General features: G+C 40.3%; 1 protein-coding gene across 1 annotated transcript; it reads right to left on the bottom strand.

Annotated features, from left to right (window-relative positions):
- Positions 1-14,637: 14,637 nt before the first annotated feature.
- On the bottom strand, positions 14,638-44,810 carry Map9 (microtubule associated protein 9). Its single transcript, XM_045131066.1, has 14 exons — positions 44,743-44,810; positions 43,907-44,139; positions 42,716-42,800; positions 40,840-41,160; positions 36,834-37,057; positions 32,876-32,969; positions 31,607-31,848; positions 30,106-30,173; positions 28,453-28,621; positions 27,256-27,345; positions 25,378-25,539; positions 25,119-25,264; positions 24,800-24,932; positions 14,638-18,507 (listed from the first exon to the last, which is right to left on the bottom strand). Exons 2-14 carry the CDS (start codon positions 43,979-43,981, stop codon positions 18,382-18,384), a joined length of 1,935 nt encoding a protein of 644 aa, XP_044987001.1. The 5' UTR covers positions 43,982-44,139; positions 44,743-44,810; the 3' UTR covers positions 14,638-18,381.
- Between the last annotated feature and the right edge of the window lie 27,279 nt (positions 44,811-72,089).

A 72,089-nucleotide genomic window follows, 5' to 3' on the forward strand; every position in this document is an offset into this window, starting at 1 on the left:
TAAAGCTACCTTGAGATTCCATCTCTCTACCATCAGAATGGCTACCATCAGGAAAACAAATGACAATAAATGTTGGCAAGGATGTGGTAAAAGGTCTGGTAAAATTCACCAGTGAATCCATCTGGACTTGGGCTTTTTTTAGTTGGGAGACTTTTTGTAACTGCTTGGATCTCTGTACTTGTTATAGCTCTATTTAAATCCTTTATTAATTTAATTTTGGTAGGTCATATGAATCAAGGAAATCATCCATTTCTTTCAGATTTTCAAACTTAGAGGCACATATATTCTTAAAGCATGTCCTTATAATTGTCTGAATTTGTTTGATATCTGTTGTAATGGTGTCTTTTTCATCTCCAGTTTTATTAATTTTTGTCTATTCTCTCTTTCTTCTGATTAAATTTGCTAAGGGTTTATCAACCTTGTTTATCCTTTCAAAGAACCAACTCTTCGTTTCATTGATTCTTTGGATTTTTTGTTGTTGTTGTTTGGTTTCTATTTTATTAATTTCTGCCCTAATCTTTATGATTTCTTCTCATCTAGTGATTTTTGGTTTGCCTTGTTCTTCTTTTTCCGAGGCCTTAAGGTGGAGCATTAAAATGTTTATTTTTAAACTCTATAATTTCTTAATGTAGGCACTTATAGCTATAAATTTCCCTCTTAGAACTGTCTACATTGTGTTCCAAAGCTTTGGTATGTTGTATTATCATCATTTGATTCTATGAATTTATTGATTTCCTTTTTGATTTCTTCAATAACCCATTGATCATTCAGTAGTGCACTGTTTAGTCTCCATGAATTTCTGTATGCTCTGTAGCTTTTCTTGTTGTTGATTTGCAGTTCAATCCCATTGTGGTTACATAGAGTACAAGGGATTATTTCAATTTTCCTGTATTTGTGGAGATTTGCTTTGTGTCCTAATATATGGTCTATTTTAGAGAATGTTCCTTATGCTGCTGAGAAAAATGTATATTCTGCAGCATTTGGATGGAATGTTCTGTAGATATTTGTTAGGTCCATTTGTTCCATGACATCATCTAATTCAGATGTCTCTCTGTTTATATTTTGCTGGGATGTCCTGCCAATGATGAGAGTGGGGTATTGAAGTCTTCCGCCACAATTGCATTTGATGTTATCTGTGACCTTAAGTCTAATAGTGTTTGGTGAAACTGGGAGCCCCCATGTTAGGTGCATATATGTTTAGGTTTGTAATGTCTTCCTGCTGGAGTGTTCCTTTAATCAGTATAAAATGACCTTATTTATCTTTCCTCACTAATGTTGATTTGAAGTCTATCCTGCCAGATATTAGGATAGCAACCCCTGCTTGTTTCCTAGGCCCGTTTGCTTGACATACCATTTTCCATCCTTTCACCCTAAGGCAGTGTCTATCTTTTATTGAGAGATGAGTTTCCTGGAGGTAACAAATGGCAGGATTCTGCCTTTTAATCCAGTCTGCAAGCCTGTGTCTTTTTGATTGTTCATTGAGACCATTGATATTTAGAGTTATTATTGAAAGGTATGCATTTATTCTTGTCATTCTTATTTTATAGTCTTTCCTGTTTTCCCCTTACTTGTTTGTTTTCACTGTTATTTGAGTGTGGTTTATTGTTTTCTATTTCCTCCTGTGTCTGTTTTGCTTTCTCTTTGGCATTAAGAATTCCTTCAAGTATTTTCTGCAGAGCTCATTTAGTTGTCATAAATTCCTTTAGCCTGTTTTTGTTGTGCAATGTCCTTATTTCTTCATCAATTTGGCTAGATAGCTTTGTAGGATTAAGTAATCTTGGTTGACAGTTGTTATCTTTCAGAACTTGGAATACCTCATTCCAAACCCTTCTGGATTTTAAAGTTTGTGTTGAGTAATCTGCAGTAATGCTTATGAACTTGCCTTTTGTAGGTGACTTGCTTCTTCTTTCTAACTGTTTTCAATTTTTTTCCCTTTGGTTTGTGTGTTTAGTAGTTCAATTATAACATGTCAAGGAGAGGTTCTTTCCATATTTTGTCTGTTTCATGTTCTAGAAGATTCTTGTACATGCATTGACATTTCTTTCCCAATTTGGGGAAATTTTTCTTCTATGATTTTTGTTGAAAACACCTACCAAGCTTCTGGATTGAAATTCTTCTCCTTCTGTTATACCCTGAATTCTTATGTTTGATATTTTCATAGTGTCCTAGATGTCTTGAAATTCCCATTCATAACTTGCTAATAGCTGGTCTTTCTCTTTGTTAAACTGTATTACATTTGCCATCTGGTCTTCTAGTTTAGATATTCTGTTCTCTCCTTCTATTCTACTGGGGAGACTTTCGACAGAGTTTTTTATTTCATTAACTGTATTCTTTAGAGCCAGTATTTCAGCCTGGTTTTTCTTCAGTATTTCTATTTCCTTACTCATGTCTTGTAATGACCTCTTTATTTCATTAAGCTGGTTTCCTGTGTTCTCTTTCAGAAGTTTGCTTTCTTCTTTAATTCCCTTCATTTCTTCTTTGATTTCTTTGAGCATAGATACCATCATTTTCTTAAAATCTTTGTCAGGCATTTCATCTAAAATAGTCTCTTTGGCAGTCATTTCTGATGGATTTATAGTTTTTGGTGGGACTATATTGTCTTGATTTTTTGAGTTTCTTGGTATTATATTGTAGCGACTTTTGCATCCTGAATTGATTTGATGCTTGGGTTTTCTACTTACCTGCAGTGTTTCCAGACATGGCAATCTACCTCTTTATACCCTCAGGATATGAGTCCAAGGAGCCAGGGGTAGCTCTTGTTCCCCAACCAAGCCACAGAAGTAATCCTAGGTGTTGAGTTTGCTTGCTAAGCAAGTATTTTAGTGGACTGGGTAGCATAATTTCCTGGCAAGTTCTAAACTTCAATTTAGTAACATACACAATCAAAAACAAACAAACAAACAAAAAAAAAAACCAAGAAAACAACCCAGCACAAAGTATGCAATTATGGGGATTAAAACAAATAGTCATATAAAGCCCAAATCCCTAAGGGGTGTGTTGTTCTATACCCTTAATATGTCAGCTGGGAGGTAGAGATTTCTGTTCTGAATTGGGTTCCTGATCAACTTGGATTTGGATCAGACCCAGGCCCCAATAATGACAGAAGCAAAGAACAAAGGCCCTATATGTATGAAAGCACCAAAGGCAACAATATTCAATCCCCAAACACAGGTTATTTGAAAATGGTAAAGCCAACCCCGAATATATACCCCATAACTTGCCCTGACAAGGAAAGAGAGATTAGCTCTTGCAGGTCTGTGTACCTGTTTCTTGGTTTTTGTTTGTTTTTTTGTTTGTTTGTTTGTTTGTTGGTTTTTTTTTGTTGTTTCTTTTTCTTGTCAGCCTCATTATCTTTTGGGCTGGCTTCCAATCCCACCAATGCTGAGTGCCCGCCTCCATCCCCCTGTGTTGTGCTATGTATGCAGCTGTATCTCCAATCCGCTCTACTGGCTCTGCTGCTACTGGGAGCCGAAAGCTGGAGGCTCGTGGTTCTGCTGGTGAGGGATGGAAGAGTTCAGACTTCTGGAGTTGCTGGCACTTTCAGTCGCTCTTTAGTTGATCTCAGCTCTCTTTCCTTCAGATTTCTTCACTTTCCAAGAAGGCTGATGGAGTGGAAAAATCTGTTGCTTGGCCTCTGCTACTGATGCTGCCACCTGATGCAATTGAGGACACTGCGCTGGGCAGGTGCAGGGATTGTAGGCCACAATGGCCACAACAAGACTTTGGCCATTTTCCTCCTGTCTGGTGCGTCTTGGTCTCTCTGGCTTTTCTACTGTGTCTAAGAATAACCTATACTCCTTCACTTTTCAGAAGAAGAGTGTATTTTGCTCAAATCCCTCCCTAGGCTCATTTGGTGTGGCTCCTAAGCCACCATCTTACCAGGAAGTCCCAGCTTTGCTTTTTCTCATACCTTTTAATTCTATATTATTGCCATATATGAACAAAGATTGGTATAGGTCACTCAACATGAAAAAGAAGGATAAAGAAAAATCATTACTGGTAGAATAAAAAGAAGCAAAGAAAATGAGAACACATGACTGACACAACTATTTTTTTTAAATATTTTTTGATTTTATTTTTAATTATTTATTTGACAGTGACAGACAGAGAAAGAGGCAGATAGAGAGAAATAGAAAGAATGGACATGCCAGGGCCTCCAGCCACTGCAAACGAACTCCAATCACATGCAGCCCCTGACACAAATATTTTTAATGGGGTTCACCTCCTATTAAATTCTGACCCATGAAGTCCTAATGAAATTGACAATAACAAAAAATTCCACATAGCAAAGGGCTAAGGGTGCTATGGACACTGTACATGGAATTAGTAGAGTTCAGGATAACAATGGGGCAAAACCACCATAGAGGTGCTATGGTCATGATCAGACTGGCATAAATGTTACCCAAAGAGTGAATAACCAAGGACAGGACAGAGAAAAGAAAGGGTGAGATACAATAAGAAATTGTGAAAAACATGAAAGAGAAGGTGTTACATACAGATTACAGAAGAAAAATATACACACCTGGGTTCCTAAATGAGAAATCCAGTGAATAGAAGACAAAATGTTCCAACATTTAATTTAATGAAATTTCCTGGAACAATGTGAATTAGCACATACACATCTCAATGGTGTTTTCTGCCCTTGGACAAGACCCACACACATTACTGGGCACATACCCTGGGTAAAAGATCTTGTCATCATTTACATAAGTGCTTTGAAAAATCATTGCCTTGATCCACCAGATCGACAAAAACAAATACAACTTAAATTTGTCACAGTTCTGGAGGGTGAAGGTAAAAATCAGAGTGGGCAGGTTTGGGCAAGCATCTTCTTCCAGCCTTTAGACAAGCCACCATTGTACTATATCCTCGCCCAACACATCACGCCAGCTCTGGTCTCATAAATGGATATGTACCAGTTTCATTTGTTTGTTTGTTTATTTAAAAGACTGAGAGAGAGAGAAAGAGGCACACACACACACACACACACACACACACATACACACACACACACGTGTACAGAGAGAGCCGCCAGGGCCTCCAGCCACTGCAAACAAACTGCAGACACATGTGCCCATTTGTACATCTGGCTTATGTGGGTCCTGGGGAATTGAGCCAAGGTCCTTTGGCTTTGCAGGCAAACACCCTAACTGCTAAGCCGTCTCTCCAGCTCCCATACCAGTTTTTGATGAACCACTCAGTGATATTCTTATGCTTTGATGGAACTGGCAAAATAATTACTTAATTAATTGTATCAAATTCTAATATAATATAGCAATTTATTGGTATATTAAGGTTTGTTGATATAAAAGGTAGTCCTGAAATGATATGGCATTTATATTTTTGGTAACCAACATTGATATGCAAATGCTCACAAAATTCACTGTAACATTTCTGTTGTGAGAGCAAATATCCTCCTCTTCAGCCATTTTATTCATGTTACTGAGTAAATTATTAAATGATCCTATGCATTAGAAGAGCATCTTTCCTAGCAGTGTCAAAAACTCAGTTTGAAAGTACTGGCCACTAGGAAAAGAGACCAAAATCACAACATACAACAATGCTCTCTTGTCATCTGGGTTAATCTTTATTGCTACATGACTTGGGTGTAGATGATATTGTTAAATGTTGGTAGTGTTCTATTCATGACAGCTGCAGGTCATGGTTGCTATGCATGACAGATAAATTCTTGGTGAGGTAGATAATTGGTTTAATCATAATTATTTATGACAGAATACAAACTCCATCCTCAGTTACTTTAGGGCAAACTGTGTGAGTGCTAAAAACAATTTCTGATAAATGGTTTTCTTTCTTTAAATAAACACTGCCAATAAGATTGTTATATGACGAGGTTTAGAGGCTGATACACATGGAAAGGGTGCAAAAGAGATGGAACCACTTTAGAAAACTAGATGTCAGTTTCTTTGAATTCTTAGACATTCATTTGCCCTTTGACCAAGCAATTCTTTCCGCAGATGTTTGTGGAATAGAAACACATAATATATCCAATAAAAATATTGAATAAGACTGCTTCGGGCAGCTTACTTCATAATCCCAAACACTGAAAATAGACAGATATGATATATTTATACCATGCAATTTTCAGTAGTGTTCTGTGAGTAAATATATACACCAAACTAATGATACATGTAACAACAAAGTTCAATCTCAAAAATGTTATGTTTTAAGAAATAAGCAAAAAATGGCAAACACGATTTGTATATATTTTACATAAGTGCAACTCTGACCTGGGAAATTATATCAGAGGTGAGAAATAAGATCAGACTGTGGAAGGCCTGGACTGGGAAGGCACACTAAGCGTCCTCTGGGATGGGAGGATGTCCTGTGTGTGTTGGGGGCGGGTTTCTCTAGATGAGGATGTGTGTTTCTCAAACTGACTATATAATATCCATCACATCCATTTAACTATGTGTCAATCATCCTTCAAATGCAACATGGTATGGGTTTCAAGTAATAAAAAACGTGTTGCCAGAAACCTTCAGAGCTAGATATTTATTTTTCTTATGAGACACTAGATCCAGAGAGAAGAATTATTCCCCTATTTTAGTAACCAGTATATGTAAAGAGAATGCCTTTGCTACTCTTTCATTGTTGCAGTGTGGCTGCTCTATCTCTTTTTAAAATTTTATTTTCTGTTGACAACTTCCATAATTATAGACTATAAATCACGGTATTTCCCTCCCTCCCACATTCCTCTTTGCAACTTCTCTCTCCATCATATCCCCTCCCCATCACAATCAGTCTTTTTCATTTTTGATGTCATCATCTTTTCCTCCTATTATGATGGTCTTATATAGGTAGTGTCAGACACTGTGAGGTCATTGGATATTCAGGCCATTTTGTGTCTGGAAGAGTGCATTTCTATGTTCAGGACAGGAATTTTTTTTTCTTTTTGGTTTTTTGAGGTAGGGTCTCCCTCTGGCCCATGCTGATCTGGAATTCACTATGTAGTCTCAGAGTAGCCTTAAACTTGTGGCAATCCTCCTACCTCTGCCTCCTGAGTGCTGTGATCAAAGGATGAGCCACCACACTTGGAAAAGGCTTTTATTGTTTTATTTTAAAGCTCATTTCATCTGTCTTCTTTTATTAGGAAATTCAATGCTCATCTAACCTTCTTAGGGTGCAACTCTAGTTACATGGGCATAAATGTGTCATCTGTCACCATGGACATTAGCATGGGAAAAATTCAAAGTCAGTATTTAACTGGGAACCTTGTGACCTACCCTTGTCACCAGCTCTGTTATCAAGCAAGGATTGAAGCATGAATATTGGCCACAGGATTGACAACATCTGCAACATATAGGAATAATATTTAGCCTTCTCCATCTGAGGTTTGGCTCTGGGTATTTGTGTAGGAGAATAAACTCCTAGAAAAAGCAAAGGGTCATTTCTTTTCCAGAATTCCAAAGTTAATAAAAATGATAAAAAGTTTGAAAGGGCAAGGTATTATAACATGGTTGTACCATTTACTTTCAGGTGGGTGAAAATGTGACTCTGGGAATGCAATTCCATTTAGCTACTTTTTAAACCCAGGATCTAACCATGAGAAATGGGTATAAAAATGTCTACATGGGGGCTGGAGAGATGGCTTAGCGGTTAAGCGCTTGCCTGTGAAGCCTAAGGACCCCGGTTCGAGGCTCGGTTCCCCAGGTCCCACGTTAGCCAGATGCACAAGGGGGTGCACGCGTCTGGAGTTCGTTTGCAGAGGCTGGAAGCCCTGGCGCGCCCATTCTCTCTCTCTCTCTCCCTCTATCTGTCTTTCTCTCTGTGTCTGTCACTCTCAAATAAATAAATAAAAAATAAAAAGAAAATATCTACATGGATGCTCTAAACTGATTTTGTAGAGAAATGGAAAGTCTATCTATAAGTTTCTGGGATAAAAAATAACTGCCTCCCATGTATTGGTATAGTCAATCAAATTTTAAATTTCAATTAAATTTAGTTTTCACATTTCGTTAATTGGATGGTAATCTTCACCTTGGGTTTGACTTTGTAATCACAATGAAGAACACATGATGGTTACTGGTATGTTTCATTGGAAGTTTCTACTTAAGCAAGTGTGCCATATGACTCATAAATAAAACATATACTTTTGCTCAGTCAGAAACATCTGGAAGCGGATTTCATGTGTTATGTTTATGAGAATTTTTTTTCTATGACTCAAAGATGATAATTGTCATTTATTTGAAAGATGACATTGTCTTTAGTATATTGATGTGAGGGTCGTTTAAGCTGTGGCAATCAGTGGCTGCTGACAGTTTTGATAACCTATATATGTCCCTGTAGCACTTACAGCTTTATTTATAATCTTTGTGCTTCCCTAAGCATAAAAATAACCATGTATGTTCATATACATGTAATATGTTTTCTGTGGTTGCCAAGTAATATGGGTAATTGTAATTATTTTAATGAATTTCCACATACAACCATCTATTCCTCCCAGAACTTTAAGCTTTCCAGAAGTCTGGCATGCTCTGTATGTAAATGTTCCCCTGACATAGTCATTATTGTCAAGTTGCATGGCCGGTCAGTGTGACTCTGAGTGATGGAAATATATGGAAAATTGACTTGGAGGAAGTTAACTGGTCAGCCATCTCCCCAGTCCTAGTCTCCTTAATATAGAACCCTCCCTTGTTGTCCCTAAATCTGTTCTTTTCAAGACTATCTGATTAAAGCGTACCACTGACCATGCATCAGTTCATGCTGTGAAAATGTATAGTTACTATTATTTTTTCCCTCTTCATTTTTCATTCCTAGCCAACTCATTAGGGAAATCCATTTCCTCTACTTCCAAAATCTGTTTCCAGCCCAGCCATGTGTATGGCTGCAATCCTCATCCAAAGCATCTTAGCTGGACTCTTCAGGAAGCCTCTCCTTGGCCTGCAGTCTCCCTGAAGAGTGTTAAAGCACATGTCGGAGCATCCCAACACCAAGCCAAAGTCCTTACTGCATTTGGAAGAAAATAGCATGGCCTCCAAGCCTTATCCAGTCCAAAGGACTTGCTTCTTTGGCCCATTCTTCTGTCTCTGCTCCCTGTGCACCACGGGTCTTGCTGAGCTTGGCCCTCCTCAGTGCGTTGCTACTCAAATGGGCCTCCTTGGGCTGCTTTTCCAAGTGGCCCCATTGTGTCTCTTCTCAGGTCACAACTCAAGCATTCTGTCCTCAGAGGGGCCACCCCCCACCCAGTCTTACAGGCAGAAAAGCAATCTTCCGCATCCTACCCATGCGATTGCTTGTTAAACTATGGATGGCCTTCATCAGGTTTACCAGAAACAGAAGTTATTTTATGTTATTGTGTTCCTGCAGCGTTTGCCTCTTCTATACTCAAATACAAATTCCTGGATGCAGAATGAAATATGACTGCACCAACACCAGTTTGGTGAACCAATGAGTTTATTTCAGAGACTCCAAGGAAGTTGTTTCCATGACTGGTCTTCCCTCCATCTTGGGGGGGCGGGGTACGGGCTCACTTAAAGAGCATGAGACCCCAAAGCAGCACTTCAGTGGGACTCACTATAGCAGGATTACCCCTCTAGATGCTCCTCCCTCAGTATTGGGGTAAGGGCTTACTTATAGGGCATGGAGGCCCAAAGCCGTCCTTCAGTGGGGTCACTACATTGGGATTACCCCCGCAGATGCTCCTCTCTCGGCCTTGGGTGAGGGCTTTCTTATGGACATGGAGACTACGAAGACACTGCTTAGGTGGAGCCCACTGTTCCTTTACCTTTTCCCCTCTCCCATCTCCCTCTAAGGCTAGTGGACTGCAAGTGGTAAAGTGCACTGTTGGCACAGGGGGCGCCTGACACATGAGGTGGGGTCTGACGGCCTACGCTTTCTCTCATGAGTTGTCCTGGATGCTTCTGACAAAAGTTGGCAGCGGCTTTCAACGCAGTGCAATTCTGTCAGACAACGATGAGGCCAGCATGGCCTGTGGTGGGCTGAAGATCTACCTCTTCGTTGTGAGCATGTGGAAGCTGAAGGTTGGGGTGACCACATACGCCAGTGTTATTCAAGGTGTGACCTGGGCTTGCTCGAGGCTTGCACGCCACTCATCAAGGCTGAGCTCCTGTAGAGACTAGCTTCAGCATCCATCTGGGGAATATCTGACTTCTAGTCAAAACGATACTTCTGTCTAGGACTCATCCTTAGACTGCATGAGCCAGGCAGCCCTGAAATTGAGTGCTCTTCTCTTTTTTCCTGACCTCTCTCATTTTCTCTCCTACCTGTCCTTCTCCTCTGTTCTTTTCATTTGTTGCTAATACAGTCAGAGGAGAAAAGACATTGTGAAAGAAAGGCACTAAACCTAGAAATAGTAAATGTTAGAATGTATGGATCCTCATTTTTTTTCTAATAATGCACTCACACATAAACACACAGGCACACTCTATTTATTTTGAACTATAAAAATATGTATTTATTTAATTTATACATTCATTTACATTTGCGATAGGGTGACCTGTACCCCAAGCTCTCCTCAAACTTACTATATAGATAAGGGTAGCCATACACTCCTGATCTTTCCTTTCTAAATTCTGTAAGTATGACATGCATGTGATACCATGTTTTTAACTGAAACAAGTTAGTTTTAAACTAGCATGTGTTTAAACTGGAAAGATTGATCTAATATCTAAAATAAAGTTTCAGATAACTTGTCATAGATATTTGTAATGGCATCTTAATATTAATAATTTTTGTCATTTTATTTTATTTGTATACATAATACATATTCATTATAAATAGGTGTACTTCATATCTTGTTTGATTTGCTATTCTATCAGCCAAGAAATATGTATGGAGGCCATTGATAAAGTAGAAATGTCAAGATGTACCAAACAGAGTTGCTATTCTCACAAAGCAACCGCTGAAAATCAGAAATGGATTCATGCTTTTATAAAGGCCAGAGCCCCAGGGGCAGTTCTTCAGGATGAGAAAACACTGTAGACAGGAGAGGGAGGTTACTCTAGACCACAAAAGACACCACAAAGAAGACAAATGATTACCAAGGGACTGTGCAAACTATCTTTGAAAGTCTCACAACTATGCATACAAAAATTTAACAGTACCAATGATCTCTGGTTAGGAACTGCTTTTATTACATCTATCTCAAACTACTTGATTATAGCTATTTCTCAAGGATCATACTGCGATTTTATTTTATTTTAAAATATTTTTTGTTTATTCTCATTTATTTGAGAGTGGCAGACAGAGAGAGAAAGAGAAAAAATGGGCACGCCAGGGCTTCTAGCCACTGCAAACAAACTGCAGATGCATGTGCCACCTTGTGCATCTGGCTAATGTGGGGCCTGGGGAGTCAAGCCTTTAACCAGAGTCCTTTGGCTTCACAGGCAAACAATTAACTGCTAAGCCATTTCTCCATCCCTGTGTTTTTATTTTTAAAGCTCTGAAAGAATAATAATGGTAATTATATAGGCAATTGAATAAGAATATCTAACGCATAATTGTAATCCTCCAGTATTCAGAAGGATGAGGAGGAGAACTGCACAGTTCAGGCCAACCTGGATTACAAAGGAAGATGCTGTCTGAGAACAACAACAACAAAAGAAAAACACTAAAGAAAAAAGAACTGTATAAAATCAATGTCTTAAAGGCAGAGTCATTAGGTTATGTTGAATCGTTGTTTTCTTACTCAGCATTCAATCTCACTTTAACCCGTCAGCATATAACCTAACAGCCTCCTAGCAACTGTAACTGGATCAGTGATGTCCTGTGGGATGAGCCATTGGAGGGGTCAAAGAGCAAACTATTTTATAACTAAAGAGACCTTTTCCACAACTATCTCCGATATCTCAAAAAAAAAAAAAAACAAAAACTACTGAGATTTTTATTTGCTCTGTACCTCTGAAAATGTCAGCAAAATATATCTATCACAAGATTCCTTAACCATCCAGATATTTGTATCACAAGATTCCTTAACCATCCAGATATATGTATCACAAGATTCCTTAACCATCCATATATGTGTATCACAAGATTCCTTAACCATCCATATATGTGTATCACAAGATTCCTTAACCATCCATATATGTGTATCACAAGATTCCTTAACCATCCATATATGTGTATCACAAGATTCCGTAATCATCCAGATATGTGTATCACAAGATTCCTTAACCAACCAGATATATGTATCATAAGATTCCTTAACCATCCTCATGCAGATAGTCCTACTATCTACTAGCTACTTAAACCATTCCATTTCACAACGGTGAGCGAACAATTTCCAGAACTTCCTTTGCCAAAGGTGAAATTCCATGTGCATGTAACTCCAGCTGTATGTGCTGCAGTTCTCACTGTAGTAGGCTTCTAGTCTTATTTACAACTGACTTTTCCTACGGCACTGATAACCTTACCAAATCTTGCAATCTCACCCAGGTGCTACAGCACAGACAGTCCTACTGATAAAACCTCTATCTCTATAGGTTTGCTACGTAACTTGCAGGGTTTTCTGACACTCTAAACAAGAGATGGACAGCTACTAAAATACTATGGCTTTACTGAATAATAGTCCGATTGAGGTTAACCAACTATTTTATAGATACTGGCTACAAATATAATGAATGCATTGCTATGTTAGTATTTACTATTGTAAATCTTGTAAGGAAACAAATTACCCAGTAAAATGTTAAATAAGTTGTTGGTGCCACATGAAAAATTTATTATAAAGTTCTATTAGTGTGAAAATATGTTCTTGATATATTATTGCTAAATGGGAATATCTAATTACCACATATGGGTTTTAATATCTTTATTTCAAAGCACCAAATATGTATGATTTAACATGTGCATGCATGCATTCATACATTAGTGTCTATGTTTTATATAGGTTACACACAGCACAGAGAGAAAGGGTGGAGAGGCAGGCAGGGAGAAATGCAGAAGCAGCAGGAAAGAACTTCCCTTGTTCTCTGTTAAAGCCAGCTATAGGAAAAATTGCACTGGAAAATCAAAACTGGAATTCTGAAAAATAATAGGATAATTACAATTATCTTTGGGAGATTGGAACATGGGTAATGTTTTGGTTACCATCTCACTGGTCAAAGGGAAGTATTTATTCTGGTTTAGTCTCAAGAAAAAGCTCCATGATGGCAGGGAAAAACATGGCATGAGCAGAGGCTGGACATCAGCTCCTTTCCAACAGAAAATGAATAAGAGCAGTGCACCAAATAACACTCGAAAAAAAGCTAGAGGCTTTTAAAAAGGACAGTGCACCAAATAACACTGGACAAAAAGCTAGAGGCTGGCAAACCCAAGGTCTACCCTTAGCAGCACACCTCCAGCAAGGGCCCACCTACTAAATTGCCACCAGCTAGGGATCAAACATTCAGAACTTGAGTTTATTGGGGATACCTGGCTCAAACTTATTTGCACTTTAAAACAAATGTCGTATATACATACATACATACATACATACATACATACATACATACGACGTTTATTTATTTGAGAGACAGAGAGAGAATGGACACATCAGGGCCTCCAGCTACTGCAAATGAACTCCAGATGTGTGCGCCCCTTGTGCATCTGGCTTACGTGGGTTCTGGAGAGCCAAACCAGGATCCTTTGGCTTTGTAGGCAAATAGCTTAACCCTTTAACTGCTAAGTCATCTCTCCAGTCCTTACTTGCACTTTTAATCATTTAATGATTATGTTACATTTGGAAGTTGTATAGTAGAATCAGTTTCATATTCAAATCTTTAAAAAATATTTTAGTTATTTGAAAGCAGAGAGAGAGAGAGAAAGAGAGAGAGAGAGAGAGAGAGAGAGGGAGAGAATGGGCACAACAAGGCCTCTTACCACTGCAAATGAATTCCAGATGAATGTGCCACCTTGTGCATCTAGCTTACCTGGATAGTGGGGAAGTAAACCAGGGACCTTAGGCCTCATAGGCAAGTGCCTTAACTGTTAAGCCGTCTCTCTGGCCCTTATATTCACATATTGAGCTTAAAATCAGTTTTATGGTGCTGCAAGAATGGCTTAATGGTTGAGGTACTTGCCTGCAATGCCAAAGGAACCAAGTAAAAAAGCACAGGACCCATGTAAACCAGATGCACAAGGTGGATCATGTATCTGGAATTTGTTTGCAGTGGCTGGAGGCTCCGGTGTGCCCATTCTTTCTCTCTCTCTCAAATAAGTAAATAATTTTCAATTTTTTTTTCATTTACTTATTTGTGAGCAACAGACACAGAGAGAAAGAGGCACAGAGAGATTATGGGCATGCCAGGTCCTCCAGCCACTGCAAACGAACTCCAGACGCGTATGACCCTTGAGCATCTGGCTAACGTGAGTCCTGGGGAATTGAGCCTTGAACTGGGGCCCTTAGGCTTCACAGGCAAGCGCTTAACTGCTAAGCCATCTCTCTAGCCCAGTAAAAATATTTTTAAAATTGAATTTTATGTCCAAAATTTCAGTCATTTCTGATAAAAGGCATATCAAAATGCTGTACTTTTGGGCTTTAGTCCATAAAAAAACTTCATACTGCATTTCTTCACACTATGAAATAAAATGTTGGTTCACAGTTGATAAATAATAATATATAAATATATAAATATATAAATAAATAAAATATATAAATAAAATAATATCACTCAATAAGTCTTAAATGATTGATTCACTTTAATAAATTAGCTATTACATGGAAATGTACTACCAATAAGTAGACGTTAATACATCTCCTCCAATAATTCCTATAACACCTTAAATTCAACACCAAAAACTTATCTAAAGTTAACATTATACAGTTACAAGTACATTTAGCAAACACATTCAAAATTACATGATCATTTGACATTTTAAAATTTTTAAAAGGAGAAAAGCCTTTAGTTTCTTTCCTATGTAGAAAGCATCTTATTATTCATCAGCCACTGTAGCTGAGAAAGAGGGGAATTGATACTGTATTTGTTTTGTATAAAATGGATGAATATGGATTTAAATACCTTTTAGTATAGTACTCTCCAAATCAGATCCAAGATTGAAGTATGAAGTCTTGGTTCCTAAATGTAGGTAGACTAGTTTCCAGAACTAGTTTACATTTGAGAATGGTTTTGACTACCATGCATTTGCCCTTGTTATATGAAATCATCTTTCTCTACTGGAGCTTAGCTTGTGGCTTGGGATTTGAGCAATTTCACTCTTTTCTCACACTTTCAATAGCAGTGTGATCACCCAAACAGCTGTGGCTTGGTGGCTAATTACGGCAAGGTGAGAGAAGAAAAGGAAAGCAGCTCGGAGAGCAACCACCAGCTATGGTAGAAATAACCCAAGTACCTGAGCCCATTGTGAACACATGACCAGACTACCATATGTGGGGGAAGATGAGCGCAGGGTTATATAAAAACCCAGTAACAGTGGATGTCTGAAGTCAGAGAAGCTAAAATTGTTGAAAATTACCTTCTTCAACTTGGAAATAAAGAATCTGGGCCAAGTTTACCAACTTATTCAGTAGCTGTTCTGATGCACAGCTATATCACACTATAGAACACACACCCGCAGCGAGCAAAGCCTATGAGACACTGTTCTGGAGACAGTGAGGACATTGCTTCATCATCACAGTCTAAAACAGCGAGCGAGCCAACACCTTCGAGTGTGCCTCACACGCATGCCAGGGGAACACTCCTACTGCATGCTCAGTTTAGTCTCTTTAGTCTATTTCCTTAAGCAAACAAACCTCTCTGAAGTCTAAAGTACTATGGTTTTATTTGTACAGTATTCTTTTCTTAGTTATGAAACTCAAACTCAATGTAAATGTTTGATGTTGTGATTAATAAAAATTAATGAAAACTCGGCAAGTAGGTGTCTGTATGGACATTTGATACTTTAAGGAAATACAGAAAAATCAAATTCCTTAGATATATAAATATATGCAAGAGAATATGTCCAGGCTTCTTTTTCTTTTTCATTCTAATCTGAGCAACTATGCACACTACAGCTCTGAATGTTCACACAACTCCTGAAACTCAGCATTGCTTCTGATATAGGGGAAAGGACAATTACATTTAAATAGATAATCTCAGTACAGTTGAATACAGGTTGCTTTAAATTGGTAATCATATATTATTTATCTAAGTAAGACAACTATCTCAAATCACATTTCAGGAAAAGGACATCATGGGTCTTTGGAAACACCTTGTCAGCCCTGGGGACACTGTATTTAGTGTTCTGAAGAGGGCTCTGCTTCACCCCGGGACTTTGTTCCAGGCAGCACAGCTCAGACCAGCTGGGAAGACAGAGTTCTTCTTGTAGAGGCTAAATGTGTGCAGAGCCAAATAGCGATTGTCAGCTGTGTTAACTTCATATTCCTGATGTGGACAATGTGGGGAATAAATAGACAGTGCATCTCTACTAAATCCTCACCGTGTGCTAGGTAGTGTACACGAATTAACTCTCACATCTTAGGAGGTATAACAGTAAGCTACACAATACAATAATGTAGAAGAAAATCCAGCGCTGAAGAGTCATTGTGAAATTCCTGATGTGTACGTTTACGTACCTTTGTCTGAGTCTTTTTCAGATTTTCCTTTTAATTCCTGGAATTTTCGCCATAGTTTGAGCACCAAATACCTAATTCAGAACAAGAACACTTACTTACCAATCTGTTCTGAAAAATCCCATGTTGGTACTGTGGAGGAATAGATGGAAAAGGTCCTGATTCCTGGGATGATAACACACTGCTAGTAACCATTTTGACATTTGAAGCAGCCTTCTGCTTCTGGAAGCATCAAAGGGCGTCCAGCTTCCTTGGTGGATGTCTCCATCTATGTGGCATGGATGCACAAAGCAGTCTGTGGCACCCCATCTTACAGCAGGGGCATTTCTCAGTGTGTGAAACCTCTGGAAATTCCTCTTGAACTCAAAGTCTAGTCTACCTAATATAACTGCTGACTTCACTGACATTCTACTATTAAATGGAAGAACTTAATCCACATTATAAATTCACAGAGCCTCAGCATCTCAAGTAACTAGACAAGTTAATCCTTGGCTAACAATCCAAGATTTAAGGTGCTGAGAGTTAAGATATATTAGCAGGTTTGGTTAATACAGATTGTCACAGGTCAGAACCTTAAATCTCTGAAGTCACATGGCTATGGGAACAAGAACAGGAGGCTCTGGAGACACACTCAGAGACACCATCGGCTCTGGGCCAGACCAATCATACCAGTTACATGGCAAGATACTGGGTTTGTATGAGTTTCAGTGTGGTTATCTGCTTAATAAGCTAATTACTCCCTAAACTGTTCCATAAAGATGCCAAGCAGTGTTTATGAAGGTCTAGCAGAGATGATGTAAGTACTTACTGAAGGGAACTGTGTTTTTATCCATCGTCTCTGCACTGTACTATTGACTAAAGGAGCATTTCAACTGTCTTAAATTAGATCAACTATGAGACAAGTTGACACAAAGATATTCCGAGATCAATAAATGAATAAACAAATGTAACTGGGTATTATTACCAATCCACTCTCCTATCCTGTTGTTTTCTACATCTAAGTTGTTAACCTTGAGTCTAGTTAAGAGGACAACAGTTGTCTTATTACCTTCAAGGCTTTAGTGTAGAAAAATAATTGTGACAGTGGCCTTGAAGTCCTGTGGATTTCCATAACTAATGTGCAATTTACCACCTCCATGAAACTGATGCCTTTTGGTATAAACATTTAGTAAACTGAGAGAGATGGAATTTAGAAGGAAAAAATTAGGAGGTGAGTTTATGGCAAGGTGCCAGTGATTGTCACATGAGCCCAGGACAGGCAATTGCACTCTGATTAAAACACAAGGCAAACTTCTTAAGTAAAGTGACTTCATGAATAGAGTTCTGCTGAGCCTCACAATTCTCCACAGGTCAACATCTCTTCTCTTCTGCATAATGCAGATGAAACTGCTTTGGGCTAGAGATCTGGAGATTAGAGGCAGTAGCACACTCTTCCCAGGGACCACTGATGCAAAACCTCGAAGCCAATAGTATTTATACATTCAGTACTTCTCTGATGGTGATAACTATCTGGTTTCCTTTTTTTAGTGGGATTAAATATCCTTTAACACCATGCCAGGCTTAGGGAAAGTGACTGTGGATACCCCACTTCAAGAATTATTAGGGCATGATCAAGCTTAGTGAATTACACTTGTCCCAGCAATCTGATTATCTGACTTTTAGATTTGCATCTCAGGCAGTTTATCTAAAGTGCAAAAAAATGCTTTCACAATTAAACTCTAGATTATCCTTTTCATTGTCACCAGATGTATCTGAAATTAAGGAAAAGTCAGTCTTCTAACTGTTAAGAACTCAAAGAATGTTTTCAAACCCATGGTTAAAGTTGGTGAATTCACAGATCAATGTAAGAGTCAGAATTATCGAAATACTTTTGAGGACGCAGTTCTATTTGGGGGGCTCCAGGGAGGAAGGGCCTCGTTATCAAGAAAGCAATGTCGTTTCTTTTGTCTTCGTTCGATTCTCTCCTGCCTTTCTTTCTTTTCCTAGAGAAGAAAACAAACAATAAATTTACATGCATAATGTGAAAATTTTTATCAAATCAGGGTGTTTGCCACAGAACAAAATAATCCACATTAAGATATTAAGATGCCTGCATATAATTTTAATTTAATTAGTTATAAAGAAATAACACCTTGGAAATATTGCATACACACACACACATATGTATATATACACACACATACATATATACACATACTATTAATAAGTATGAATGTAGCTGGGTGTGCTGGCACACTCCTTCAATCCCAGCACTTGGAAGGCAGAGATAGGAGGATCATTGTGAGTTCAAGGCCACCCTGAGACTACAGTTAATTTCAGGTCAGTATGGACCAGAGTGAGACTCTACCTCAAAAACTACTACTACTACTAATAATAATAATTATGAATGTAAGTGTTTTGTAGATGAGACAAGGTCTCATGTATCAAACTTACTATGTGCCTGAGGATGACCTTGAACTCCTGATTCTTTTGCTTCTACCTCCAAGTACTGGAATATAGGTGTGTGAAACTAGTTTTGGTTCATTTTTTTAACATGTTAAGCACTCATAATTAAGGGGCTGAGGAGATCGCTCAGTGGCTAACGGTGCTGTCATACAAGCATGAGGACCTGACATCCTGAGCTTGTCATGGCCACATATGCCTGGGACTCTCGTCCTGTGGGAAACAGAGATGGGAGAATATCTGGAGCTCATGAAATCTCTGTCTCCAGGGTCTGAGACACTCCATCTCAAGGAAATACATGAATGAGAAAAAGAGGAGGGCACCCAAAATTTCCCTCAGGCCTCCACAGGTGTGCATGTGGTGCATGCATCATCACACAAGACACCACATACACACCACTCCCATGACACACCTCCTGGTGCATGTCTATGATCCTAGCATGCAAGCAGCTGAGGTAAGATGATTGGCATGTATTTTAAACAAGCCTGAGATACATAGGCCAGCCTGGGATGGAAAATAAGAACCTGCCCCACCCCCAAAAGAATAAAAGTAACAGGAATAAAAATTTTAAAAGCATGTAATTCTGGGCAGAGTAGTGTATAGCCGTAATCACAGCCCTTAGGAGGCTTCAAGCATAAGTTTGACGCCAGCCTACATGATACAGTGAGACCTGTCTCAAAATACAAAGCTAAACAAGCCACTTACAAACCTACAATTTTTATCCAAAATAATGACTGGAAGGTCATGATGGACTGAGGATGTATCCAGAGCTAAGTCTGCCATGTGGGGCACTTGACTTTGCCACAGCAACACCAGATATTATAACACTCACACACACTTGAAAACATGGATGTGCATGTTTGCACAGACTCACTCACACATGAATACACACATGGGCACATTTTCAGACTCAAACACTTGAAAATATGTTTCCAACTCTCACACACTTGAAAACATGCATGTCGATTGTTCACCTTCTGCACACTGAAAACATGCTTGGGCACATTCTTACTGAATCACACTTATTTGAAAACACACATCTGCATTTTCTGTTCATTATTGTTTGAGCACATGTGAAAACATTTTGTTGACCTTTGTGAGTTTTCTTAATGGGCCCACTTGACTATATGGATAGCAGTGCTTTCACTTTTAAGCAATTTGTGCATTTTCAAATGACACTATCTTTGCATAAATTTGTTTGCATCACTTTTAAGTGTTAACTTTTACAAAAGCATATTAGGAAATACTTCAACCATGGAAAACTATATAAAGTACTATCATTCAAACATGAGAGCCAACTCTGTGACACAGACAAGAAACATGACACAAACTCCTGGAACCCTGGGCCAGGCACCTCACCACATCCTCCCCCCCACATCTTCTACATGGTATACATGTGCATGTGTTGTAATCTCCTGAAGAGCATAAAATGATTGTCTGAGGCAGCTATCGAAATTAAACCTCTAGTTAGTACCTACACTGACATCATACTGGTTTTTTATTTTTATTTTTTGGTTTATTGAGGTAGGGTCTCACTCTAGTCCAGGCAGACTTGGAATTCACTATGTAGTCTCAGGGTGGCCTTGAACTCACAGCAATCCTCCTACCTCTGCCTCCCAAGTGCTGGGATTAAAGGCGTGCGCCACTACACTCAGGTGGTTTTTAATTTTTGAGACTGGGTCTCCAAAATCCTAGGCTGGGCTTAAGTGGCTAATAGCTGAGGATGGCTTTGAATTTCTAATTCTCCTGTCTTTACCCATCAAGTGGTAGGACTAAAGATATATACAAGTGCACCCGATTTACTCAGAGAATTGCGCATGACTGAGCCCTCCGCGGACTGGGCTGCCCTCCCAGTCTTATGCTGCCTTTTGCTCTGATATGCAACTGCTTTTAATTTCTTTGCTTCAACTTTTTCCTTTATGGTTTTGTAGCACTTTTAAAAATGCTTAATCTACTTATTTGCATACAGAGTAAAGTCAGAGAAGAGAGAAAGGGAGGGACCGACAGAGAGAGTGAGAGAAAAATCACTACAAATAAACTCCAGGTGCATGTGTCACTTTGCACATCTGGCTTTATGTGGGAACTGGGGAATTGAACCCAGGGTGTTAGGCTTTGCAGGCAGGCACCTTAACTCTCCAGCCCTAGTTGCACTTTTATCATTAGAAAAACATTTCCCTGAAACTCAACAAATATTAAGTTCTCTTGGTCAACTGTTGGCCATTTTATACTTGCTACATTAACTGTTTCAGAGATTTTTTTCTGCTGTAAGGCAATGCTTTGAAGCCTAAATGTCACACAAATAACCCAAATATCTATTTTCCTGCCTTCAGTCGCTTGTGTTATTTCCACATATGATGTCAGTACATTGCTGGGTTCTAAGATGTGCTGAGTCTTTTACTCTACTGGTACGACGCTATCCTGGTGTGTGTTATTGTTCAGTTGATACGCACTAAGCTCCGACTCGTCAAGCATATGTCAAGCATAAAGTGAGTATAAAGTTGAAACTCACAGGTGCGATCCCTGCCTCTAGGAGAAGTTGTTTTTTTAAATATTTTTTTGGTTTTATTTTTATTTATTTATTTGAGAGCAACAGACAGAAAGATAAAGAGGCAGAGAGAGAGAGAGAGAGAGAGAGAGAGAGAGAGAGAGAGAGAGAGAGGGAGGGAGGGAGGGAGGGAGGGAGAGAATGGGCACACCAGGGCTTCCAGCCATTGCAAATGAACTCCAGATGTATGCACCCCCTTGTGCATCTGGACAACGTGGGTCCTGGGGAATGGAGCCTTGAACTGGGGTCCTTAGGCTTCACAGGCAAGTGTTTAGCCACTAAGCCATCTCTCCAGCCCTCTAGGAGAAGTTTTGAAATAGGCATAAAGTAAAGAAGAAAATTAAGAATGAGTAATCTGAAATTATCTGCATTTCCATGAAACACTAAGGTAACAGCTGGGACAAAGAGAAAGAGCACTACAGGCTGGAGAGATGACACAGGGCTAAAAGTCACTGGCTTGTAAAGCTTGATGGCCTGGGCTCAATTCCCCAGCACCCACGTAAGGCAGATGTGCAAAGTAATGCATGCTTCTGGAGTTCACTTTCAGTGGTAGGAGAACCTGGAGCACCCATACTTGGGTGTACACACACGCACACACTCGCACACACACACGAGTCTATCTCAACTAGATAAACAAAAATATTTAAGAGAGCATATATTTTCAAAGAAAAGTGGGTTGTGGCAAGTCTGTTTAAAATGACACATTTTGGATAAGGAAGCCTCTCGTAGATGCATTGGGGCAGTAATTTCAAGTACAGCAAACAGCAGGGCTCAGAGCTCAGAACAAGTGCTTGAAATGCAGAGGACACAAAGCAGCCAGTGTGCCTAAAACTGTATCAGGTGGGAGAAGACAGTAAGAGTGTGTAGGAGCTTTGCCAGACATGGTAATAACATCTCGGATTTAGTCAAAGAACGCAACTCGTGGACTGTGGAGGGAAGACGGGCAGTGAAAGCACTGAAGCCCAGGGAGAAGCAGGCCAGAGAGGAGGAAAGGAACCAGAGAAAGCCCAGAGGTCAGCAGACAGACAGGGAAGGAAACGTCCCCATGCTCAGACACGCTGGCAAGCCAGGAACTTTCCAAGTGCAGTCTTGGTGGTCCCAGAGACATGGATGGGGGGATGAAGTGAAGAGGGTATGGGAATTCTGAAGATGTTCATAAGCTTCTAGAACTTCAATTATTGAGAAAATCTGCAATGTGGGACTATAGCTGGAATAAGAAACTGAGCAGAAAGTTTGTTTTAATTATGTATACTGACAAGAATGTACATGATGGGATAATTTAGGCAGACAGAAAGAAAAGGTTGTTTCACAGAGTAGTGAAATGTTAAATTGCATTGTATTTCACTGTTTCAGAAGAGGTGTTTCATACTATTTCTGAAGTGTTATCTTTCATATTTTTATACTTAAAAGGGACCACACAAATTTCAGAACCCCAAATAGGGGACTGTATCTTAAAATAAAGATAAGATCTTTTAGTCACTAGGTAAGATATGTGATATAAAGTATGAATTTAGGAAAAATAAGTTGGAATAGCATTTCCCACCGTGCATGAGAATAACTTCTCAGTAGAGCAAATGTTGAGACATTAAGATAGTAAAACCAAAGGGAGAAAAGTGGGAGAGCCTGCACTGACCTCAAATCATGGAGAAGAGCAGAAGGCCTTTCAGCTAGGCTTGGCAATCACAAGACAAAAAGAGTAATAAAGCTTACACTCAGTAATAAAAGTAATTTGGCTGGGGAAATACCTCAGTGATGGAAGGCACTTGCTTGCAAAACCTGCTGGTAACAGTTTAATTCCCTTGCTACTCATATAAAGCTGGATGTACATTCATTTGCAGAGACAAGAGACCCTGCTGTGTACACACACACACACACACGAATTAAAAAATTAAATTATTCAAGGTCCAAAATACTATGCCAAGTTGGGGCCAACTACAGTGCGGGCAACAATAATTGCATCTTATATCAGAAATGCTGGGATTAGAGAGATGACTTAGCAGTTAAAGCTCTTGCCTGCAAAGCTAAAGGACCCATGTTTGATTCCCTAGCACCCATGTAAGCCAGATGCACAAGGTGGCATATGCATCTAGAGTTTGTCTGCAGTGCCTAGAGGCCCTGGCGTGCCCATTCTCTCTCTCTCTGTCTCTCTCTTTCTCTCCAATAAATAAAATAAATTTAACAGCAACCACAACAACAATAACAAAAAAGAAATGCTGTGTGATGTGGTCCTCTGAGAAGAACCACTGTTGTCATCTTTATCAGAAGCAGATGGGACCACTCCCTAGAGATTCTCCTCATTGGCTTGCTGATGTTCTGCCATACCAGGAGGAGAGAGGGAGAACCATCAGACCCTCATCTGAGATGCCAGGCACATCCTGTTTCAGATGTGCAATGGTTCCATTGGTCTTCTATTCCCAGGGAGAGGGAGACTGGAGGATGGCAGGTCAGGGTCTGGGAGCTCCATCTGAGCAGCAAGCAGGAGGCTGTCATCCCGGGGGTGAGACCTGTCCATGCAACAGCTGCTATAGGGTCTCCACACTCCCCTCAGCCACACTCTGTGTAGAAGCCCATAACCTCATTGGTTTTTGGGGGAGAACTGTCAGCCAGGAGTACCCCTGCCCATGAGGTGCAAGCTTCTCCCCAGAAAAGAGCTCATGAAACTGCTAATTTCTCTACTATCTGAAGAAGCTTCTAGAAATTGGTTAAAAAAAAAAAAAGACAATGCAATAGGGAAAGGCCTATGAAATAAGTTTACTGGAAAAAAATAACAAATTGTCTCTTTAACAAATGAACACATGCTCAATTTCAATCTCAGAAATGCAGATCAATAATGCAGTGGAGAATGTTTTTTAGCTAGTCTGATAAGAAATTGCTGGAGAGATAAAAGGCATTTTCTACTTTCTGAGTTCTGAATCAGGTGAATATGTGAAGTTTTGATGTGTACATGTCATCTGCTTGCATCAATTACAATATTCAGAAAGTGTTATTTCAAAAACTATTAAAAGGGATATCTTTACATGGAAAACTGTATTCTTCTTGAAGAAGGGATGCAGAGGAGGAAGAACACAGCTGAAATGTAAGCCTAGACACTTCGGTGAGGAAGTACTAGAAGCAGTGACAGCAATGAGAAAGTCAAAGAAAATATGATATTCTTAGGATGGACGGAATTCGCCAAGGTGGCTTCCAGGTAGCAATTGTTGGTGGGCGTGGGACAAGGGGACCTGGAAGCAGCAGCAAGGGGTTACGCAGAGTAAGAGCACGCAAGGGCGCGCCCACCCGGCTCCTACCAGCCACTTTCCATACTCGTCGATGGCTTGTTTATCTTTATCTTTTTTCTCAGCCCTTTTCAGTTCTTCCTTCCTTTTCTCAGTTACTTTCTCTTTTTCCTTTTGCTTGAAAAGAGCTTCCTTTTTTTCATTCCTATACAAGATAGTATGAAACACAGAGCATTAAAGAATACATAATAACAAATCAGTAATACAGCCCTGGCAATAACAATACTGAGAGGCTAATAACTGTACTGATGTACATCTCAGGTACGTCACTTCTAGAAAAGCTCAAGGTGTTAACTTCAAGTCATTCGAAGTATTGATTGTTATAGATTACCATTTTTCAAACGCAGCTAGGTTATCTTTCTTTTTCTCAGCAACCGCTTCCTCTTCTTTCTGTTTCTTTGCTCTTTCATATTCTTTCTCCTTCCTGTTTTTCTCTTTAAGATATTCCATCTTTTTCTCTTTCCACTTTTCAAAAGCCTGAAAAAGTTCAGAATGTTTGCTTACCACGACCACTGTGACATAAGTAACAGCCTACCCCCAGCCCTGGTCCCGGGATTGAGGACACGAGGAGACCTCCGAAGCCCGGGCACCTGTACAGCTTCTCCCTTCCTCGCAGCGTTTTCCTCCTCGGTTTTCTTCTTGTTCTTTTCCTCAAGCCTCTTCTTCGCAGCTATTTTCTTTGCTTCCTTTTCTTTCATAGCCTTCCAGGCCTCAAAGGATGCTAATGCTTCTTCTCTCTTTGCAGCTTTCTTCTAGTTTGGAAAACAGTAGATGTGCATATGTGCATGTGGACAGGTGGGCAAATGTAGGCACAGGTGTGCAAGGAGACCTGACCTCTGATCCCCCACAGTCACCACACACAGAAGTTCCAAAGCAGGTATTTATCTAGAACTGCTTAGACATGTTCATTTCTAAAACTTGCTATCCAGATTAATTCATTATATTTTAAAGGGCCTTTAACAAAAGCACTTATCAGATATTCACTTATGCAGTAATCATGAGGAAGAAACAGCTATGATCTGTGGAAGTTTACTACATAAACATTATCAAAGTCAACTACAACAGGCTGAGTGGTACTGCAAAATGTTTAGTAAAAAAACAAATCAGAAGAGTTACAGGAATATAAACAAAATACGTCTCAGTAACTTAAATGGGTCAAGCACCATGGTAAAGTGCAGATGTTTGGTCTGAAGTTGACATTGAGTCTCAGCAAAGCAAAAGTTTTCCCCTAGATGAATGCCAACCAAACGTTGAAGGTGCGTGGCAGGTTATAAACAAACAGGGGGGCACAGAGCAACTACGATACTTCACTGCTGTTTACCATTATCTCATCTCAGAACTGTCCAGCTTGGGCTCAGAGTACTGTGTAACCACAGATTACATCATGGAGGGAACCACACAGAAGCCAACACACCCCGAGGAGCCAATGAGCCAGCGTCTTGGGCTCACAGGCACAGCAAGGAGACAGCTCCACAGACACACGAATATTGTGAGCGATTTCACTAGGGAAGCGTGGAGAGAACCGAACACCTTGTAGGCTCTCAAGCAGGTCAAGGCGGGTGTGTGTGTGTGTGTGTGTGTGTGTGTGTGTGTGTGTGTGTGCAAAAGGACAGGAGGGAAAGGGGAAACGTGAGCGAAATGCTCAGGCAGAGGTTGGCTCGGAAGAGAAAAGAGAGGAAAACTGAAGGTAGACATCTGCTGGCCATGTCCCTGGCTACATTCTCTCTGAAGTCAATTTATTACATGGTCCTGGCAATGCTAACTTCATAGTCAGTCATGGCCGATCTATGCCATTGTCTCAGCTATTCTTCTCATTATTATGACTGAGTGATTTGAGGCAGGAAGGGATTAATCTGGGTTTAGAATTCCAAGGGAATAGTCGAAGGAGGAGGTGGAGGTCACATGGCATCTGTGGTCAGGAGGCAGAGCAGTGAATGCTGAAAGCTGGTGGCCAGGCAGTATCTCCTGTCTTCAGCCCAGAATCCCAGCTAATGGGATGTTACCATGCACACTCAACTAAGCTAATACGGACATGCCGAAAGACTTCTTCCCATAGAGACTGTGAATTCTGATGAAAGTTGAGATTAACCACCAGCCCCATGCATAGAAATTTATGTAAAAACAGTTAACTGAAGTTAAACTAAAATTACATCAAAATAAAAATGAAATCAGAAATCAATGCTTTTTTTTTCTTTTGGTCTTTCGAGGTAGGGTCTCACTCTAGTCCAGGCTGAACCGGAATTCACTACGTAGTCTCAGGGTGGCCTCAAACTCACAGCAATCCTCCTACCTCTACCTCCCAAGTGCTGGGATTAAAGGCATGTGCCACCATGCCTGGCACAGAAATCAATTCTTATATACATGATGTGTCACCCTTATAAAAATAGCTGATATATATAGTTTAATATTTAGAGATAACTGACTGATATAAAAAACAGAACGTTTTTTAGTTCTTTATTTCATATTACCTGTTCATTTTGGATCCTTAAATTTTCACTTTCAATTCTCTTTATTTTGTGCATTTCATGTAAATGTACATTTTTCTTTTCTAACCATTCCTGTGAAAAGAGGTCATATGATATTCAAAAATGGGTAAGAATTCTCATATATTTTGAAATATTTGATTATACATTTTTGAAATATTTGATTAAAATTTTAAAAAAAGGAAAACATGGGCTGGAGAGATGTCTTAGTTCAGGTACTTGCATGCAAAGATAAAGGACCCAAGTTTGATTTCTCAGGACCCATGCAAGCCTAATGCACAAGCTGGTGCATGTATCTGGAATTTGTTTATAGTGGCTGAAGGTCCTGGCACACCCATTCTCTCCCTCTCTATCTACTCTTTTATCTCTCTCTCAAATAAATAAAATATAATACAATAAAAAAATTGAAAGGAAAGTATAATATTTATGTAAACTAGTATTGATTTCTTTTTATAATAATATAATACATAAGTATGAGAATTAAGTAAGAAGATTATAACTATATCATCTCTCTACCACAATATAAAACTCACAGACAATTAGTAGCTAAATATATTAACTCTGAAATTCACATGTAAAATTACACAAAGTATAATAATCTGTAAAATAAATAAAACAAAAATAAAAAGCAAATCTTTCCTGAAAATGTGAAAATAATTTTCTGTGCTAATCTAACGAAGTTGTGAGGAAAAAAATTTAGTTGGCTTTAGCTATATTTCTATAAATTATGATATACTTTCTATTTTTTAAAATGGCTATGATCAGTTAAAAGTGTGGCACCTAACACCTCAGTAAAACAGCCTTCATCACTCATGTGCTTCTAAAGAAAGTCCTTTCCAATAAAAGGGAGCACAAACCATCATTTTTTAAATTAAATATATTATTCATTTATTTATTTATTTGAGAGAGAGAAAGAGGCAGATGACAGGAGAGGGGACAGACATTCCAGGGCCTCTAGCCACTGCAAATGATCTCCAGATGCATGTGCCACCTTGTGCATCTGGCTTATCTGGGTACCAGGGAATTAAACCTGAGTCCTTGGGTTTCACAGGTAAATGCCTTAGCAGGGAAGCCATTTCTCCAGCCCTAAACCATCGTTTCTGACACAGTCACTTCACCCTTTGATGACTAGGTAGCTCTGTAGAATGACCATTCTTATTTTAAAAATATTTTCCTTCTTACCTGATACACAGCTGCCCTTATGTGATCGGCTTTGTCTGGCTCTAGACTCTGTTTCCTTGGAGGCTTTTGGTCCAAGACTTTCAATGTCCCTAAGTACTGAGAAGAGGTAGTTGTGGATGGAGTTCTCCTTACAGAACTAGATTTCTTTAAGAACTCAGAGGTCATTAACCTGAAATGGATCAAGATAGCATGTTAGAATTCTATGTGGAAGAAGAAAGATCTATTACAATATGTAACTATTACATTTAAAACCATATTAGAGTCAAGTTTGATGGCTTATGCCTATAATCTTGGTACTTAGGAGGCCACAAGAGGAGGAACGGGAGCAACCATGAAATCAGGGCAGCCTGAGCCATCATATAACCTCATGTCTCAAACAGAACAAAACAAAACAACACAGCACAATATTATACTTTCATTTAATAAATTATAATTAGCTTTAAAATGATAGGGGCCAAACATCTTTCTTAGTCCTACTCAACACAATTTATAACTTCAAGTTACATTGCTCTTCTTAGAGGACTATCATTAGAAAGTCTTAGTCCAAAGAAACATGTAACACTCAAGTCACATGAAAAACAAACAATACTATCAAAGTGGGTTTTAATCACTCTTCTATGATTTTCATGTGTCATTTTGTTAAATAATCATACAAAAGTAAGAAGTGTAATACCCTCTATTTTAGGCATTGGTGGGAACCTGGCCTCCTATTTTCTCTTTTGATAAATAAGATTTACTGCAAGGGAGCTATATTCATTAATTTTCATAGTAGTTATCTTGCTATCCTGCTACAATGGCAAACTCAGTAGTTACAATTGTATATACACATATTTTCATATATATGTTAATATATATGTTTATATACACATATATTGCCTGTTCATTCTGAGCTCATATATATATATATATATGACTTCATAATATAATATAAAAATATATCTATGTCTATCCTTTACAGAAATATCTAGTGGTCCTCCCAGATTTGATAAGAGTAATTTAAGAGAATTGCTTTTGTTTAGCAGCTTTGAGGTAGCACCATTCCTCAGAGGCATCGATAAAGCTATATGGATTCCCATCACTCAGCTGTCATCACCACCACCATCAAACTGTATCTCTGTGAGACAGCGTCTTCTGTGGAGCCTAAGCTATCCTCGGGCTTGCAGCCAGCTTCTGCCTTCCAAGGGCTGACGTCAAAGGTACCATCATGCTCAGCTTCAGGTAGTTAGCATTTAAATCAGCCCAGTTAGTCCATAAGACCTTAAAACTTAAATTCAATTTTCCTTTCACTTGACCAAAAAATCTTAACAGAGGAGAAGAGTGCTGGATTTCTATTTCATTGTCTATTGCTTTGGCAGAAACAGAAGCCTCTCCTCCCAGGAACTGTGCAGTGACATTATGGAAGAAAAATATCACTTGAGGGAAGGTTCTAGAGAGTGAAGACATTATACACATATCCTGGCATCACAAGCATCAGTGACAGACTCGGTCATCTGTCAATTACTTCTTAAGGAAGAGCATAACCCACTGAGGCTTTCATCATGAATCCTCTACTCTTGTCTCACAAGATTGAAATGAACAGAAAATCCATAGCACCAAGTGAAACTGACTTTATAGAATTTAACTTTAAATGAGATATGCTAAGTAAGTTCTTACCTGCCAGAAGCACTGGAGATTCTATTGGTTGACTTTTTGTTCTTTGTGTTTTTGTCTTCAACTGTTTTCTAGCAAACAGAAAACACCATAAGTGTATCGTCAGCATAACCATCATTGGCTGCAAGGCAAGACTGACCGCCAACACTTCTCAAGCATTTAATGTATGGTAAGTATGGCAGCACGAAACAACCTCAAGGCCACAGCACTCCGCAGGGCGTGGCTGGCATAGTCATGTAAGCGAGCCTGGGTCTGGTGTAGCCCAGGTTCAACTGGACATCACTGTGTAGCCATGGATGACCTTGAAGTCTCTTATCTCACTACCCAAGTGCAGGGATTATAGCTGCGAGCCACCACACTGGGCTCTTAAGTTTTTTTTTTTAATTAAAACTATTAAATATTTTAAATGATATTAAAATTTCACTAACTTAAAATCTCTGTAACTGTTCTGCACAGTTCCACTTAAAATCTGACCCGTAGAAATCTATAGTTATATACTATACACTTCTAAAATATTGAAAACTACATTATGACATCATGCTGGGGAGGTTTTTGTGCCCATGTGCGGGTGCGTGTGTGTAAGTACACACGCATGGAGGTTGACATAGGTAGGGAATTCCTCTTTTAGCTGTGACAGGGTCTCCCACGGAACACAGGGCTCATCAGTGCAGGTAGGAAGATCTGAACTGAGGTGCTCATGGTTAGCTGACAAGTGCTTCAATGATTGGGCCTCTCTCCAGTCCATACCAACAGCTTTTTATGAACACTGGATTTCATTCTGCTAGTGTTGAAATCCCATTAAGAGCTACTTGAAAATATAATTCCACAGTTGTGGTTTGAATGTACAATGTTCCCTCACAGACTCATGTGTTTGAAGACTGGGTCCCCAGGTGGTGGCACTGATTGGGAAAGTTGGGGAACCTGCGAGAGCTGGGTCCTCGCTGGAGGAAGTAGGTCACTGGGGCTGGACCTTGAGGTTTCACAGCCTGGCCCACTTATTGTCTGTGTCTGCCATTGCAATAAGCTGGCTTCCTGCTCCTGCAACTGTGCCTTCCCCTCCATGACACTTCCCCTCACAACTGTACACTGCAAATAAATCCTTTCGTGCTTTAAGTATCTCCTTCTTATTACATGCTGGTTCACGATATGCACAATGCAACCAGAAAGTCATTATCAAATGATGAGTTCAGGGAACTAAGGGGATGGTTCGTTGGTCAAAGATGCTTGTTGAAAAAACTGCCAAGCCCAGATTTGATGCCCCAGCCACCCACAACAAGTCTGATACACAAAGTGGCACATGAATCCAGAGTTCATTTAGAGTGGCAAGGGGACTTGGTGTGCCCATGCTCAATCTCTCTCTCTCTCTGCCTCCTTTCCTCCCTCCTTTCCTCTTCGCAAATAAAATATTTTAAAAACAGATGAGTTTTCCATAGCTAATGTACAGATATATAAGATTAAGGATACTTTAACGTTCCATTTCAACAGTGTGAATTCATAGAAATACCTTTACGGACTCCGCTACACTGGTGGGGGACAGGACACTCTGAGATGTGGAAAGTGCTGAGTCGGCTGTTAAGTCGTCATCTGTCAGCCCTGCCTTCTTTCCATCCTCAAGGTAAACAGCATCCACTTGACCTTCACTGGGCTTCTCCAGCTCGGGTGTAACAGAGTCTATCAAAACTGAATGCCCTTCATTTTCATTTGATACCACAGAATTAAAGTTTTCAGTGAGTTCTCCCTCATGACCTATTTTGAGACATAGCAACAGCATTAAAGCCTGCAGAATTAATAAATTTAACAACAGGATCATTCACTTTAAATGAGGGCTGTCATATCTCATTTATTTGGCTGAGGCAGGTCTTAGTGCTTACGCTGGCTTGGACCTTCCTACGTAGGTGAGGCTGTTCTTTAAGTCTTAATCCACCTGCCTCTACTTCCTATGTGCTAGGGTTATAGGCATGCACCATTATGCTGGATATAATCTCGTTACTCACCAAATAAAATACACAAAAACTATCCTATTAGGCTTGAATATACCTGATGTACAAATGCAAAACTGCTTATTCCATCCATCATGATTAGACCTCGTACTTAGAAAGTAAGAGTGCTATCAATCATCAGAGTGGACTAACTACACCAGAACAGGCACACCAGGAGAGTGAAGAGCAGGCTATGCGTAACCAAGTCACTGAGGGCAACCACAGCCGATGAGTTCTGAGTTCAAGGAGCAAGCTGGGAAGAGACAAAGCACACATTTCCCAGGCCCTGCAGGTCCTGGCGGTGCAGGAGGACAGGGCTGGAGAGAGAGCCATGAATTCCCCCAATATCATACACACAGAGGACGCAGCCAGCCTCTGGGGAGTTTCATCTCTCCATGTTGTCCCCCGCCTCAAAGAGGCACTGAGCACAGGCCTATGGCCTCCTGCTCAGGGTTCCAAGGAACAGGCTTGGGCTCTGGCATGAGAGGAGTCGGTTCTGCTCTCATGGATGGCTTCCATCTGTCTGCTTCTACCACACACTGATGCCTCACAGAGAGAAATCTGCGGTCTCTGTATGGTGAGCAACCTTCCCTCATTGCTACAAAAACCTTCTCCCGGTAAAAGCTGGGCATCCACGTCAGAAGTCTACAGTCACAGTTGAGTGCATGGTCAGGATTAAAGTTCATTGAGAATATGTCTTTTCCCTTAAATATGCAAAACCTAGTTTCTCTTACAAGCAGAGTTCTAAAGAATACAAAGTCCACAAATAAGATACAATACTTAGGAATGGCCACCTTTAATGGGTGTTTTGTCTCCAGATTCTGGTGAAAAGGAATTTCCAACACTTTCTTTGAGGGATGACAAGGACAGACTCTGTAACAACGAGTCCTGTTTAAAAACAAAATATTTTTACATATTAAATTTAGCCATGAAGACTTTTAGAGAAAAGAAGGTTATTAAGCTATCTAGTGACTTTGAAATCTATATCATTATGGATTTGCTGATTAAAAACCAAAAGTATTAAGCCAGAGAAAGTGAAAGTGCTGTACTTTCCAGCCTGGATTTTTTAGCTGTTAACAGAAGTCACTAAAGGAAGTATTTCAATTCTTCAAATGTCATGTCTGTATTTGTTTGTATTAGTTTTTCAAATCCCTGCTCTTCTAAAATAAAATATCTTATATTATCTAAGGCAAAGATTCCATCTTGTTTTTTTTGTATAATTCTCTGTTTGAGAAAAGCAGGAAGATGATATTAAGTATAAACTGTTAACTTCAAACAAATATTACTATCTGTCCAAATGAAAGCAATTTAGAAAACCAAATAGCCAGCACTTCCACATACTTTAGATGAGAAACGTCATAGAAGACATGTACTTGAATTTTAATGAAAATTCTGAAGATAATTTCTGAAGTAATTATATGTTTTCACAGAATAACAATCTCACTTAAAGGTAATGGTATTATAAATATAAGAAATTTAATTTACTTCCAAACTATGTTTTAATTTACTTTCTATAATATTTTATGGGCACAAAGAAAATTATATGTCAAAAGCAATGGAACAAAAACATTTCAGAAAATGGCAGAAAGGATGAGCCACTGGGGTTTGCCTTGAAAGACAAAATTTCAACAAGGAATATGTGCAAGTTAGTAGCTTTTGAAACCCTTCCCCTATTATGTACACCTCCAGAGGTAGAGGACTATAGACTTCCTAGAATAGCCTGAGGAGAGACAGGATAGACTTTAGAGCAAAAGATAGTAAGTTTGTAGAAGAGTAACAGAGCAGTAAACTCATAGCCTGCATGTGAACTCACCCTGGATGCTTGGCTTAAGAACACATGACAGGAAGACAATCTTGGGAATCTTGTGACACCCTGAAGAGAAGCTAGAAAAATAAAGAACCTAAAAGATTACAGTTGCTATCCAGTTTGAGGAAGAATGAGAAGCACATATGTATTTAGGCACTGATTTCTCCTTGGTAAAATAGCATATTCAAAGGCACGTGACGAAATCGAGAATCTCTATGTCATTCATAATATCCAGTATTCAACCACAAATCAGTAAATAGGTGAAGAAACAAACAAAAAAATAGTAATGAATACTCTTGGAAAACAACAGAACAGTGAATGGGAAACAATACGGAGATGACCAGGTGTTGCTTTTAAGCAGACAACCACTTTAATTAAAGCAGCCAAGAGCAATATATTCATGCACTCTAAAGAAAATGTGTACACACTGGCTGCACAGATGGTGATCAGAAATAGAGCAAATACAAGACAGATTAACAGAAATTATAAGGCTGAACACTATAATAACCGACATAAGGGAAATCACTGGATGGCCTTAAAGGAAGATCAGAGATGGCCAGAAAGGTCACTGAACTGAAAGACAGAACAATGCAAACTACACGGTGTGAAAATGTGAACTCCATCTGAAAACATGTGTATATACCTGGAGTCCAGAAATCAAGAGCAAAAGAAAATAGGGTAGCAAAACTTAAGAATCCCCTCCCATGAGAAACCTTTTCATTCTCATTGATGGTATTAATTTATACATATTAAATGCTTCCCATATAAGCCTATGCAGATTCATATAAAGAAACCAGATATAGACACTTTATGATCGCCTGTTATAATTCCAAAGAAACAAAAAAAAAATTCTGAAAGTAGAAGGAAAAAACAAACAAACAAGAAAGCACATTGTGTATTGGACAATAAGATGACTGAGTGCTAATATGTCCAGAGAATCTAGGATGACCAGGAGCAGGGGAGGCCTATAGAGACTGATGTGCTAGGGAAGGAACTTGCCGCCAAGAAAAGTATATTGAATGAAACGACCAGTGAAAAGTGAAGACAGATACTTTTTGTCTAACACTAACAAAACTCAACCATAGCAAATCTGTGCTGCAGAAAGTAAGACAAAAATCACACCAATGAAGAGGAATAACAAAATGGTAAGCAAGGTCTACAGACAGGAATGAAATGCCCCAAGAACTTCTACCTGTATGAAAACTACAAATGTTTGCTTATTTTAATTCTTTAAATTTCTAGACCAGTTTCCAATGTTCTTGGATGATAAATTTACTACTATATTTTGAAGATTATATTATATGTTGATCTAACATATGTGAAAATGATAGGCCAGTAGGTAAGGGACTATAAAATAGGGAAATTTGTGTTTTACGATTTCTATGTTAAAGGTGAAATAATACATAATTTGATTCTATTCAAAAAGATTTGTGCATATACACATATATTTTAAATCAAGGGACATGAAAATACTAGAGAATAGCATTTAAAGTTAAATATCTGGGGCTGGAGAGATGGCTTAGTGATTAAGATGTTTGCCTACAAAGCAAAAGGATCCTGGCTCTACCCTCCAGGACCCACGTAAGCCAGATGCACAAGGTGGCGCGTGCAGCTGGAGTTTGTTTGCAGTAGCTGGAGGCCCTGGCACTCTCTCTTTCTCTCTATCAAATAAATAAATAAATAAATAAATAAATAAAAATAAAGTTAAAGATATGTACCTCTTTAAGTGGTGTACCCACAAATCCAAGTCTAGTGAGAAAATTTATTTGGAAGTGGGTCTTTACAGATATAACTGCAATTAAGATGAAGTCCCAGTGTGCCTAAGTCTAACGGTACACGTTGTAGGAAGCTGTGATGTGGTCTGAGAGAGGACCTTAAGACTGCTAAAAGAGACAAGGCAAGATCCCTGCAGAGCCTTGAGAGAGAATGTGGCCTTGCTGATGCCTGCATTTCAGACTTCTGACTTCCACAGCTGAGAAAGTTCTAGCATTCTAAGTCTCGTTGTGACAGTTGGTCACAATGACTACAGGAGACTAGTTCAATATTCCATCAGTCAGATGTTGTGAACACAAAATAATTGTTTGGCTTTCTCCTCTTGACTTCTCAGAACAAATTAAGAAACATCACAGAGGAGTCACTCAGCTATATTTCAAAACAGTTCCAAAGATGTGATTCAGTAGCCTACTTGACTTCCTAATTTTCAGGTGTGAATTGGAGAGCCATCCCCAGAATCTGCAGATAGGTGACAAGGAAGGGAACAGAACTTCAACAGGTCGTCTCCAGTCTATCTTCCCTGATCTGCCTAAGAAGAGTGTGGAGGAAGAGAGTTTTCCCCATATTCCTCTCTTCTAGAAGGAAGATTGGGATTGCCTTCCCAGAGTGAAGCATAAAGAGAAAGGACAGACATTTTTCATTTGTAACGATGCACCAGAGTCACCCTCTGGAAACCTGGAGAATCTGCTCCCAGTGAGGAGAGAACAGCGCCACAAATATTCACTATACATTTGTGAGTTAAGCCAGATGAATATGACTCGAACTAAACTGCCTTTAGACAAAAATTATGTAGTTCAAAGATACACAAATAACCATAATATATAAATTGTAATGATTTAGTAGTCAGTGGCATATAAACTCAGAAGAAAATTATTTTAACATTTTACTTTCTCTGAAAGTAATATGCACCTTATAACTGCGGGTGTGTTATAACTTACCTGGAAATATTTTCTTTGCTGTTGGTATACAAAATCATGTTTCATCTTTCAGTTGATGACATTTTAGACTAAATGGAATAGATCAAACTAAAAATAATTTAAAATATCTTCATCAACTATAACATAAAATATAATACACACATGCATGTATGGACAGAAACTCATTCTTTCTAATAATCAGATGCCAGGGCATGAATTCATCAAGACATTCAGCAGTCCATTGCTGGTGCTAACCTCAAGGTCCACATCTTCAGAGTGGGGTTTTTCCTCAGTGTCCAGCAGTGCTCCATTTTGCCTCGGCTGGGGAGGAGGTAAGGAATCTTCATCTTTGCTTGGGGCAGGACCTCTATGGTCTTCTTGTCGGTTTTTCTCCTCTGAGCAACCACTCACTTTCAGCAGACTCCTTGGCCGGGGTGAAGGCCTGACAGGATCTTCTGTCTCAAGGCTGCCACTCTTTTCTGAGGAAGTGTAAGATAAGTTGAAAGAATATGCAAAAGATGGCCATGGACTCAGCGACTTTCCAGGGTCCACCATGCTTTCGTTCAGTGCCATGGCCCTTGGACAGCCCAGGTGAGCCCACAGCTTTTCTCCACAAGTTTCCACAGGCACAAGAAAATGAGATTCATAATCAAAATCTTTAAAAAGCTGCTGTTTTGAAAACAACTAGTACACTCTATTTAATAAAAAGGTAACTGCAGTTTTATGAACTCTCATAATAGTCAAAACATTTTTAACACTTACTTATTTAGAGAGAAATGGGCACACCAGGGCATCTTACCTCTGCACACAAGCTTCAGATGCATGCACCACTTTGTTCGCATGGCTTTATTGAGTACTGGGTAACTGGGCACAGGCTTTCTGGCTTTTTAAGCTCCTTTAACCACCGAGCTATCTCTCTAACTACTCAACAGAATTGTTCAACAAAAGTAGGTGCTGTTCCTAGTGTGGGGAGGATGATACTAAGGATGGGATGCAGAGCTCTGGAAGTGACTCTCCCTTCTTCAGTTCCTAAGACTTCCCCAGCAGCAAAGGTGCGGTCACACTTAGGGCTGGGATATAGCCACACAGTACCTACTTCAGTATGCAGCAATTAAGTTCAATCTCAGTATTACAAAATCAAACAAAAATCCAAAACTTTCCTATTTATCATTTCCATCCCTCTTAAACTTAAAATAGAATCTACTGCTGAAACGTTTTTAGTTCCCAAAACATTGATAGATTTTTCATTCATGTACTTTTTGCTTAAATTTAACCTATGGGACATATTTAGCCACTATTCTACCAATATATTACTGTAACTCTTCAAGACTGAATTAATTAATACCTACCTTCTTTTTGTATACAAATAGCTTCTGAATGCTCATAGAAGATTCCACAGTTATACCAAATTGGGGCACTATGCATTTCCCTTGGCAGTTTTAAGTAACCCTAAAGTCTGGCCAAATGCTCATGGCAAAATTAAAGTCAACCTAGAATCTTCCCCCTATTCTCCCCATAGCCAGAGTACCATTATGTCCACACATAAGACTGACCTATTCCAGTCTCTTCATCGCACTGTTAGCTCCTCCCTTGAAATGGCTCACTGTGAGCTAGCATGTGTAAATGAATCATATCATGCCTGTCCACAAAGCCCTTGAAGGCTCACAACCACTGAATCCTAATGCAACAAGGGCTCCATAGTCTTTGGACAGTAACATGGGTATGCGTAGCCTTGTCACTGGACATCCCCATCCTCACCTCTCGCTCTTCCAACGTGTACCTTGTGTTCCTGTGATGCTGGGATAACTGACTGGTTTTGCAGACAGGCGATAGGTCTTCGGGTATCATATGTTTAATCCCAAATCAGTCCCCCCACCCAGAGTGTCCTCTTCCTTATTCTCTTCCAGTGGTTTTTGAAGCACAGTTTAAAATTACTGAATAATGCCAGGAATGAGTTACTGTGTCATTAAATTGATGAGCAAACACCCTGAGCTTCACGACTTACCTCTTATGACAAAATTCCATTTGCAGTTTTACAATTACAAATTCTCAGAAGGGAAACAGTCTAGATATTTTTCATGTACTTATCTTATATTTAAATGCACAAGGTCATCTGCTTACTGATGAATTTCCGGTTGGACACGTGGAATGTAACAATGCAGCAATGCAGCGCAGACCTCACAGCATTTAGATTCTGCTGCCACCTCGCGGCTACACTACAGTACTTCCTTACTAATGATGTTCTTCGTAGCGTTTTTTGAGGTTGTTTTGTTTTTCCAGGTAAGGTCTCACTCTAGCCCAGACTGACCTAGAACTCACTATGTAGTCTCAGGGTGACCTCGAACTCTCAGCAGTCCTCCTAGCTCTGCCTCCCGAGTGCTCGGATCAAAGGCGTGCACCATCACACACAGCTTTCTGGTGTTTCTGAAACAGGGTTTCACCAGATAGTACAAGTTGGTCTCCCCCTGCCTCAGTCTCCTAAGTGCTGGGGCTACAGGAGTGCCCTACCATACCTACTTTTACCACAGCTGTAATAATGTATTAAGTAGGTCAATTACTGCTAAGAAGATATCATGTTTGTAATTAAGTATTTCTGTTTCAGACAATTTTTGTTGCTCTACTAACATTCATTTTCTTATTTTCTTTTTCTTTTTTTCTTAAAAGTTTTGAAGATCAAACTTGCACATGCAAGGCATTCTCTAAGTCTCCAGTTCTCATAATGTCTCTCTTCGATCCTACTCACTACACTGGAAAGTGCACATTACACGTTCTTTCCATTTCACTGCATCGCATGTATGCATGTTGATGGCTTTTTACAGTTCATGAGACAGGCTGCAGGAGGTTCCTGAAACAATTTTCTTGGACAGGAATATCAGGTTTTTTCCTCCTTCACATGGGGATAGAAATGCTTAATCTATTTATCACAGTCATACATAAGTAATATGGAGCGACTTTCTCCAGTGTCTTGGACACTATTGCTCTGATGTTACCCTCCTGTCATTGTTATTAGCAAATTAAGAGAAGGGAGGGAAGAGACCCTGATGGCACAGAGGGAGATTACATGAAGGCTAATATCAATCAGTACGTCTTTCCTCAAAAAATAAGACAAGAGTGCTGAAGATATGGCTCAGCAGTTAAAGTGCTTGGCTGCAAAGCCTAACGAGCTAGGTTTGATTTGCAAATACCCACATAAAACCAGCTGCACAAAGTGGTGCAGACATCTGGAATTCATTTCCAGCAGCTGGAGGCTCTGGCACATCCATTCTCTCCATCGTCTGTGTTTCTCTGCTTGCAAATAAATAAATATTTTTTTAAAAAAAAGTATGACTAGAAGATACCACCACCCCATTAGTGCACGACTATGTGCTGTGTATATCTCAGGGGGTCTACTGAAGTCCTTAGCTCCACTCCACTTTTGCTCCTCAGGGCCCAGAGTTCAGCAGAATAGTGAGGAACACGCCAGAATTTACACCAGAAACTAATACTCAGAAGCCAACTATTGGTGGAGTTTTTCATGCAATTAACCAAATGAAGATTCCGTTTTCTTAAAGAGTCTGGAAGCTTCAACAAACATGACTAACAAAATATATAAGCACCATCAAAATGTTCTGGCAAAATAATGGTATGAAATTCTTGTGGGGTACTGGTGATTGAACCAAGAACCTGGTGTGTGCTAGCCAAGTGCTCTACCAGCGAGACACATCTCTGGTCTTGAGAGACAATTCTTTTTTTAAATCTCTGGACCATGTGGGGAGAGAAAAGATTCAACAATAGCTCCATGCTTACAAATTAAACTGAAGCTGATGGGCCAGGTGTGTGAGGAACCCTCGCTCTGGGCACACAAAGCTGCTGTGGCTGTGATGGAGAACCAGCACAGACTTCTGATTGAAGGCATATTTGGACACCAGAATCATGGGTTTTCCCTGTGGATCCATGCTTTCATGGCTGCGAAACTGAAATATTAAATCTGACTTTATTCTTAAAAATACTAGGGCTGGAGCATGTTTTAGCAGCTAAGGTGCTTGCTCATGAAGCCTGCCCATGGACTCAAGTTCAACTTTGCAGATCCCAGGTAAGCCAGATGCACAGAGGTGAGGCAAGTGCAAGGTTGCACATGCCCAGTAGGTGGCATAAGCGTCTACAGTTCCATTGTGGTGGCTGAGGCCCTGGTGCACCAATTCTCTTTCTCTCTATCTCAAAATAATAATAACAATAATAATACAATAGCTACCCTTATGAAGGCATTTTGTTGACTTATTACCTGAAGGTGGGCTTTTGATGGGAAGATTTCTGGGTTTGGGGGTCATTTTAATTCTTTCTTTTTCAACTTCTTGACGATTGCTTTCAGATTTTGAGAAGGTGTTTTCAACTATATCTTCACAACCATCAGAGGCCATTTCTTCATGGTTCTTTATGATAAATTCTAGCTTATCTTTGGTTATATCACCATTTGGTTTCTTAGTTTTCAAAAAAGACAATCTTGGAGAAATTTTTTCTTCATCATCAGATATGTGAAAATCATTGACTTTTTTCTTAACTGGATTTTCATCTACCGAAGCATCAGAAAATTCACCTAAAGAAACTAAAAAAAAAAAAAAAATATGGACACAGGTTTTCAGTGGAATGCTTTTATCTCTAAGGTTACATTAATCTAAATAAAACAAGAAGATCTTAAAAAATCTAAAGGAATAGAAACAAATTTATAACCATGAATGGATTCACATTTATTTTGCAGCTTTTGTAAACAGCTAATCTCTGAAGTTTTGTTGGCACTTATGAAATAAAGTTTTCACTTTTTTTTTTTTTTTTTTGAGGCAGGGTTTCATTCTAGCCCAGAGTGACCATGAATTCACTATGTAGTCTCAAGGCGGCCTTGAATTCACGGTGATCCTCATACCTCTGCCTCCCAAGTGCTGGGATTAAAAGCATGCACCATCATACCCAGCAAAATTTTCAGTTTTAAAAATGCTTTTAAAAATATTTTATTCATTTATTTATTGAGAGAGAGAAAGAGGGAGGTAAGGAGGGAGAGAGAAAGACAGAGAGAGAGAGAAAGACAGAAAGACAGAAAGACAGAGAGAGAGAGAGAGAGAGAGAGAGAGAGAATGAATGGGCACACTAGGGCCTCTAGTCACTGAAAACTCCAGATGCATGTGCCACTTTGTGCATCTGGCTTATGTCGGTACTAGGGAATCGAACTTGGGTGCTTAGGCTTTGCAGCAAGTGCCTTAACTTCTCAGCCTTCTCTCCAACCTAAATTTTTTAGTTTTATTAATTTCTTAACAACATTTTGTGAAGGGTTTGCCATAGTGTGTGTGTACTGGTACAAACCCTCCAAGGTGCCTCAACCTAATTAGAGACATCCAAAGAGCACTGTACCTACACTTTGGAGCACAGACTTTTATATGCAAACAATGCAATCATATAAAATCAAAAGTATTTGTAATTGAACTAGCTTTTTTCTCCATATAAAATATGAACTACAATTGAATCAGTGCTAAAATATTACGTTACCAACAGATTTAATAACGAGTGTTAGTGTAACAATAAGGTAGTGATTTAACTATTATTGAGAATATTTTTATGCTGGATAGTTATTTACTGAAGCTAGGCATCATCACACATGCTTTTAATCTCAGCAGTTCAGAGACTTGAGTTAGAATGACCACCATGAGTTTGTGGGCAGCCTGGGCTACAAAATGAGTTTCAAGTAAGCCTTGGCTAAAGTGAGACCCTGTATTTTTAAAAGGAGGGGAAGTGAGAGATAGAGAGAGAGAGAGATTTAGGATGAATCAGAAGGCATAGTGCTGAGAAGTGAACCAGGAGTGCTCAACACTGAAACATCTCTATCATACTCTTCAAAGCTCAGGGTCCACTGCAGAAGAGGTGGCGGAAAGAATGTAAGAGCCAAAGGAAGGGCACCACTCCTTATAGTGCACATTCAAACACAACGCAGAACACTCATATAAAATTTCCGGAAAATAAGAGCAGCATTCTAAATAATTAAAAAGTTGAAAGACTAACGCTAGTGAATTCACAGGGATTAAACCTAAGACACTGGGGAAGGGAAGACAAAGTGTGACACAGGAAGGGAAAAGCAGAAAACGAGAAGCTGGCTTTTGCATTCTCTCACGTACCAAGCTCATCGCTCTCAAAGTCATCGGAATATTCCGAGCTCCTCTGCCTGGCGGAGCGTGCTGTAATCGCTCTTATGAGCTCATCCTGTAAGGAGATCATTCAAATCAATTCCCATTCAAACCCAGGTGTCTCTACTCAGAATAAATTCCTTAGATAAATACATGTGATTAATATCTGCTTTAAAATGTAAGTTCTATAATCCAACAAACATTCACGTCATTCCTACTTTGGGTTACCACCCCAGTCATCAGTGTCAGGGTAGGACATCATACATTGGAACCTCTCCTGTGGCGTTTGCACTTACAACAGGAAGAGACACATGGTATCAAATAAGCTTCAGGTTACAATTCGCATTAAAGAGTAGCCTGCAAGAGGGGACTCAATCCATAAAAGATTTATGAGAAAGTGACATTTTGTCCTTCTGGGATGGGGTTGGGCCTCTATCATGCTAAGTAAGGTATCATCTACTACTGAGCCACACCTATAGTCCCAAACATGCTTTTTTGAGTATATTGCAAAAGTTGTACACACACACGCACACACACACACACACACACACACACACACCACACATATACACACACTATCAGGGCTGGAGAGATTGCTCAGTGGTTGAAGCACCCGCACGCAAAAGCTAACGACCTGGGTTAGATGCCTCAGCAGCCATGTAAAGCCAGATGCACAAAGTGGCACATGCATCTGGCATTCATTTGCAGTGGCTACAGGCCCTGGCACACTCATTCCCTCTGTCTTTCTCTTCTATACCTGTCTCTCTATGCTGCAAATGAATAAAAATATTTTTTAACGAAACAGAAGTATTTATATCATTAACATCACAAACTTAGAGAAGGAGTTCCACTGAGTCCAGCAGTGTTGTGACCGACAAGTAAAACAGGGCTACGTTGCTGTAGAACAAAGACGTTTCTACAGGGAAATAAATTTGAGGCTGCTGCTCTTGAACTGCAAACTCAGAACCTAGTGCTGAGGACACTTGGCAGCCACAGAGGAGGCACAGCACCAGGCGGCACTGCACCAGCCCAAAAGCAGTGTGAAGCTTCCTGGCACTCCACACAGGACTGCTCCCACACTCACCAAGTGCCACATTTCCTACGTGCCCCTCTGCAAGTCACTCAAAACAAAAATCATGCCCATTTAGTTAGATTTTCAAATGCATATTCAAAACACTTTACCTGAAAAGAAGTTCTCTTGGTAACTTTAGGGCTCCTTGTATAAGCCAATGTTGTGCTGAAAACTTCATCAGACATGGTGAACCTTCTTTTTTTTTTTTCTTTATTTGTACACAATAGTTAATAACTAATTTGAATAATGCACTTAACCTCTAGTGCTGGCTGAAATATACAAAAAACGAATCAGAGGTTTTGACATGAATGAGGCTTTCTATTATTATAGTTATCCCCTCCGCCTGAAAAAGAGAAAAACAACCAAAAATAAAAAACAGACCAAGTTGGTGAAAGTACTTATTTGATAGTTACCTTAATATGTAAAGAGTGCTTGGAAAGCAATATTAAATTCTCACAATGACTTTGTGGTCAAAACAAAATGCAAGTGTCAGTTATCCAAAAGGACAATGGGACAAATGTTACCAAATGCAGAATACTGTATTTCTCACATCTCTACTACTCAGAAAGTAACCCACTACTTAGAAAACAGCTATTCCTTATTTTAAAATGCTATCAACAAGACTGTCAGGGTAAACAAACAAAAAAAAAAAGGAACTATTCATTCCCATCCCATCCCCCAGCAAAGAAAAAGCTATCGCACATAGCTGTAGTCAAAGATATATACATATGCACATATATATTACGTACAATAAGTAATATATAGTATATATTCACATGCAATAGTTTTCAAGGCATTTTTTTTTTTTCTGCTCTCACAAAGCTAACAAAACCGACGGATGTGTGCCGGACGCGTGACAGCGGCGGGAGGCCCAGAGCCCGGAGCCATCCGCGCCCGTCCGCCCCCGCCCGCGCGCCCCAGGCCCGCGCCGTCCGCATCCACCCACCGCTGCGCGTGCCGCCGCCCGCGAACCCGCGATCGGGCCCCGGCCTCGCGCAGGAACGTCGGCCCGGCCGCGGCCCCGCAGCCTCCGCAGCGCCGGGCCTGGATCAGCCGACGGGCGGGGCGGAGATGGAGGCGGAAGCCGGTTGCCGGGCAACAGCGTCCGCCGGAGGAAATGACCGCTCGCCGCGGCTCTCGGGTACCCGGCCGCCGCCGAGCCGAGGAAGTGACGTCACCCGCGGTCGCCCGGGTGACAGGGCCCGCCCCGCCGTCGCCCGGGTGACAGGGCCCGCCCCGCGGTCGCCCGGGTGACAGGGCCCGCCCCGCGGCCGCCCGGCCTGGAAACCTGCCTCCTCCGGGGAACGGGGGGCGGCCCTAGGCGGGGCGAAGCGCAAGGGGTCGTCCATCTTCGCTTAGGACGTGAAGCCCGTGATTGAACGGGGCAGAATACCGCGGGAGCGATGCTTACAGACTCCGGAATTAACGCTGCACCCCTGACTCGTAGCATCCTCTCCTTACACGTGGGCGCCGTGCCAGTCTGTGGCTTTGTACTTCCGTTTCCTCCGAATGTATGTATGTATGTATGTATGTATGCATATGTATATATGTATATATATATATGTATGTGTGTGTATATATGTGTATATATATATATGTATATATATATATACACACACACATATATATATATACATATATAAATACATATATGCACACACGCATATATATATACATATATATGTATAAACATATATATACTGTATATTTTATAAATAGGTGTATATATATATATATATATATATATATATATATATATATATATATATGCACTGCACTGTACATATTATATACAGTTACTCCCCGCCTTAAACGGCTGCTGTGGTCCCAGGAAGGAATAAAGCAGTAGGATACTTGAAGAGGGTCTCGTGGACTCCTGTAAGTCCCATGCTGAGTCACAGTTTGAGAGTGCAAAGGGAACGCCGACCCTGCCTGCCTGCTCGCTCAAGGTGGCTGGGAGCCTGGGAACATGCACGAGAGGCTCCACTCCATTCCCATCAAGAACAAAGCGAGGAGAAGCTCTGAAGACCGGAGAAGTCTTCCCTGGTAGTATGTCAGTGTTCACAGAAGTGAGTGTGATTACCCAGTGTCGCGGCGAAGAAAGGCCCCAGCCTTTCTAAAACATTCTAAAATTGAAACTCGAAAGTGACTTTCAATGCTGGAAATCAGTGAGGAGTACGGAGCCTTCCTGACGGGCGGTGGTGCTGCCCTAGGCTGTGTACAGAGAGATGCACACCGTGGTGTGGTCCTCGTAGACAGCCTCCTGGGCAGGAAAGGATGAACAATCTCACGTCCATACCAAGAAGGAACTGTCTTTCAAAGTTCCTGATCCTCCATCAGCAGGCCAGTTCTTTATATTTCTGTGGCTGATAAGACAGGTTAGAGATTAGGTAAAAATTAGACAAGGAACAATCAATCTTTCTCACACCCAGCAGAGGGTGAATAAATAAGGAAGTTGGCAAAAGTGTGATATAAAAAAACGTACTAGGCTGGGGAGGTGGCTCAGTGGTTAAAGGTGCTGGCTTTCAGGCCTGCTGACCCAAGTTCAATCTTCCCTATTGGGCAAAAAGCCAGACAGAAAGTAATATGCCTACTTTTGATCCCAAGAGGCCTCTGGCAAGAGGGGTGGAGCCAGGAGGCTCTGAAGCTCTCAAACAGCAACAGAGCCCTTGTATCAAAAGAAGGTGGAAGGAGCCGAGAAACAACTCCTGATCTCAACACCTGGTTCATGGCATGCTTGCACCTCTACACACACACACACACACACTCACACCCCTATACACACAAATAGATGGTAGAAAAAAATAGAAAAAGTTGCATCTCCATGTCTTTTGATTGATAAAGACTATAGATGTATAAAGTCTCAACCATATCAGAACAGGGTGACGGTAAGATGCACACAAAATCACATTGACCATTGCTGATGTGTGGGATGAATACTATTGCAGGAATTGGACGCATAAAAGGAAAATATCAGGATCCCAAGGAAAGCCAATTGTAAAAGACCACAATGGTTTAAAGTATGGGAAAACTTCACATTATTGCTCTGAAAGAAATGTGAACATTGGCAGAATCAAAATAGAGTCACATTTGTGAATGCTGGAAAAAAAGTGAAAGAATGTCTGGAAGTTGTGAAGAAATGGGTTCTTATGTTTCTTGCTAGTTGCAAGCACAAGTGACTTCCAGATCCCCAAATTTGCAGGAGCCACCATGATCTTGTATAAATATACTTTTGCAAGAACCTCTGGCCAGTGCCTTCCTGTCCCACCTTAAAATGACATGACGTTTTAACAAATCACCATGACTGAAGATTATTATCTGAAAACATCTCGTGTAATTGTCTCCATATTTTCATTTAAAAGTCTTGTATTAATCAGGGTTCTCTAGAGGGAACAGAATTGGCAGAATGAATATATATTGTATATAATAAAGCAGATTTATTGAATTAGCTTATAGGATACTGTTTTGCAGTCAGGTTTGCATTGCTGGTAGAAATAACCCAACCAAGAGTGGCTTGTGGGGAAAACAAGAAAAGAGGTTTATTTTGGCTTATAGGCTTGAGGGGAAGCTCCACCATGTCAGGGAAAACGATGGCATGAGCAGAGAGTGGACATCACCCCCTGGTCAACATAAGATGGACAAAGAACAGGAGAGTGTGCCAAAAACTAGCAAGAGGGGGTGCAGGCTGTAACACACATAAGCCTGCCCCTAACAATACACTGCCCCCAAGAGACATTAATTCCCAAATCTCCATCAGCTGGGAACCAGCATTCAGAACAACTGAGTTTATAGGGGATACCTGAACCAAAGCGCCAGAGATACAGACTGTATACGTCCATCTGCAGCTGTGTGCAGGCGGTAGAGTCCAAGACTCTAGTAGCTGCTCAGTCCACGTGGCCAGATGCCCCAGCAGTCCCAATCTGACACTGGAGGATTTGAGGAGTCCTGGAGAGCCAGAGCTCTTCAGTGCCCATTGGGAAGCTGATAAAGTTGGCTTGCAGTGTCCGTGAAGGACAGCAGCAGTCAGTAGCCAAGGCAGCCAGGAAAAAAAGGCCTGTGTGTTCTGTGGAAGATTATGCTGCAGGGCTGAATATGCTAGGGGACAATCTTTCTCTCTGCCAATCTTTCCTATAAAGACCCTCATCAGCCTGCACAAAGAGATGTCTACTATGTCCTAATCTCATCCTCTTGCTTCCAATTGTTCAGCAATCTCCTAAGAGCTCAAGCCACCACAACCAACCAATTAAGTTTCTTCCCAATCTGATCAAGTTGATAGCAGACTTTAACTGTTAAAATGTCCCTTTTTGACTCAATCCTTCTGAGTGTCCCTATAGATTGCTGTGATATCATGTTGCAATTGGAATGCTCTGCTATAACAAAACTATAGCAAAGAAGTGGGATCAACCTGGAAGTCCATCAGCAGATGACTTGATCATGAAAATGTGGTAAATATACACAACTGAGTTTTATTCAGCTGTAAATAAAAAGAAATTATGAAATATACTGGAAAACGTAGAGAATTGGGGAATATTATACTACATAAAATGATCCATGGCCAGAAAGACAAAACTCTCATATCCTCTCCCATAAGCAGATATTAACTTTTACTATTTCTATGTATATTAACAGGGGGTTGTGAGAACGGGTACATACTACGAAACTAGGTAGAACGCTGGCGGGGAGCAAGAGGTATTGACAAAGGGTGGTGTAGTGGTTGGATTCAGGCGTTCCCCAATCAACATACATGTTCAGAATGCCATGTTCACAACTGGTGGCGATTTGGGAACTAGGAGCCTTCTGGAGGTGGTGTTTTGGAGGTGGGCTTACGGGTGTTGTAGCCAGCTTCCCCTTGCCAATGTTGGGCACATGCTCCTGCTGCTATTTTCCACCTGACATTGGCCAGGAGTTGATGTCTGCCCTCTGCTCATGGTACATTTTCCCCCTGATATCATGGAGCTTCCCCTTGAGTCCGTAAGCAAAATAAACGCTTTCCCTCTACAGGTTGCTTTTGGTCAGGTGTTTTCTGCCAGCAATGTGAAACTAACTGTAACAGGTGGGGGGCACAAGCATTCATAACATGAAAATGGTAGCGAGGCCATGAGGGGATAGAGAGCTTTGCTCAGAGGAGGCCTACAGGCAAAGAAGGGGAAAGTGGAACAAAGCTTTGTTTGAAATGCTATAATGAAACACAATCCTTTGTATTCTGATATAGTTTTAATAAACACACAGACACACACGGACATTATATAGTTGGGATTTCTTGGTGAAAAGTAAATCCTTTCAGTGGCTCAAGGAATCCACAAATGTTCCAGGAGTGGCTAGATTTAGAAAAATGATAATGAAACAAATCACCCATCATGTGGGCAAGGCCAGTTACACTCCTTTGAGAAGGTAATCAATTATTCCTTCTTTGTCTATTCTGGGAAGATTTTTCCAGAAGAGGAAAGAATCCTGCCAGCATGGGCATACACTATTTCCTAAAACCAGGAGATGGCAGTAGTCAGGCAGGGAAACAATGGCCAGGTTATCCATATTCCTGCATCTTACTCAGACACTTTAAATTAGATTTTTTATATTAGAAATTAATTACTAAGCATGACAAGAAGACACTATGCAATATTTTAAAATATTTTATATTAGGTGCTCATTCTCATTTAACTCCTTACTCCTTCCACGTTGGCTATGATCAGTATTACAGCTAAAAATTTTTTTCTATGACATGAAAATATTCTCAGAAGACATTGTTCAATAACCTGATCATTTCACATGAATATTCACACATGTTAATTATGCCTCATTAATACTTACACAACTAAATGTACTTTATAGTCACTGTTGACATATCCTTTAGATGGTTTCAATTTGTCATGAGAACTCTTTAATAAATGTGATACAGTTGGTTTTGGTTATTAATTTAGAATAAAATCCTAGATACAGAATAAATAGGTCAGAATATATTAGCTATTATGATATATATTGCCACAAATATTTTCCAGATATTAAAATTCTTTTTTCAATGTAGGGTCTGACTCTAGCCCAGGCTGACCTGGAATTCCCTCTGTGGTGCCAGGCTGGACTTAAACTCACAGGGATCCTCCAACTTCTGCCTCCCAAGTGAAAGGATTAAAGGTGTCTGCCATCACCTCTGGTCCAGAGTTTTTTTTTTTTTTTTAATTTTTATTATTTGAGAGCGACAGACACAGAGAGAAAGACAGATAGAGGGAGAGAGAGAGAATGGGCGCGCCAGGGCTTCCAGCCTCTGCAAACGAACTCCAGACGCGAGCGCCCCCTTGTGCATCTGGCTAACGTGGGACCTGGGGAACCGAGCCTCGAACTGGGGTCCTTAGGCATCACAGGCAAGCGCTTAACCGCTATGCCATCTCTCCAGCCCCAGAGTTTTATAGCATAAAATACTGTGGACAATTTCCACCTAAATTTATCCGTGAGTTAGATAACTTTGGTATACACTAGATTTGTTTCTTATTTTTATTCTCATTGTATTTTTTTTACAATTTACTATGTCACTGAGAAAATAATCCCACAAGGGTCCTCAAATTAAAAAAAAAAAAACCAACTAGATAGCAAATTAAAATGTACAAGTTAAAATACTATCATCTTAAATCTCTAAAATGAAATGTTAAGAGTTAAAGTCAGGTGTGTTCAATCTTTTGGATGCTCTTGGCCACATTGAATGGAGAAGAATTGTCCTGAGCCACAGATTAAATACAGGATGGAGTAAATGTTCAACTGTAACTGGAAAAATCTCCTTTATAAGTAAAATTAAAACTTTTTGAATTTACTTTCTTCCTATAATTATTATTCCAAGGAACCATTTAATATAGTTCTGATGAAGAAATCCATTAGGTTTCAAGAACTAAAAATAAAGTAAATTAAAATATTTCATGTTTGAAACAAGCAAAGATGAATGCTAAGGCTGTACTAAATATTTTATATAACTTCAAAGTCATTACATTGCCTAATAATATCTTCAATTTAAGGCACCTTATACACTTATGCTGTAGCCAGCCTTAGAGTAAACTTTGATAAAAGTTTTCAATTATGTGGTTACTTGCCCTTAAAATCAACTGTGTGTGCTTGAGTAAATATTATAAGGTGATGCTTTTAAACCTTGGCCTAGCTCCAGATATCATCCTTTTTATAACACTGTATTTATGAAACTCAGAGCCAACTATTTTTTTTTCTGTTACTGACAAAGTAAAAAGTGTGTGGACTGAAAACATTTCATACAGATGTTTTTCCTGCATCATATATCTCAGTGTCCACTTTTCTGCAGCAGTGGAAACCAACAAAAATTTCCCTTTAAATCACCCACGCTTTATCCATCAGTCAAGATCAATCTTCCCTGCTATTGATTCTGATGTTTCTTTAAACTGTGTATGTAGGTGTGTGTGTATGAGTGTGTATTTGTGTTTCTAAATTTTTGATAGGTGAGTTGAAGAAAATGGAAAATCAATTAAAAGAAGTTTGGAGAGCAGAGTTGCTAATTTTTAATGTTTTGCTTTGGTAACATAAGCCAGCACCAATGCTGCAGATACATGTGAACTTGCCATTTTTATTGGAGGTTCCAATGGTGAATGCAATTTGCTCAAGAAATTATAATACACCATTAAATCAGGAGACTGTACAAAGTAGAAAATGTATGTTAAAGTAACTCTCTTTGTCTGTTATAACCATACTTGGTGTAGTTACTAGAGTGGGCAGGCGACTGAGGCAAGAGACGGGATGGTAAGATTAATAGAAGATGATGTAATTGTTGCCAAGAGCTCACATTAAATGAAGTATCATTAGATATCACATCAAGATAATTGATGAGCAAAAGCATTAAAATGGATGACATTATGCAAGTCATTATCAAAACTGAAATTCATGAGTCAAGGGAATAGATCATCATAAATTGCAGGGATTCCTCAATAGTGCAGATGGTGACAATGTCAAGACTAGGTTGAGGCAAGATGAAAAGATTTTATGATTTGTGACATATTGTCAAGTTACTTATAGTTTCAAAAACAAATTTATACTAAAAGTTCTTAAAAACAAGCTTGTAGGTTTTATAATTTAGTAGATAAACAATGCATATTTAAATGACTTATAGGTCCACCTATAAGGTAAAAACCAATTAATTAGTTTAACATTTCAAATATTAGCAGAACTACAAACAAATCTGAAATTATAAAAAGCTTAAATTAAGGCAAACCTTTTCTTGACATCTTACTCATCAATTAGCCCTATGAACAGTGGGAAAAAGTATAAATTGGCTTTTCAATTTGATGAAAGATTTTGAAACAAATTGCAAGATTTCTGCAATAACAATATTTTGGTACATTTGCAACTCCATTTTGTCATGGTTTGATTCAGGTGACCCCTATAAATTTAGGAGATTTGAGTGCTAGTTTTCCAGCTGATGAAGATTTGGGAAATAATGCTTCCTAGAGGCAGGGTTTTGTTGGGGGTAGGCTTATGGGTGTTATAGCCAGTTTCTCCTTGTCAGTGTTTGGCACACTTTCCTGTTCCTGTTGTCCACCTGATGTTGACCAGAAGGTGATGTCCACCTTCTTCTCATGCCATAGTTTTCTCCTGCCATCATGGAGTTTCCCCTCGAGTCTGTAAGCCAAAATAAACCTTTCTTCCCAACGCTTCTCGGGTCAGGTGATTTCTGCGAGCAATGTGAGCCTGACAGCAACAGTAATGTTGGTACAAAGGAACGGGATTGCTGCTAGACACCTGACTTTGTGGCTTTGGCCTTTTGGAGCTGACTTTCAAGAGGAATGTGGAAGGATTTGAAACCTTGGCCTCAGAGATGCCTTGCAGTGCTGTAAGTACAGCTTGATGGACTATTCTGGTCAGAGTTGAAAGACCTGAATGCAGTAAGAAATATAAACTGTGAGGTTTGGCTTATGAGAATGAAGAGCTTTGTCTGGACTTGGTTAGAAGCAGTTTGCATGAGAGGCTTGCTGTTATTCCCATGTCCAGAGAACTTGTGCAGGGTTGCAGTACATAGAAATGGACTGGTGTGTGTGGAGGGATGTGGCACAGAAAGAAATCTTTGGGGCCGAAACTGCTTCCCATTCGGCTGAAATTATACAAGTGGAAATTATACAAGTGATCACAACCATAGAGATTGGGCCAGCTGAACTGCACTGGGGCAACAGGAAGAATATAGACTCTTTTGAAGGGGCCTGAGTACTCAAGGAGTGTTCTGTTCTTCAAAATCTGCCTTATTCCCCCTGCTGGATTAACAAATTGGCAGCCTACCTTGTATTGTGAAGTGTAAGAAATGCAGGAAAGAGAGGGTCATTCAGTTTGCAATGAAGTCTTGTGTTTTGGAAACAGCCATGGGCAGTGTGAAGCAGGCTTGCTGGATGCCTGTATGGAGACCCCATGGAGCCGTGAGGATGAACTTTGGGTTGCAGTGGAGACCCAGATGCCGGGACCATGAGGTGGCTGTCAAGGAGAGCTGCCAGGCCCAGATGAAGTTGTCCAAGACTGTGAGTAGCCTAGCTGGAGGGGCGGAATTGAAACTCCAGAGACTTGTTGCTGATTAGAATTATCGGACTTGGAGAATTGTCACTGACTAGAGTTTTTGGACTTGGATGTACAGAATTTGATGTTTGTCCTGTTTAAATAGTGTATTGGTTGACCATATATATATATATATTTCTTTTTTTGCTATGCCCAGTGCCATCTTTTGCAGTAGGAGTGTTTATTCTGTGCCATTATGGGTTTGAGGGGTATTTTTTGGTATTATAGCTCAATTAAAATATATTGGACTATGAGAATGTTTAAACATCATTAGGATTGATAACTATGGGGACTCTTAAAGTTGTACTGAATACACTGCATTTTACATCATGTATGGTTATCAGTTTATAGGGGCCAGCAGCAGAAGATTGTGGTTTGGTTCAGGTGTCCTTGTAAACTTAGGTTTCTGAATGCTAGGTTCCTAACTGATGGAGATTTGGGAATTAATGCCTCCTGGAGGCATTGCATTGTTGGGGGTGGGCTTATGGATGTTATAGCCAGTGTCTCCTTGCCAGTGTTTGGCACACCTTTTCTTGGCCAGGAGATGATGTCCACCCTCTGCTCATGCCATCATTTTCCCTGCCATCATGAAACTTCCCGTCGAGTCTGTAAGCCAAAAAAAACACATTTTTTCTCCCCAGTTCTGCTCTTGGTTGGGTGATTTCTTCCAGCAATGCATACCTGACTACAATAATGTTTATTCAATATGAACATGTCACCTGCTAGTTTTCAAATGTAATGCATGGACATACAATCTGACACTCAAATTAAAAAATGATTTGATCATGTTGTATTGTCCAGAGACAAATGACCTTTGCTTCCCAATCACACCTTATTCATCAAACTGATTTTTGGCAGCTCCCACGCTTACGAGAAATTATCTTCTAGAATGAAGACCACTAAGAGTAACATTAGAACCCAAATACCTGGTGATCTCCATGAGAACTCACGGAGTGTTTCATTGTGCTCCCTTGGCCTATATATGGATGCCTGACATAAGTTTCTCAATTGAAATGTCAACTATCCCATTAGTTTTATGTTTTACTTTTTACTTTAGAAGTAAAAATATTACCAGACATGGTGGTGTACACCTTTAATCCAAGCACTTGGGAGGCAGAGGCCAGAGGATCACCATGAGTTCGAGGCCACCCTGAGACTCCATAGTGAGTTCCAGGTCAGCCTGACCTAGAGTGAAACCCTACCTCAAAAAGAAGAAGAAGAAGAAGAGGAAGAGTAGGAGGAGGAGGAAGAGAAGAAGAAGGAAAAGTAGTAAAATATACAGGGCTAGAGAGATGACTTATTGGTTAGGCATTTGCCTGCAAAGCCTAAAGTTCAATTCCCCAGTACATACATAAGCCAGATGCCCAAGGTGGCACATGCGTCTGGAGTTCATTTCCAGTTGCTAGAGGCCCCAGTGTACCCGCACCCACTTCTCTCTCTATCTGTTTCTGTCAAGTAAATAAATAAATAATAAGTTTCTAAAAAGTATAAAAGTTTCTTACTAAAATATGATCATTTTCTTTCTTGCTTGATAATTTTCAAAGACTCTTCAACGGGACACTACGTACTTGGATTTATCATGTGAGGAGGATTTGCTTATGAATGATGGTTTCTTCCCCTTTTCAGGTCCCCAAACCTTCCCTAGTTTTCTATCCTGCCTCAGAATGGAATGAGAAGGAATGTGCCTTGTTCTTATTCCTTGTGGATGATTTTGTCACTATTGTTTACCTATTCCTCATACACCTATGATGAAGAAATTTTCATAAAAACGTCAGGAGTGCAACTGCTTTCAATGGTTTTAGCACCTGAAATGTTAGTAGTCCAAGGAGAACCGTGCTGTGTCTTCTTCCTTCTTGAGCATCTCAGTGGGTCTGTCCTTGCTTTCCATCTGCCTCTTCTTTCCTTATCAGTTTGCCTTTCCTTTTTCTTTTTCTTTATTTATTTGACAGAGAAAGAGGGGAAGAGAGAGAGAGAGAGAGAGAGAGAGAGAGAGAGAGAGAGAGAGAATGGGCCCACCAGGGCCTCCAGCCACTGCAAACAAACTCCAGACACATGCGCCCCCTCGTGTATCTGGCTAACATGGGTCCTAGAGAATCGAACCTGGGTCCTTTGGCTTTGCAGGCAAATGCCTTAACCGCTAAGCCATCTCTCCAGTCCTGCCTTTCCTTTTTCCCTCCTACTCCTTTCTGATTCACTCCATCCCCTTCTGTGTTGAATTCTTTTTACAATATGTTTCATTAGAAAGAGGGGGGGTGGGTGCACAAGGGCCTCTTGCAGCTGCAAACTAACTCCATACATAAGCACCACTACTTTGTTCATCTGGCTTTATGTGGGCATTGAAGACTCAAGCCTGAGGCTGGCAGACTTTGCAAGCAAGTGCCTTTACCTACTGAGCCCTCTCCCCAGCCCCATTTATTTTTTTTTAATACTGAAGGGAATATAACTTCTTAAGATCTCCTTACTTCATTAGAAGGGTTTTCTAGCCCAAGCTCTTTCACATTCCTCCTGAAGACCAGTTCCAAAGGTCAATGCATTGCGTGGCCAGGTTTATCACAACAATGGCCATATATCTTGGTACCAACTTTATGTATTAGTTACTCATTCCTGTGACCAACAGTTGAATGAAGGAAATATTATTATAAATTATAAATATTATTCATTTTTTTCAGAGAAAGAGAGAGTGAAAGTAGGTGCACCAGGGCCTCCAGCCACAGCAAACAAACTCCAGATGCGTGTGCTCACTTGTGTACCAGTGGCAGGATATAGAATATTTCAAGTCTAGAGAGCCATCCTCAAGGATACATTCTCCTTAACTCACTAAGTTATGGGAGGATGAGAATGATCATACTATTAATTTTATGAGTGAAAATCCATTCTCAGTATATAATAAACTACCAAGTAAATTCTAGTCTTGCTGAAAATGCATATCATTGATAGTTTTGCCTTAAGTAATGCAATCTGTGGTTTCTTCATGAAAACTCTACCTAGCCAGTAAGAGTCTGCCGTGCCAGGGCTAAGGAGATAGACCAGTTAGTAAGAAGTCCTGACTTCAATCCCAGAACCCATTCAGTAATAAAACAGTTTGAATAATCTGGTTGTGGTTTTGTGCATGCAATACTAGTTCTGAGAAGGCAGAGACAAGCACATTCCTGGGACTTACTGGCTAGCCAATTTAGCCTATTTGGTGAGTTCAAGGACAGTGAGAAACTTTGTCTCATAAAATGTAGATACCGTCTGACAAATGCCACCTGAGTTTGATCGATAGCCTCTCTACATATTCACTCTCACATTTACACACACCTGCATATGCATATCCACACACAAGAATCAGCACCTCCAATTAGTAAAACTTATCCCATCTTTTATGCAACTTAAGCTGGCAGATACATAAATTCATGCTCTCTCCATATATTTAGCTAAGTTAAAAGCATCTTAAGCACTCATGGTTAAGAAACACTATTGGATTGTTCCCAGAATAACTGTTTATATTTGTTCCAGCAGAGAATCAGAATAGTAAAACTGCCTACATTCTTGCCAGCATTTTCTATCATCCAACTTTATAATTTCTTTTGCATTCTTATAGATTTTAATTTGCCACTTTTTAATTAACAATGGATCTGAACATTTGTTTCAGAGCATATATTCAAAAAATGTGTGGGCCAATTGAACTAATCGTTTTATTAATTGCATGGTAATATCCCTTGCATTTCTGTTTGATTTCCTGTCTTTACCTTGCTGATTTATATACTCTCTAATAAATATTGTATGTTAATTAGTGCAGCAGTTACTTTCTCATTGCTGGACAAGACACCTTACCAGAAGCAGCTTATGCAAGGAAAGAGTTTGTTACAGCTTATAGTCTTGAGGTAAGTTTCAACAGTGCAAGGAATGCATGGCAAGAGCAGGCAGGGGAGGATAATATACCCACAGGGGCAAGGAGGAGGTGGTCTGACTACTGGGCTTAGAGGTGGCCTATATTGCTCTGAACCTCACCTCCAGTCACACGACTTCTCCAACAAGGCTCTTCTTCACAAAGGCCCTATTAACGCTCCCAAATTCCCACCCACTGGAGCCATGTCTAAACTGGAGCTCACATACAAACACATGAGGCTGTGTGTATGGGACAGAATTTTGCATTCCAAGCACTGTCATTATATTCTCTGGATTTCAACAAAAGACTCTCTCTCAAGTTGTATTAGGGAGGAAATTCCTGGAAATATACATGTCAGAAATAATAATAATAAAAAAAGGGCAGGCAAACATAGCCCCTTTGGAATCCAGGAACAGTTAAGCCAAGGTTGGATCTGTTTTTATAAATATGAAAGCCTTCCAGATCCAATTAGTGCTGGAGACTAGTGCTGCAGCCCTGTTGGTGGAGCTCCACCCAGGTCCCTGAGGCTCCTTGTTTATTGTTTTGCCACCTGCTTACTCTCCTTTGGAATGTTTTCCTTGCCCAGCTTCCAAAACTTGCAGATGTACAGAGGACACCCTTGGGCTGCCGGAACCTTCTTTGCTCATATGCTGGAAACACAAATCCTGCAGAAACTTATATTCCCTCAAGATGACCCTATAACATGACAGGCAGTTCTGAGTTTAGGAGATTATCATTGCTGCTGTGAAGATGTGATACCTCTGTCTGCTTGCTCTTGCCATGTTTTCCTTGCTATGACGAAACTTCCCTTCAAATCGTCTCCATGGTCTTTCATTAGATAACACACACGCCCCCTCCTGAGCACCTGTGTAATAGCAGTCTGAGGAATAACCAACTTGCCTTGGCTTGCCTTATCCAATCCCAGTTGAACTGAAACCTCTGCCCTGGGAGCCCTTCAAATCTTCTGGGGACTTTGCTGACTTCAAACCCTTTCTTTCTTGCTTTTCTCTCACCTGCTTCCTTAACTTTTACTGGCCTGTATACACTGGCAATTCTTCATTAAATGACTGGCATATGAAGCTATCTTAGAATCACCACCAGAAGAAATGAACCCAAGGATGCTCACTTAACGGAGTTTGCCTTCCTACCAAAATGCCCTGTACTGAGATTGAGCTAGTTTCTCTGCTGTGTTAGTTTCTGTTCTGGCTGCTAATAGGGGATTATCACAGAGGCTCGCTTCTTCATTTTCACACGGGCAATAATGACTAGAGTGGTCAAGTTTGTTGTGTGCTCTTTTGGGGAAGAGTTTATCTAGGTGTCAGATTTGAGGGATGCCCATCAATGTGAAGATTGTCTAGTCTTGGTTTGAAATTAATTGTGGCCAAGGAGGTTGAGGGCAAATGGTCTCTGGTGTAACTATCATCTTCGTACTCTTTTCACTTTAACCTAAAAAGGTAGAGATAAAAATGGCTTGCCAAGTATGGTAATGAGGTCTCCAGTAGGATAGTTCTGATATAATTTATAGTACTGGGTTTCTTAGCAGCTTGTTCACAGGAAGAACTTCACATACATGCATTTTGCTTCCCACCTCAAGATTTGTGTGGATAATAATGTTTTATTGTGCTAGCCACTGGCCCACTACCACTAAACTATACTTATTGTGCGCTTTGAAAAACACCATTGTCTTATGATGTATTACAGATAGATTAAGAAATAAAAAACGTAGTTCTTACTACTGCTTTAACTGCTAGCTAGAGATGGCTGTAGACACCGAGGAGACTCGAAACTAATCAAAAATTGAAAATAAGAGACTTTTGAGAGCTCAGCACTAAATGAGGCATAAATATCAGTTTCACCAAGGTTTAGGGAACATTGTGCAAGAGGGAGCAGAAAGAACGTAAGAGCCAGGGGTTGCGGGGAGGCATACTGTGGTGCCCTGTCCCCTGACATGAAGCCTCACAGTGGTTAATGATACTCCCACAAGATCTTCACTGTTCTGAGCCCATAAACATGTTGACATACAGGATGTAGAAGGACCACAAAATGAGGCATTTAAACGGGAGAAGGACTATGTGGAAAGAGGAGAGTGCTCAGTGCAGTAAGGGTGGGGGAGGAGGACAAAAGAGGGTAATAGGAAGGGAATATGACCAAATTACTCTATGCTCATGTCTTAAAGCTCTATCAATAAAAATGTTAAAGAAATTAGAGTTGGTAAAATTTTTGAAAAATAGCATTTCATTACTCTGTATTTTGTAACATCATGCAGGTAAGCAATTCACTATAATGTTCAGCTGATGAATATATAAGCAGTAATGAAGGCATTTCAAAATCTATTTGAATGATATTCTAAGATTTCACTGAAGGTACTATGGTTGTGGTGTGAGATTTCACAGCCATGAGTACTCAATTTTATTTCAGCCTCTACAGCTTGCATGAATTTGTTTACAAAAGGAACACAAATGAGCATGCTGCACTTAGAGCCACTGAAGTATGTTCAATTTGCATCCCTGCATTTAAATCCCCCACACTCAATTTCCTTTTCTTTCTTTTGCTCTCTCTGGCTTCTCTAAAAGGATTAAGAATGACTTGTGTATTTTTGGATCTTTCAGAACTGTGCTTTCCAGAAAACTGGCCCAATTTAGAAGATTTTATTCTTTTATTTTAAACCCATTTCCTCTTCCTAAAGGAGAACAGAAGTTCAAAAGATTTAGGCATCACTTAGTATTTATCATTCCTCTCAAAACTTTTTAAAGGGATAATTACTGCAGTGTCTTTTAGTATGGGATTTCATCTCTATCCTTAGAATGGCCATTCAAGTTACTTTTAAGAGATTTATAAAAATATTTTATCATTTTATTTGAGGAATTAATATGAGGCTTAGCTCTTTTGGAGGCATCTGGGTACTGTCAGGAAGTATCTATTTAATTTAACTTAATGAGAACTCTTTGGACATATACTGGTCGCTATAAGGACATAATTAGTTTGCCGACGGAGAGTATTAAGGTCTACTTCTGCTCTATGAATGGATTATTACTTTTTGTAAGATTTGATTTTCATTTTTATTTACTTATGAGAGACGGGTGGGGGAGAGAGAGAGAGAGAGAGAGAGAGAGGGGGAGAGAGAGGGGGGGGGGGCATGCCAGGGCTCTAGCCACTGCAAACAAACTCCAGATGCATGTCCCACCATGTGCATCTGGCTTATGTGGAGCCTGGAGAATCAAACCTGGGTCCTTAGGCTTCACAGGCATGTGCCTTAACCACTAAGCCATCTCTCTAGTCCTCTGTTAATGGATTATTATGTGCCATAAGAAATTATCTTCCATCCATATCTTCTCAAGTAACCAAGGCTTTACCTTTATGAAAATATTTTTAAACATGGTTGCATATATGTACAGTCCCTAGTAACCGGGAGACAGAATCAGGAAGGTCACTTAAGCCTAGGAATGCAAGATAGCTATGCTCCATATCAAAATTAATTCACTAACTAATTTTTTCAAAGTAAACATTTCAATTACTTTAAGATATAATATAAAAGTCAAATGTAACTAAAAGATATATAATAAAAAATAAACATTCCTCCAGCCTGCCAATCTTCCGTGTGTGTGTGTGTGTGTGTGTGTGTGTGTGTGTGTGTGTACGTGTGTATTTGTAAGGAAGGAGAGATGAGGTAATAGAGAATGGGCCTACCAGAGCCTCCAGCTGCTACAAACAAACTCCAGATGAATGTGCCACTTTGTGCGTCTGGCTTTACATGGATATTTAGGACTCAAACCTGGGTTTTAGTCTTTGTAGGCAAGTACTTTACCACTTTGCCATCTCTCTAGCCCCCAATCTACCATTCTTCACATTAAATATTTCCAAAGGAAAAATTAGCTGACAGCTTAATACTAATCACCTTGTAAATGTCATCTTTAGCAGATTAGCTATTATATTTATGTGTATGCATTTCATATCTGTGCATTTGTGGGTTGAGAATAATGCATGCATACATGCATGTATATTTAGTCCACAGGACAAGCTTGATGTCATTCCTCAAGCTGGACATTCAGCTTTTCCTTGAGGCAGGGTCTCTAATTGTCTGCAAGCATGCCCAGTAGTTGACACTGGCTATCCAATGAGTTCAGAAATCAACCAGTCTCCATCTCCACAGCACTGGGTTATGTTCATGAGCCACCATACCTGACTTTTTTCACATGGGCTCTGAGGATTGAACTCAGGTCCTAATGCTTATGTGGTAAGTACTTTATAAACAAAATTATTTCTCTGGCTCCTTATCTTGAAGTACAATTTAAAAACATCATCTGTGTACTTCCTGCTATAATATAAGATTTATCACATTCACTCCCTGTTACCAATTTCCCTTGTCTAATATAATTACATAGCACAGATTTTGCAACTGCTTTCTTTTAAACTTAAGACAGTAGGAACTCAAATCTCTCTCCCTCTTTCTCCTTAATACCCCTTTTCTCTTTGTTAAATCATAAGTGTGTGTAATTGAAACCCAAGGGATAGATATAAAAATTACTTATCCAGTGATGGCAGTGAGGCCTCCAGCATGACTTTGAGGATTTCTGCTTCAATTTATATTATTGGAGTTCTTAGAAGCATATAGTTATAGGAAAAATTCCAGATATTTATATTTTACTTTCTATCTCAAGATGTCTGTAGAGAAGTTATGAGTAATGTCAACAATAACAATAGCACCAAAAATGACAGAAACTAACTTATGACAATCAAGAAAGGGTGTCTAGTGTTGGATATTGTTTTAAATTCATGTTAGGATTTGTTAAATCCTTACAACATTCCTTGAGGTGTGATTTTGCACATTACACAGAATCAGAAACAGGGGTGATGTAATTTATCAGTTCTAGTAACTGTGTTTGTAAAATAAATGATACTGATTGCTAACAACTGTCAGCTGTGTTTGTGAATCTATAGGTGAAGGCTTCGGGCAGTGACTAGCAGACACAGGATGAGGATGGCTGTGCTGCAAGTTACCTGGGACTTGTTCTGGGGCCAACTGGGACTGGACACACCTGTCTGCGTCACTGAAGTTTGGTACTTGGCAGCTGCTTTTGGTCATAATCTCATTTGAGACTGACAAAGGCACAATTTACAAGTGCCCTGTCCATGTGAACAGGATTTCCTCATGAAGCCAGGTGGCCCCAGGGGATTTAAGAGCCAACCATGACAGCTCTGGACTACAAGATGTGGTGATTGGCCCAGGCAGTGAGGGGAAGCTAAGCTGTATTCTGTCAGCCATCACTGGAAGTCATGAAATATTCCTTCTGTTACATTGGTAACAAATAACTAATGAGCCTACCAAAATTCAAGGGCAGTATTCTACAAGATACAGTATTTCTGTAGCACATGTGGAAAAATACATCCCACAAGGTCAAAGGACTACTGGGCGGCAATCACACTCCAGAATCAGCACTTGAACCTCTCTATAATGTCCCTTAAGACACTGTTGGGTTTGTGTTATGCTTCAGCAAATTAACTGCTACTTATTGCATCCATCATTGTATTGATTTTCAGTATTGACAATTGAAGACACACCTTTGGTTCTTCATCCTCCTTCGATCCTTTCATCCTGTCTTCAATCCGGTCTCCTCCCACCTCCAGAATTGATTCAAATTTTATTGTTTTTCTTGTGTGATTGTATATTTACTTACTTATTTATTTAATGTGCGTGTGTGATGTTCATGCCCAATGATCTGCAGCATGTGAATCATGTCAGAGAACAACTTTGGGAGTTAGTCCTATCTTCCACCTCCTTTGGGATAGGTTTGCCTTTCTTTCCTCCCTTTCTTCCCTCCCTCTCTCCCTCCCTCCCTCACTCCCTTCCTTCCTTCCTTTCCTTTTAATATCCCTATTTTCTTTGTTGCATTAATTGAAAATTCCCAAGATTCCAAACTTCTGGGAAATCATTCTGTCTCCACCTCCTGTCTGGATATCAGTATACTGGGATTACAGAGGCTGAGGCAGGATGATCTCCATGACTTGGAGGCCACCCTGAACTACATAGTTAGTTTCAGCTCAGAGTGGACTACAGAATAGCAGCGTGTCTCAAACAACAAATAGATAAGAAATTGAAGAACATTAATGAAAATTATATTACTATTTAAAATTTTTTTTATTAGGAAAAATAATATAACCCTGTGCTTACTTACAATCATGACAGGCTTGATTTAGTCTATTCATAGGGAAGGGGAGCTGGCTTTTATAACAATGACCTAAAGCCATTGGAACAAATGTGGCTTTTATTTCATTGTCTTTAATCAGTGTTCACTAGATATCCATGTAGCATGTAACATTGGCTTAGATTGAGAAGCCCTGCTTTCTCTCATCTGGCAGTGCTTGATCTGTGTTGACACAAACTCTGCAGTGTGTCAGGGTGGGTGGGCAGAATGCGGGGGTGGAAGAGGATTGCTCGGTTCTTGTTCTTGTTGTTAAGATGTGTCATGAGGTGGGCTATCACAGATACAGTCAATGGATTTCACACACAGGCTGCTAGGATTTTTAGCAGAGGTAGAAGGAAAACTGCAGTCATTTCAGATGTGGAGACCCAGATTGAATAAAAAGTGGAAACCATAGAATCACAGTGGTTAACAAGGCCACTCACTTAACCAATACACATGTACAATAATGTACAAAATGAAAGAAGGATTTCTTTCCTTTTAAAAAATATTTTTATTTATTTATTAGAGACAGAGTCAGACAGAGGGAAAGAGAAGGAGAGAGACAGAGAGAGAATGGGCAGGCCAAGGCATCCAAGCACTGCCAACTAACTCAATGCACCATCTTATGCCTCTGGCTTACATGGGTCCTAGGGAATCAAACCCAGGTCCGTTGTGTTCGTAGGCAAGTGCCTTAACTGCTAAGACATCTCTCCAGCCCTGAAAGAAGGATTTCTAAATATGACAGGACAGGCTTGAAAATTAACCTGCAAAATGCCCTGGGGTTTGGGGTTAGTTCATAGCTTAGCTTTTCACCTTTGATTGGTCCCCAGGGCAACTGCATGTATGCACATGCGTGTACACACAAGCCCTGAAGGAAGGAAGCGGCACAGAAAGGAAGCATTGGCACCAGGGCATGGGTTAGAAGGATGAGCGCCTGATCCAGGATCTGAGGAATGAGAAAAAGGCCATGTTCATTTTTCTAAAAATTCACTTACAGTCCAGAGAAATGGCTTAGTGGTTAAGGTGCTTGCCTGCAAAATCAAAGGACCCAGGCTCAATTCCCCAGGACCCATGTAAGCCAGATGCACAAGGTGGCACATGTATCTGGAGTTTGTTTGCAGTGGTTGGAGACCCTGGCATGCCCATTCTCTCATTCTTTCTATCTCTATCTTCCTCTCTCTCTCTCAATAAATAAATAAATAAAAATAAATAAAAAGTTCACTTAAAGCTCATTGCACTCACAGAAAGAATGATAATATGCATGCGTGCACACACACACACACACACACACACACACACACACACACACAGCAAAAGCAGCATCTTGCTATCTGATATTTCAAGAGCTAAAAACAGAACATACGCTTGAAGTTAAAGTGGCAGAGATGAGATTGGGTACCATGCATATTTAATGGTTTGGTTTGTCATGCATTTCCACAGTTCACTCGCCATTTCCATAAAATTCTACGAAGAAGAAGAAACACTGAACAAGTAAGAGGTCAAATCATGGAGCAAAACTGCCTAGAATGGAATTGACATTTTTTTTTAAAATTTATTTATTGGAGAGCGACAGACACAGAGAGAAAGACAGATAGAGGGAGAGAGAGAGAATGGGCGCACCAGGGCCTCCAGCCTCTGCAAACGAACTCCAGACGCGTGCGCCCCCTTGTGCATCTGGCTAACGTGGGTTCTGGGGAACCGAGCCTCGAACCGGGGTCCTTAGGCTTCACAGGCAAGCGCTTAACCACTAAGCCATCTCTCCAGCCCGGAATTGAAATTTTAAAAAATATTTTTATTTATTTATTTTCAAGGAGAGAGAGAGAGAAAGAGAGAGAGGGCATTCCAGGAGCTACAGCTAATGCAAACGAACTCCAGATACATGCAGCACTGTGCATCTGGCATCATGTGGGCACTAGGCAATTGAGCCCAGGTTGTTGCGCTTTGCAGACAAGTACCTTGACCACTGAGCTATCCTTCCCGCCTTGGAATTTTAAACTCTGGATTTTGGTCCTGGGCAGATTTACTCTGTGTTTCATAATAGTGTAGAATTCAAACACACTTTGTAAAATAGTTGAGCAAATACATGCTGTTCACTCAAATAGTTTCTCATCATAGCCTGAGCAATTGCAATCATACTTATCACTAATTCTGCATTTTTCTACGCATGTAAAGACTTCGAAAGGTTTCCAAATAACTATTTTTGCCTTTGCATTTTAATTTCGACCAGCAAGTCAAGAACACACCTATGTGTCTACTTCTGGGACATGAGATATTGACATTAGTGCTTATAGAGGTCTTATACCGAGCTCATGAATTTCTGGAGTAAAACTTGATTTTAAATTGAACAACTTTCAAAACCTTTTACTACTCCTCATCTCCTGGTATTTAGGCTTCTTACATTTTCTTAAAATAGTCAGTGGCTTTGTTAATAAATATCAATTATATAAAATAATTGGTTTCATTTTGACATTTTTGCATATGCATATAACATATTTTGATCACTCACCCTCTATTATCAATGGCTTTTGTACATGCTATTTTCCTTGTAGTTACAGAATAGGCCAAATTTTAATCTGCAGAGGACTGCCTTTATGAGTTTGCAATGTTAGATGGTCTTTATTGAACGGAAATCAAAGATTTACCCATTGGAAATCAATCCACAGTTCAATTCCTGCTTTTCACAGTCAATTTATGCGCATAGCCATCAACGTAGCTACCGTTGCAGCCAATATTTCAATAGCAATGTAAGCAGAATGAGTTTAAACTGAAGAGGGAGCAGATAAAAAATGGAATAGTTGGGCTGGAGAGATGGCTTAGTGGTTAAGCGCTTGCCTGTGAAGCCTAAGGACCCCGGTTCGAGGCTCGGTTCCCCAGGTCCCATGTTAGCCAGATGCACAAGGGGGCGCACGCGTCTGGAGTTCGTTTGCAGAGGCTGGAAGCCCTGGCGCGCCCATTCTCTCTCTCTCCCTCTATCTGTCTTTCTCTCTGTGTCTGTCGCTCTCAAATAAATAATTAAAAAAAAAAAATGGAATAGTTATGTAAAATATAAGCCAAAAAAAAAAAAAGCAGGATAGCCATAAAGGAGACTGTTGGTTGTAACAGGGGGATGTTGGAATGAAGAGAGAAATGAAAAGGGGAGTTTGGGGAATGAACTTTGCCCACACACAGGGCAGAACCATGACCGCCAGGCAGGGCCAAGTCCAGTCTGGCAGAAAAAGTACACATTACGACGAAGTATTGGGAAACATTGTTTGGCCCTACACTGTGGCCCTCATTCCAACTGAGGGGAGGTATTAACGGTCGGACCTTCTACTTTAATTGTTTGTCTTACAGTCCCTTTAATTCGGTTTGCTATGTAGACACAAACTCACCTTTTACACAGAAAACCACGATGGACCCTCTCCCACCGTCCTTTGTTGGAACCAAGGAGCAGACTCATTATCTGAGAGAACTACCTAACACCCCTAGACTTGAGTTTAATCATTGCAAAACGGGAACAACCTGACTGTTTCCACCTAGATATGCAACAAAGCATGAGCCTGCTTCCTGCTTGTGCCCCCCCTTTCCATGCTACAAAGAAACGTTCCCTCCAAACGAAAGCGTCATGTGCAGTTCAAAGTTGAGGGCATGTCCAGACGCTCCCAGAAGGAGAAGGGGATCAGGAAAAAAAAAGCCCCCAAGAGTGTTTCTGTAGACCCTGGGGTGACTAGGAAACCGAAGCCTTATCACAGAAACGGGTAGTATTTGCACAAGGCGTGAAGAAAAATGACGCCTTGTCCAGAGCTTTCCGCAGCATTTCAGGCAGAGAAGGGCGAGTTGGAAACGATTCTTGCGCACCCAGACCAGCTCACAGGCGCGAGGTCAGCCAGAGCCCTAGGAGCCAGGCCTCCCTTTGTCCGCGTGGAGAGAGCCTGCTCAGAGTCCCGGGGCCCATGTGCAAAGACAGTGACTGCCCAGGTCTCCCATGCTATGCGCTGGGCACCGCCCACCTCATGCACCTGCCACCTCCTGGGTGCCAGCCTAAGGCCCAGGGACTCCCCATGGGCACCGCCCACCTCATGCACCTACCACCTCCTGGATGCCAGCCTAAGGCCCGGGGCCTCCCCATGTCCTCATCTGGCACCTGGATGGTAGCCCCGAAGCATGAAGCCTCCATGGACAAGTCCACACTCGCTTCCTGCCCTTGTCCCAGGAAACCCCAGCCTCCAGCCGCAGCAGACAGACAGAGTTTGTCTACCCTTGAGAGAATCGGACACTAAATATTTAGGACATTGAGGTTCTAGAGTTAGGACACAGACAGGGGACTTGAGGACCAGGGGAATTGAAGTTCTGTAAGGAGACCTGGGAGGACAGTGCGTGACTTGGACGAGAGGGTGGGAAACTCACAATTCCCCTTTCCTTGCTTCTTCTATGTTATAAGGGCTTTGTCTGGAAGCTTCGCTTTCCCCCGGAATTTTCCATTTTGAAGTTTCCTTCCCAGTCTCATGCTCACTTCTTCGTGTCTTTTGGGAATATGTGTTTTTTTCTGATAAACACTCTTCAGCTTATAGACTTTTTTTTTTTCTTTTCTTCCCCCACTTGTTTCAGTTTGTCAACTCCTAGAAACTAATTTAACAATTTTTCCACATCATAATTGTGCTTTTTGCCCTCCAGTATTTATACATTCAGAGGATTTTAGAATTTAATATTTTATATTTATTTATTTGAAAGCGAAAGAGGGAGAGAGAGAGAGGGAGAGAATGGGCATGCCAGGCCCCCAAGCCACTGCTAATGAACGCCAGATGTGTGCGTCCCCCCTCCCTTGTGCTTCTGGCTAACGTGCGTCCTGAGGAATCAAACCTGGGCCCTTTGGCTTTGCAGACAAATGCCTTAACCACTAAGCCATCCCTCCAGCCCACCTTTTACAATTTAGTAATTATAAAGCAATATCGGGTGCTGAACAGATGACTCAACAGTTAAGGAGCTTGCCTGCAAAGCCTAGTGACCTAGATTCGATTCCTAAGGACCCATGTAAAGCCAGATGCCCAAAGTGACACATGCATCTGGAGTTCATTTACAGTGGCTGAAGGCTCTGGCATACCTATTCTTTTACTCTCTCCCCGCACCCCCCCCCACTGCTTGCCAATAAATGAATAACAATATTTTAACAAGGAATTTAAAGTGGCAGAATGCTGGAGAGAAGATTCCACAATGCATCATTTAGTCGCTGAGATTGGGGACTGGTTGCTGCAGTTTGCATTAGCTGTGGTTAGCAGGTGTGCCACTCGGGACGGAACTCAGAACCTCTCCTGACCCACGGTGTGCACAAATTAAATGGCAGCCTGTTCTCCCTCTTTTATTCCCCATCTTAAGATGATGGCTATTGGTTTCTTAAATATTCTTACGCTCTTTTTTCTAGTACACTTTGAGAATCTGGCCATTTCTCACTTTTCCCAGTGTTTCTAGGCAGACCAGGCTACCATCCCCCCTTCCCATGTTACTGCTGCAGGCCGACCATGACCGCCAAACTGCTGCCCTCCTGGCATCTCCTGTCTTGACCAGCCATTTGCTTCCTTTGGTTCACTGTGCTTTGGTTCCTCTTTCTGAAGCACCCTTTCTCCACACGTCCACATGACTCATCCCTCAGGTCCTCTCTTTATTTAGTCAATGCCACTTTTCCAAAAACAATACACCTTGATCAGCTATTTCCATTTGCCAAGGTCACTTTCTCACGCCCATTGCTTATTTCTCTTAGGGTGGTTTGATTCAGTGTTGCCCATAAACTTAGATGTTCTGAATGCTAGATTCCCAGCTGATGGAGATTTGGGAATTAATGCCTCTTGGAAGCAGTGCATTAATGCCTCTTGGAGGCAGGCTTATTGGTATTATAGCCAGTTTCCCCTTGTCAGTGTTTGGCACATTCTCCTGTTGCTGTTGTCCACATGATGTTGGCCAGGATGTGATGTCCACCCTCTGCTCATGCCATTGTTTTCCCCCTGCCATCATGGAGCTTCCCCTCAAGTTTGTAAGCCAAAATAAACTTTTTTTTTTTCCACCACAAGCTTCTCTTGATCAGGTGATTTCCGTCAGCAATGCATACCTGACTGAAGCAATAACATTGGTACCGAGGAGTGGTGTCATTTGCTGTTAGACACCTGGCTGTGTGGCTTTGACCCTTTGGAGCTGATTTTCAAGAGGAATATTGAAGGATTTGAAACTGTGGCCTAAGAGACACCTTGCAGTGCTGTAAGTACAACTTGATGGGCTATTCTGGACAGAGTTGAAATATCTGAATGCAGTAAGAACTATAGTCTGTAAGCTTTGGCTTGTGAGGGTGAGAAAGAGCTTTGCCTGGACTGGGCTAGAAGCAGTTTGTGTGAGAGATTTGCTGTTATTCCGTGTCCTGAGAATTTGGGCAGGATTGCATTGTGTAGAAACAGACTGATGTGAGCAAGGGAATATGGCATAGAAATTAAATCTTTGGGCTGAAACTTCTACCTGTTCAGATGCAATTATATGAGAGATTATGACTTTTGAGATTGGGCCAGCTGACTGTCATTGGGGCAGCAGAAATAATGCAGCCTTTTGGAGGAGCCCAAATGCTGAAGGAGTGACCTGTTCTTCAAAGTCTGCTTTATTCTCCCCGGATTAACAAATTGGCACCCTACAGGGTATTATGGAGTATAAGAAATGCAGGAAAGAGAGGGTCATTTAATTTGCAACATGGTCCTGTGTTTTGGAAAATGCCATGAGCAGTGTGTAGCAGGTTTGCTAGATGCCTGCAAGGAGACCCAGTGGAGCCATGAGGATGGACCCTGGGTTGCAGTGGAAACACAATGGAGATGCCAGAAACATGAGACAGCTGCTAAGGAAAGCTGCTGGCCCCAGACGAAGTTTTCCAGGACTGTGAATAACGTAGCTGGAAGGGTAGAATTGGAATTCCAGAGACTTGTTGCTGGTTAGGATTACCAGACTTGGAGATTTGTCACTGACTAGAGTTGTTGGACTTGGAGCTGCAGAGTTTGATGTTTGCTCTGCTTGTTTTAAATATTATATTGGTTGAACATTTCTTTTCTATACCCAATGCCATCTTTTACATTGTGAATGTTTATTCTGTGTCATTATGGGTTTGGGGGGATTTTTTTTTTTTATTATAGCTCAGTTAGAAGACCTTGGACTATGGGGATGTATGATGAACATCATTGGAATCGATAAAAACTATGGGGACTTTTAAAGTTAGATGAGTGCATTGCATTTTATATAATGTATGGTAATCAGTTTATGGAGGCCATGGGCAGAATATGGTGGTTTTATTCAGGTGTCCTCCGTGAACTTAGGTGTTCTGAATTCTAGGTTCCTAGTTGATGGGAATTTGGGAATGATGTCTAACCTCTGCTCATGTCATCTTTTACCCCTGCCGTCATGGAGCTTCTCCTCAAGTCTGTAAGCTAAAATAAATGTTTTTATTTTCCCCACAAGATGCTCTTGGTCAGGTGATTTCTGCTAGCAGTGTGAACCGGACTACAACAGGTGTCTTGTAGTTTTTCCCTAAACATTTCATCTTCGTACACACTAATGTAATCATCTATCTCTTTTCCATGCAAGGACAGATCCTTCATTCTTTCCTTTTTTTCTCTTTTCTTCTTTCTCTTTGTTTACTTTTAATTTTATTTCTCTTTCTTTCTTTTCCTTCCTTCCTTCCTTCCTTCCTTCCTTCCTTCCTTCCTTCCTTCCTTCCTTCCTTCCTTCCTTCTTTCCTTCCTCCACATTCCTGATCAATACCTAAGGTCTAGAATATTCCCAAAGATATAATAATCTGAGTAAGTATGGAAGATTGAATGAAAGACAAATGGGCATCTTCTTTATTATAAAAGACATGAGGGCTAGAGGGGTTGCTTAGTGTTTAGGTATTTGTTTGCAAAGCCAAAGGACCCACATTTGATTCCCCAGGACCCATATTAGCCAGATGCACAAGGGGGCATATGCATCTGGAGTTCATTTGCAGTGGCTAGAGGCTCTGGCAAGCCAATTTTCTCTGTCCCTCTGTCAAATAAGTAAATAAAATATTTTTTTAAAAACATCCTGAAGGGGTGATTTCCTTTTTCAGATAGGCAGACTGGATTTTACTATCTTACCATAATTTAGACATCACATTGTTTGGTTTCATATTGCAAAGTAAACCATGTGCTAAAGCTTTTCGAGTTTATGAAGGGGGAGGCCTTGTTGAGAGAGCCATGATCACACTCAGATTTATCTCGTCTCTCACTGTTGGCATCCCTCTTTGACTACCTTCTTGTCTCAGGTTCTGGCTGATTTTGTGTATGGGCTGGGATCAATCTTATTCATTAACTGAGGATACAAAATTGCTCTGGGTGTTCTAAGGAAGTTAGAATATCCAATTACTTTCCTAAGTATAATAACTGGTGAAAATTAACTAAGAAATAATGACCAAGCCTGAAGCATTTATTTCACAATTAAGTGTAGTAAATAGCAGAATGTTTAGTTGGAGTTTTGTTGGATTCAGAAAGAATCACTGTACTTAAAGTTTTCCTTAATTATCAAAATTCTATTTTATGTAAATTAAAACTATTGTATCTCCTCTTTATTTCTCTATATGTAAAAATGAGTTGAAAATAAAATAATATCTTTACTATCAGTAGGTTTCAATGTGGAAAAAAATTGCTGAAAATTTTCAAAATATGAATGAGCTTTCTAGAAGGG

Source organism: Jaculus jaculus, chromosome 12 (assembly GCF_020740685.1).
Source record: "Jaculus jaculus isolate mJacJac1 chromosome 12, mJacJac1.mat.Y.cur, whole genome shotgun sequence".
Taxonomy (NCBI): domain Eukaryota; kingdom Metazoa; phylum Chordata; class Mammalia; order Rodentia; family Dipodidae; genus Jaculus; species Jaculus jaculus.

Bases quoted from the DNA above. Each gene is read 5' to 3' on its own strand.
- Map9 (XM_045131066.1), bottom strand. From the start codon at position 43,981: ATGTCTGATGAAGTTTTCAGCACAACATTGGCTTATACAAGGAGCCCT. The intron at 32,970-36,833 runs GTTAGCACCAGC...GTTTTTAAACAG, and splicing joins CTGAAGATGTGGACCTTGAG to GACTCGTTGTTACAGAGTCT. The intron at 25,265-25,377 runs GTGCCCGGGCTT...GAACTTTTTCAG, and splicing joins GGAAGGGAGAAGCTGTACAG to GCTTTTGAAAAGTGGAAAGA.